The 69,131-nt window shown below is 32.0% G+C and overlaps 2 protein-coding genes across 10 annotated transcripts; both read left to right on the top strand.

Annotated features, from left to right (window-relative positions):
- Positions 1-10,729: 10,729 nt before the first annotated feature.
- On the top strand, positions 10,730-11,116 carry LOC139491579 (keratin-associated protein 4-1-like). The gene has a single exon (XM_071279372.1). It carries the CDS (start codon positions 10,730-10,732, stop codon positions 11,114-11,116), a length of 387 nt encoding a protein of 128 aa, XP_071135473.1.
- A 5,387-nt stretch (positions 11,117-16,503) lies between these two features.
- Positions 16,504-63,405, top strand: LOC139495520 (regulator of G-protein signaling 17-like). 9 transcript variants are annotated; one of them, XM_071283780.1, is made up of 7 exons: positions 16,504-16,881; positions 37,971-38,070; positions 43,733-43,914; positions 55,598-55,672; positions 57,002-57,063; positions 60,244-60,410; positions 61,458-63,405. In XM_071283780.1, the coding sequence occupies exons 2-7, from the start codon at positions 37,975-37,977 to the stop codon at positions 61,632-61,634; spliced, it is 759 nt and encodes a 252-aa protein (XP_071139881.1). In that variant the 5' UTR covers positions 16,504-16,881; positions 37,971-37,974; the 3' UTR covers positions 61,635-63,405. The 9 variants fall into 9 exon arrangements, with proteins under 9 accessions (XP_071139881.1, XP_071139903.1, XP_071139892.1 ...); XM_071283802.1 differs by having other exon boundaries at positions 16,593-16,881; positions 43,733-43,890; XM_071283791.1 differs by having other exon boundaries at positions 16,611-16,881; positions 57,002-57,057.
- The last annotated feature ends 5,726 nt before the right edge of the window (positions 63,406-69,131 follow it).

The raw sequence follows: 69,131 nt of genomic DNA, 5'->3' as shown, positions 1-69,131 counted from the left end.
TTTCTAGAAAACCGCTTAATGGATTGAAACCAAACATGGTATGAATGTTTCTTTTGATGTGCTGACCAAATGTTGTTACTTTGTAGCTGATTTTTCATCAAAGATGACTGCCAGCAGGGGATGTAAGTTTAACATAGAACTCTATTTGAAATGCATACAAATGTTTTCTTCTAGGGAAAAAGAGTAGACTAGTCCGACAGATCTATCTTTCTGTATGATTAGGCTACTTTGAAATGAGGGTAGTATACCTAACATATTAATGACTTCACGGTTTAGCTAGCAAGCAAGCTAACCAACCTACACACTTAATGCAATCGGCTGTAATAGGCTAGATGCATGTCAAACAATTTAGAACTTAACTTGATGAAATCAATAATTAAACACTTCTACAGATCAAGGATGAATTTGCATCTGAGATGACAACTGAAATTTACAATACAGTGATTCAGAACTGACGTTATATATAAAATACATTTTCAAATTTTCCTCTTGCAAAATGACTGGATGAATATGGCTTTTCTGTTAAGATGCCTTTTGGTCATATAGCTCCTACGTCTACAAAAATCCATAGCTTTCAAATATTAAGATGATCATGTACTTGGAATAAATGGTTCCACATTTTCTGCTCCATAGCTGTCAACTGAGAAATAAACCTAACAACAAAGGAGATGATTTCAGCTTTCGAGTTGTGAACCATTTTCTTTGTAGCAAGATTCCAATAGCTCATTCATATGGAGTATATTATACTAGCGGGGAAAAAGGGTACCAATTGCTAGAATATCTATAGTTGATACGATATCACAGAGCTGGCGTTTCCAATCATGATAGTGGGTTGTTTATTACAAGTAAGCTCGTTCCTTTTTTGTGAAGTTATCCTCTTAAAAGTTTTATGTTAACGAAACGTCGCACGATACTGGTGTCACCTAACGTTACACACTCAAAGACGTAAGACAAAATAAAAACGTTGGAATACATGTTGTTCAGATGACTTAGTCTTTTTACAATTAATTACATAAAGGATTGATTTTTCCCTAAGAATGACTAATTTTTTTCTTAGATAAAAGATGTTTAGCTTTAGTTTAATTAACAAATTAAAAATAAAAAAAGTAACTTGAAGTGAAGCCATTTAAAAATTATATACACTAAAGTCATAAAGGCAATCGATGTTTTTTTTATGGATACACTATGCACTGCAAATGCATTCATTTTTGCACTTCAGAATGGCAAGGTGAAAGGAGTAGTCTACGGCATATCTAGCATGGCAGTTCTGCACAAATATATGCAAAGGAATTAGCGGGAACAATTATTATAGCTGTTTTTCCATTAATTTGTATTTTAGCGGATCCGACTATTATAGTCCGGAAAACACTTCAGTTCCGCGAGGAAATCTCTCTCCCCACCACTTCTTTATGAATCGAAAGAGCTTCAACATACAACATTAATTTTAAAGTCTTCTTATTAAGCAACTAAATAAAATAGCCGTATTCCAAATCGTCTGTGAAACCCGCAATCATGACAGTTAGACGGAACGTTAGAAGCATATTTTATTAAATAACGTCAAAATCGTATGTGGGGACATTGTATCGGACATTTTAGTTTTATCTGATATCTCGTATATTAGACATAATTTATGGAAATTTAATATCAAAATAGAGATAAATGTTTGTACTTTTATCCATGATAATGATTTTTATGTAGCGAATGGCACTGTATTAAATAAACATCATGCAAGAACAGAAAACGTAACCCTACGTTTAATTTGGTTTGAAGGGGACAAAATGTCGGACATTGCTAATCAACTCGAATAAAAAGAATCTGTTTGTAAAATTCCTGATTATTGCATGAGGCGAAAGTGTGATCTTTGTACAAAATACTAGTATAAGAATTATTTACTTTCGACATGGGGATTGCTCTGGACTTCCCTTTTTTTGGGACAATTTAAAAAAAATTACGGCAACCTTTCGCGCATGGGACACTTAATTTGTATCATCTTGATCGCTTTTTTTCATATTTCCGTCTTTTCGAGAGAGAAAAATCGACATTAAGTCATCGCCTACTTATAAATTGCTTGTTCTAGACAAACTTTTATATCGTTTGGTAAAAATATTTATATGATTTTTACGGTATTCAGAATTTCACAAAACTAAAAGTGTAACGCGGGACAAGGAAATCATATTGCAAACTAAAGGTTTTATTGAGTTTTAATGAATGAAAATGGCCTGTTACATATACAAAATTGCAATAATCTGAAAGAAGAGTTTAAAAGCTTGAAAATGATATACACCACTTTATATAATATAATTTTTATGTTTAAGAATTAACAAGCTGAATGTGTCATGCCCTTGATTTCACCAAAGTAACACCAGTAGCGTGCGACGTTTCATATATCATTTGGTTGACCGTAACGTTGGAATATTTGTCATAAATTTCTACAACTATGTTCTTATAAATAATTATTTTTTTATGTTGCATTAACAGCCTGCGTTGCAACTGAAATTTTGTTTTACCTTTTAAAATTTGAAAGATTTGAAATTTTTTACTTTATAATTCATAAATTATTTAAAAATAAAAATTAATTTTTAAACAGAATTTTTTTAAAATTTTTAGTGCTTCATATATATGTTTTGGTATTTTGCAAGATACATGTATTATCTATTTGCTAAGAGTTAATTTTTGGTGCTGCTTCTTATTATTTATTGCATGCTGCATGCTTTGTTTTATTTGTTATTGCATATGTTTTTTTATATTCGGTGAAAAGCTCATTAGAGCTTATGTTTGTATTGTTTGTCAATATGCCGAATCCAAATAAAGTTTTACTTACTTACTTACTTAATAATTTTCGTATTTTTGTTGTTGAATAAACTTAATTTTTGTATTGTCTTTTCCTGAGGTAGAAAAGCCTTAGTTTTTCAAAAATTCCAAGTTTTGTTAACAGTTAATTTATAATTATGAATATAATTTTATCAATGATAACTCAAGCCAACACAGAAGTGCTGACTACACTTATTCGTCCCACGGTCACAGCATGTCTTAAAAAAGACCGCCAGACGTCAGAGCAATCACGGACTGAACTAACACCTGCCTCATTGATTACTATACTCATACAGATTTACGTATTTACTCAAATAAATTATTACTTTTAACAGTTTGATAATAACATTCTATTTATAATGCAATTTCTTCCTCTTATACCCGATACGGTGATTTTTTTCTGACAATATATGGTACATTCGATGCAATATTAAAGTGAAATTAGACATTTCAAGTAGTTTAGTATGACGTCCATTAGAGCTTTCTTACAAATAGACGAAAGGTACGAACGAACGTAACAATAACAGTTAAAAGAGTATTTGTTTTATCCAGTAAAACAGCATTCTTTTCTAAATCAAATTTATTTAAAAAAATAATAATATCGAAAATAGTACACGATTTTAATATAATCATACAGAGAAAGATAGTGTCAAATACACTTACGTCCGATACGTTACTTACGTAAACCACGAGTACACACATTTCCGCGGGAGTTTTTTTAAGCACGAGTTTAACGATTAACATTTCAATGACATTATTGGAGTACGTTAGTCTAAATTTAACGACAAGATTCACATTTATTTTTATTTGTTACAGTACACTTTCAGCAAATTGTTAAAATGGAATATCGAGATTAGCTAAAAATGATGCTACAATGTTTTTAAAATATAATGTTGAATAAATCTAGAAAAAAAGACTTTGTATATAAAGAAAATAAATCTACAATTGTGCACCATATAAATTGTGGATGTTTGGAAGATAGACGCGAAATTGTCACTTATCGTCCAGTGGCTAATATTTCATGAATGTTCAGGACTATAGGCAAAACGCAGTTATACGCTAAAATAACCGTTCCATTGCTCCGGTGTATCATATATACACATGTAGGATAGGGGGCAATGAATATTACCAGGGGGAGAGGCGATGATTCAAAAGTTATGAAACGAGCAGCAGCATATGGTAGAGTATGAAGATCGTCTTTTTTTTATTTCATTTTCATTTTATTATTTTGAGCGTTGCAAATTTTGAATCAAGGAAGTATTTGTGTTTCTGTTAGGGAAGAAGACAATGTATTTGCTTAGACATTTTCTTAGGTTAAACAGTGCAACATTGTAATATTGAAGAGTGGGGGAGGGGCCGGTTTTTAGTCGTTTAGGGGCATATTTTTCGTCTGACTACAGTATATTTAGAATATTTTGTAGTGTTATCTCCTCCGACATGGTGGTATAAATAATCATTCTAACCTATCGTACGTCTCGAAATCCTAAATATATCTCAAGAAAAATCCAATTTAATAAGTGTCGTTGCATGCACGATAATTGTCCGAAGTTCCACGACTATTATTTAAATATGTCAAAATAAAGGATCCCTAAAACGAGTCTTACGTATGATTCGTCAAGCATACGGTTTGTAAGAAAGCTCTATTATCACTGAACTAGTATACATAATTGTTTAGGGGCAGCTGAAGGAATCCTCCGGGTGCTGGAGTTTCTCGCTGTATTGAAGACCCATTGGTGGCCTTCGGCTGTTGTCTGCTAAGTGGTCGGGTTGTTGTCTCTTTGACACATTCCCCATATCCATTTTCAATTTTATTGAATGTACTCGGCAATAAGCTTAAACGTATGCGTAAGTTATATCCAGATATTTTTAGACATTAGTATATTTTCTGAAATCTAATAAAGATTTAGTTAAATTATTTCATGCAATAAGTGAACTCTGGATTTCTGTTTTATCTTCCAAATACGTGTACATGTACATTCGGTGAATATTATATCTGTCAAATATTAGGTAATTAGTCCATTGTTACACTGATCTGCAAAATCAACCCTAGACAAAACCAAATATGTGTTCTTTAAATCACTTGACAAACTTATAAATAAATAATAATGTTAGAAAATACAGGCTGTCTGGAAGATACCTAAATTTAATTTACTTAACAGTTTATTTGTTTTAATTGATATATTTAGTTGGAACCAGGGATTCTAGCAGGAGTACGCTTACTTGCTATGCTTTTTATATTTACTTATAAAATATGATGTTTTTCAATGCAATTTTTTTCTTTAAGATATGTACAATTTTTCTTGTCCATTAAATTTTACAATTTTGGTCTGAATGTGTCATATTAAGTTCTTAGAGATTTCTTGCGTAGTGTTTTTCGGTGGTTTCTAAAACCGAAAGTAAAACTATTTCTACGTTGAATAGTAGTTCAGTTTGCACTTTTATATACATCCGTTTACTCAATTCTTCCCATACGTCAAATATTTTCGGGCGTCAAGTCTAGAATATGTGTTCTTTGGTTTCATTGAGTCCATACAGAAATTACATTTATAGCTTTCTACATTATAACTTAATTTTGTAGACATTCATTTGTCCGTAATATCCTGTGAGTGATCTTTTATTGGTGCAACTTTGAAGCTTTAGTTATGTAAGTAAGTAATTATTTGTTATAGTGACATGTGTATCACAACATACATTTATACAATTATATACATAGCAATTTGATATTTACACCCGGCCCATTGGACCTATATGTCACTTTAGCAATATTATATCATATCCCAAAACGTAAAAGTTTACAAAATAAAAATACAGAATTAGACGTAAAGTTTTGTTTCTTCTATATATGAAAGCTGAATTTACAAATTTTGCAGTTTGAATTTGATAGTATTTCAATAAATGAATAAGTTTTACGCAATTGTCACTAAAATTGTCTAATGCGGCAACCTTTGTCTAAGTTTGTCATAGCATGGACAGTTTAACATAAAATGTGTTTCATCTTCGACCTCTTGCTTTTCACACAGTATACATATTCGGTCTGGTAGCGCTTCGTTACGGACCCTTCCAGTCTCAATGCGTATATGAAGAATCCCACATCTTAATTGGGAAAGAGCCAATCGTTCTTGTCTAGACAGATTTGATGTGATATACTGCTCTAGTTCGTAATTTTCTTTGAAGGTCACAAATGTTCGTAGTTTCGGTGATAAAGCAGATTTGTATTTCCATTCACTTTCAGTATTAACATAAAAGTTTTTCTTTAGCTTCTTGCATGTCCACTGTTTGTTTTGTTTCATAGAGGTTACTTAAACCATGGAAGTATTTTATTGACGCTTAAACCAAGTTTATTAAAGATGTCCATAACTTGTGTGCACCATAATCCATTATTCTTATACTGAGCTATACATTTGAGCACTAGGTACAGATGTGGAAATAAAGTTTGCAATATCCTAAGATTCAGCAAGTGTTATTTTCTAAAAAAAAATCTTATATATGATAGGGTGGAAAAGTATTTTTCTTCAAATCAAGCTAACAAAAAACGTCGTTTTAATCATAAAACCAACAAAGTAATAAAACATAGGGATACCTGCCTTTGATTGTCTTAATTAAATCCTTTGATACTCTAATTATCAAGTTACCCTCAGGCCAATGGGCAGCAGTCCCTTTGCGCCAATTGCTGTTTTTCAGGGGTATCATTTGCGCCAAATTTTGTTTTCAAAATGTATCAATTGTGCCAATATTCGAAACTCATTTGCGCCAATTTACCTGAACACATATCTATCATAAATAATAATGATTGATATATATTTATTCTTATTTTTGGCTTAAAAAGTATCATATGTTCGGAGATATGTCACCATGAAGATGAGCATCTGGAGAGAAATGACTTTAAATGCACTAGACAGTCAATATACAGAGAGAGAATAAAACTTATTGCTTTGCTGAATATTTGATAAATATATATAAAGATAATGGAGAAGAAAATAGAAGCTTTTGCTGCTTATGTTTTAGCCACATATTTTGATGACACAGTGCTTTGTTCCCACCATGCGTATGGGCTCTATTATTATAAGAATTATTATGAACTGTTTTATGCATTTCAACCTTCAATGTTTGTGCTTTTGGACAATAAAGTGAAGTTACAAGCTACTACATACATTAAATTGGGAAGTACCCATGCGGCAGCAGTACGAAGAATATATTTTTCAGAAAAGGAAACATTTGCAGTGTAAACTGCCTGTTCCAAGTCCGAATAAAGGAGTAGGGAAGTAATTTTTCTTCTAATTGGCGCAATCGTATGTTTCGTTTTTGGCGCAAATGATACCATGAAATTTTAAAACATGTGGCGCAAACGTAGCATTGAAGAAAAAAAGTTGTGGCGCAATACGACGCATTTTTGGCGCAAACGGATCTCTCCCGGCCAATGTAATTATGACATGTGTATATTTAAAGGAGTGTAGCGACAACGTGTCACCCTATTCAGTGCTTGATATTCAATTTATAGTAAAGATAACATTAAAACAAGAAATGGTTAATACAAAAATTATATATATAATTTATAACAAAAATTTATGATAAGTTCTTTGATAGTAGTTGAAAGCACTGAAAGATTAGACGTGGAACACTTACAAGAGGTCGAGATGAAACAAAAACAAATGTGTTTGTCTTATCCATGTTAGTTTTAATCCTTTTATATTTTACTTTAAGTCCACCTAGAGATGGTTGAGTCAATATGTGCTCCAGAGATGGTCGAGTTAACATGCACCTCAGAGATGGTTGAGTCAACATATGCTTCAGAGATGGCTTACCACATGTGTTTCTGTGATGACCTACTTAAACCGGGGGGTTCTAAGAAGAAGGCTTACGTCAACATGTGCTTCATAAATGATTTACGGCAACATGTGCCTCAGAGATGGTTGAGTCAACACGTGTTCCAGAGATGGTTGAGTCAACATGTGCCTCAGAGATGGTTGAGTCAACATGTGCCTCAGAGATGGTTGAGTAAACATGTGCCTCAAAGATGGTCGAGTCAACATGAGCTCCAGAGATGGTTGAGTCAACATGTGCTCCAGAGATGGTTGAGTCAACATGTGCTCCAGAGATGGTTGAGTAAATATATGCTTCAGAAATGACTAACGTCAACATGTGCTTCAGAAATGGTTGAGTTAACATGTGCTCCAGAGATGGTTGAGTAAATATATGCTTCAGAAATGACTAACGTCAACATGTGCTCCAGACATGGTTGAGTCAACATGTGCTCCAGAGATGTTTGAGTTAACATGCGCTCCAGAGATGGTTGAGTCAACATGTGCTCCAGAGATGGTTGAGTCAACATGTGCTCAAGAAATGATTGAGTCAACATGTTCTTCAGAGATGGTTGAGTCAACATGTGCGTCAGAGATGGTTGAGTCAACATGTGCCTCAGAGATGGTTGGGTCAACATGTGCCTCAGAGATGGTTGAGTCAACATGTGCTCCAGAGATGGTCGAGTAAACATGTACCTCAGAGATGGTTGAATCAACATGTGCTCAAGAGATGGTTGAGTCAACATGTGCTTCAGAGATGGCTTACCACATGTGTTTCTGTGATGACCTACTTAAACGTGTGCTTCTAAGAAGATGGCTTACGTCAACATGTGCTTCATAAATAATTTACGGCAACATGTGCCTCAGAGATGGTTGAGTCAACACGTGTTCCAGAGATGGTTGAGTCAACATGTGCCTCAGAGATGGTTGAGTCAACATGTGCCTCAGAGATGGTTGAGTCAACATGTGCCTCAGAGATGGTCGAGTCAACATGTGCTCCAGAGATGGTTAAGTCAACATGTGCTCAAGAGATGGTTGAGTCAACATGTGCTCCAGAGATGGTTGAGTCAACATGTGCTCCAGAGATGGTTGAGTCAATATGTGCTTCAGAAATGACTTACGTCAACATGTGCTTTAGAAATGGTTGAGTCAACATGTGCTCCAGAGATGGTTGAGTTAACATGTGCTCCAGAGATGGTTGAGTCAATATGTGCTTCTGAAATGATTTACGTCAACATGTGCTTTAGAAATGGTTAAGTCAAGATGTGCACCAGACATGGTTGAGTCAACATGTGCCCCAGAGATGTTTCAGTTAACATGCGCTCCAGAGATGGTTGAGTCAACATGTGCTCCAGAGATGGTTGAGTCAACATGTGCTCAAGAGATGATTGAGTCAACATGTCCTTCAGAGATGGTTGAGTCAACATGTGCTTCAGAGATGGTTGAGTCAATATGTGCTTCAGAAATGACTTACGTCAACATGTGCTTTAGAAATGGTTGAGTCAACATGTGCTCCAGAGATGGTTGAATCAACATGTGCTCAAGAGTTGGTTGAGTCAACATGTGCTTCAGAGATGGTTGAGTCAACTCGTGCTTCAGAAATGGTTGAGTCAACATGTGCTTCAGAGATGGTTGAGTCAACCTGTGCTTCAGAGATGGTTGAGTCAACATGTGCTTCAAAGATGGTCGAGTCAACATGTGCTCCAGATATGGTTGAGTCAACATTTGCTCCAGAGATGGTTGAGTCAACTTGTGCTCCAGAGATGGTTGAGTCAACATGTGCTTCAGAAATGGTTGAGTCAACATGTGCTTCAGAGATGGTTGAGTCAAACCGTGCTTCAGAAATGGTTGAGTCAACATGTGCTTCAGAGATGGTTGAGTCAACATGTGCTCAAGAGATGATTGAGTCAACATGTTCTTCAGAGATGTTTGAGTCAACATGTGCCTCAGAAATGGTTGAGTCAACATGTGCCTTAGAGATGGTTGAGACAACATGTGCTCCAGAGATGGTCGAGTAAACATGTACCTCAGAGATAGTTGAGTCAACATGTGCTCAGGAAATAATTGAGTCAACATGTTCTTCAGAGATGGCTTACCACATGTGTTTCTGTGATGACCTACTTAAAACGTGTGCTTCTAAGAAGATGGCTTACGTCAACATGTGCTTCATAAATGATTTACGGCAATAAGTGCCTCAGAGATGGTTGAGTCAACACGTGTTCCAGAGATGGTTGAGTCAACATGTGCCTCAGAGATGGTTGAGTCAACATGTGCCTCAGAGATGGTCGAGTCAACATGTGCTCCAGAGATGGTTGAGTCAATATGTGCTTCAGAAATGACTAACGTCAACATGTTCTTTAGAAATGGTTAAGTCAAGATGTGCAGCAGACATGGTTGAGTCAACATGTGCCCCAGAGATGTTTGAGTTAACATGCGCTCCAGAGATGGTTGAGTCAACCCGTGCTTCAAAAATGGTTGAGTCAACATGTGCTTCAGAGATGGTTGAGTCAACCTGTGCTTCAGAGATGGTTGAGTCAACATGTGCTTCAAAGATGGTCGAGTCAACATGTGCTCCAGATATGGTTGTGTCAATATGTGCTCCAGAAATGGTTGAATCAACATGTGCTCAAGAGTTGGTTGAGTCAACATGTGCTTCAGAGATGGCTTACCACATGTGTTTCTCTGATGACCTACTAAAAAACGTGTGCTTCTAAGAAGATGGCTTACGTCAACATGTGCTTCATAAATGATTTACGGCAACATGTGCCTCAGAAATGGTTGAGTCAACATGTGCTCCGGAGATGGTTGAGTCAACATGTGCTCAAGAGATGGTAGAGTCATTATGTGCTTCAGAAATAACCTACGTCAACATGTGATGGTTGAGTCAACATGTGCTTCAGAGATGGTCGAGTTAACATGTGCTTCAGAGATGGTCGAGTCAACTTGTGCTTCAGAGATGGTTGAGTCAACATGTGCTCCAGAGATAATTGAGTCAACATGTGTCTCAGTAATGATTGAGTTAACATATGCTTCAGAGATGGTCGAGTAATCATGTGCTCCAGAGATGGTTGAGTCAACATGTGCTTCAGAAATGACCTACGTCAACATGTGCTTCAGAAATGGTTGAGTCAACATGTGGTCTAGAGATGTTTGATTCAACATGTGCTCCAGAGATTATTGAGTCAACATGTGCTTCAGAGATGGTTATGTCAACCTGTGCTTCAGAAATGGTTGAGTCAACATGTGCTTCACAGATAATTGAGTCAACCTGTGCTTCAGAGATGGTTGAGTCAACATGTGTTCCAGAGATGGTTGAGTCAACATGTGCCTCAGAGATGGTCGAGTCAACATGTGCTCCAGAGATAATTGAGTCAACATGTGCTCCAGAGATGGTTGAGTTAACATGTGCTCCAGAGATGGTTGAGTCAACATGTGCTCCAGAGATTATTGAGTCAACATGTGCTCCAAAGATGGTTGAGCGAACATGTGCTTCAGAGATGGTTTAGTCAACATCTACTTCAGAGATGGTTGAGTCAACATGTGCTACAGAGATGGTTAAGTCAACATGTGCCACAGAGATGATTGAGTCAACATGTGCTTCAGAGATGGTTGAGACAACAAGTGCTTCAGAGATGGTTGAGACAACAAGTGCTTCAGAGATGGTTGAGTCAACATGTGCCCCAGAGATGGTTGAGTCAACATGTGCTTCAGAGATGGTTGAGTCAACATGTGCTTCAGAGATGGTTGAGTCAACATGTTCCTCAGAGATGGTTGAGTCAACATGTGCCCCAGAGATGGCTTACGTCAACATGTGCTCCAGAGATAGCTAACGTCAACATGTGTTTCAGAGATGGTTTAGTCAACATGTGCTTCAGAGGTGGTTGAGTCAACATGTGCTTCAGAGAAAGTTTTTTAATGATCATGTTAATCCCCATGCTTGAATAACAGTTATACATTCAAGAAAAAAACTATATATATAATTGTCTGCAACCCGTGGTAACAAAATAATTAACATAATTTTCTATAAAGAATTACTCATTTGCTAAGGCTATCATTAAATGCAAAAAAAAATAAAGCTTTGTCTAAATACTATTTGAGAGACTCCTTCCTTCTACGCTTCTTCCATGATAAACGAACTCCTGGTTATAGTGCCCTGATAGATAGGATGAATATCGGTTGACTGTTAGCCATGCATTCTGATGTTTATAACAGATAACTGTTAGCCATGCATTCTGATGTTTATAACAGTTAACTGTTAGCCATACATTCTGATGTTTGTAACAGTTAATTGTTAGCCATGCATTCTGATGTTTATAACAGTTAACTGTTAGCCATACATTCTGATGTTTATAACAGTTAACTGTTAGCCATGTAGTCTGATGTTTATAACAGTTGACTATTAGCAATGCAGTCTGATGTTTTTAACATTTAACTGTTAGCCATGCATTCTAAGGTAAATTCGGTTAACTGCTAGTCATGCATTCTGAAATAATATCGGTAAACTGTTAGCCATGCATTCTGAGAAAATCTAGGTTACCTGTTAGACATGCATTCTGAGGTTAATATCATTAAACTGCAAACCATGCATTCTAAGGTTATTATTGGCTAAATGCTAACCATGCATTATGAGATAAATATCGGTTCACTGTTAGATATTTAATTTGAGATACATATCGATTAACTGTTATTCATGCATTCTAAGATAAATATCGGTTAACTGTTAGCATGCATTAAGACGTAAATATTGGTTAACTGTTAGCCATGCATTCTGAAGTTGATGTTGTTTAACTGTTCAACATGCATTTTGAGGTTGATATCGGATGACTGTTAGACATGCATACTGGGGTTGGTATTGGTTCCCTGTCAACAATGCATTCTGATGTTAATTTATTGTTAACCATGCAATATGATGGTAATATATGGTAACTGTTAGCTATACAATATGAGGTTATAATAATATCGGTTTACTGTTAGTCATTCATTCTCAGATTTATATCGTTTTACTTTTAGCCATGAATTCTGATGCTAATGTCGATTAATTGTTGGTCATGCATTCTGAGATTGACAATGATTAACTTTTAGCCATGAATTCTGATGTACATATCGGTTAACTGTAAACTGATATCGGTTTACTGTTAGCCATGCGTCCTGATCTCAATCTGTTATCTGTTAACCATGCATTCTGATGTTAATATCGGTTGATTGTTAGCCATGCATTCCGAGTTTAATATCAGTCATCTGTTTTCCATGCATTTTATGGTAACTATAAGTTAACTGCTAACCATGCATTTCAAGATAAATAGCGGTTAACTGTTAGACATGCATTCTGAGATTAAATATCAGGATACTGTTGGCCATGCATTTTGAAGTAAATATCAGTTGACTGTTATCCATGCATTTTGGATTGGTTTCGGTCAACTGTAAGACGGGCATTTTGAGTTTGATATCAGTTTATTGTTAGCCATGCATTCTGATGCTAATATCATTTAACTGTAAGCTATGCAATCTGAGGTCAATATCTGTGTACTGTTTGCCATGTATTCTGAGGTTTATATCTGTTAACTGTTAGCCATGCATTCTGATGTTCATGTCGATTAACTGTAAACTATGCACTGTAGAATTGATGTTAGTTAACTGTTAGCCATGCAATCTGAGGTATATATCGGTTTATTGTTAGCCATTAGTTCTATGGTTGATATTGGTCAACTGTAAGCCTTGCATTTCGGTATTTATATCGGTTAACTGTTATAGCCATGCATTCTGCGGTTAATATCGGTTAACTGTTATAGCCATGCATTCTGCGGTTAATATCGGTTTACTGTTAGTCATGCACTCTGAAGGTAATGTCAGTTACCTCTTAACAATGCACTCTGAAAGTGATATTAGTAAACTGTTAGCCATGCTTTCTGATGTGTATATACCGGATAACTGTTAGCTATTATTTCTGAGGTTGATATTGGTTTACTGTTAGTCATGCAATCCGAGGTTGATATCGGTTAACTGTAAGCCATGCCATCTGAGGTAAATACCGGTTTGATGTAAGCCATCATTCTGAGTTTAATATCGATCAACTGTTAGCCATGCTTCCTGAAGCGACTATCGATTAGCTGTTACCTATACATTAACAGATTAATATTAGTTAACTGTTAGCAATGCATTATGAGGTAAATATCGGTTGACTGTTATCCATGCATTCTGAGATTGATACAAATGTACCTGTTTAATGTTAGACATGCATTCTGAGGTTGGTTTCTGTCAACTGTTAGATGGTCATTCTGAGGTTGATTTCGGTTCACTTTAGAAATGCATTTTGAGGTTGGTATCGGTCAACTGTTAGACTGTCATTCTAAGGTTGATATCAGTTTACTGCAATCTGAGGTCAATATCTGTGTACTGTTTGCCATGTATTCTGAGATTTATATCAGTTAACTGTAAGCCATGCATTTTGATTTTCATGTCGGTCAACTATTAATTGTACACTTTGAAATTGATATTGGTTAACTGTTAGTCATGTATTCTGAGGTTGATATCGGTCAACTGTAAGCCATGCATTCCGACGTTTATATCGGTTAACTGTTAAGTATGCATTCTGAGGTAAATACCGGTTAACTGTTAGCCATGCATTCTAAGTTAACATCGGTAAACTGTATACCATACTTTCTTAGGTTAATATTGGTTAACTATAAACCATGCATTCTCAGTTCAATATAAACTTTAGTCCTGCATTCTGAGATTAATCTAAGTTTACCGTTAGCCATGCTTCCTGAGGCTGATATTAATAAGATGTTAGCCATGCATTCTGAGATTGTTATCGGATACCTGTTAGCCATGCTTTCTGAGGTTAAATTCGGTTGACTGTTAGACATGCATTCTGAGGTTAATATCGGTTAACTGAAAGGAAAAATCTGAATTATTTCAACAGAAGCGATTAAAATAGCTGTTTGAGGAACGCATAATTATTTAAATACATTTTTATCAATGAAAATGAGCACCTATTTAAATAAAAAAATTGTTCCTTAATATTTTGTTTTTGAAAAAGTGCATTTTCAGTGACTCTTTCTAGAAATTGTTATCTTTCTCAGCTTAATGATACTTTAAAGGTATATATCACCGCTATACCTGAGAATAATTTATGATTCAAAATCATACACACTACTGTACCAATCTTTGCATTCGGGATTACGGGCAAGTTGATTGTCAGATGTACACCTTTACTACCAGGATTTGAGCTGAATTGGGTGAGTTAGAATAAGAAGTATATGTTGGGCCAAAATAACTTTTTCCGATGTATATTGATGACTGTCTTGATTTGTTTTTTTTTTCAATTTTTGTCAGTGTTGCGATATCTTGAATATGTGCCAAACAAGTTGTGATGAATTGGAAATAACTAGTGAAATGATCTTAAAATACGATCCTTTTGAATAACATTTTTGGTTGTGGGAGGCGATACTAGATTTGCGTTAAATGATAGTACAATGCATATTTATGATACATTTTTATAACATTTCCGGTAAAATTACATTTATAGTAATATGTGTTATTTTCGGCAATATTTAAATGATTTTTTAGAAGAAAATTAGTGTAGATAAGTACTACATGTTTTTTTAGGACATATAATTTTACGACTTTTCATATAAAACGCCCCTTTTGAAACACTGAGATTAGATGTGAGAGACTTCAAAAACTTCATGAAAGCTGTGGCTTTAAAAACTTTGTTCTACGAAGCCAGACATATCAATTTTAATTCATTTGACTTCTGTTCCCGCCAAAACTTTTTTTAGCCTAAAACAGTCATATTAACTTATTCACTATATGTGTTTGTTTTTGCTACTAACTTATACCGGGGTTGTATTAACACGGGCAACACGACAGGTGCCAAATGTGAAGCAGGACCTGCTTAGCCTCTCGGAGCACATGAAATCACCCCCAGTGTTTTTGTGGGGTTCGTGTTGCTTAGTCTTAAGTTTTCTATGTTGTATCTTTTGTACTAGTATTTGTCTGTTTGTCTTTTTCTTTGATAGCCATAGCGTTGTCAGTTTATTTTCGATCTATGAGTTTGACTCTCCCTCTCTGGTATCTTTCGTCCCTCTTCTATAACATAAATATATACAATATATATGCTTAAATATATGATAAATGAATAAATCAAATCAAATACGAATGAACAACGTATTGAGTCCAGTTATTTTATATTGCTTTTCCTTCAGTTTGGGAATATTTGCCGGTTATTTTATACCTCGATGTTAAAGTTGTCACTCATATTGGATGTAAAATTGTTACTGTCTATTTATGCTGCGGGACTCCGAGCACAGCTTAAATTAGTACTCCATCTAGATATTTTTCATGGATCCATAAGTTAAGAAAAGTTTATGTTAACAATGTAATGATCCTTTTTAATTAAATATGAGTCGATATTATAGATTAACAATAAGGATATGACAATGCATACATTTTAGTAACATTTCCGGTAAAATTATATTTATGGTAAAAAGTGTTATTTTCGACAAGATCTTAATTTTGAAGTGATCTCATTAAAAATACGCATATAATAAAGAAATTAATATATTATATTCACTACATTATTTATATCATTTAAATAATATAATAATATAATGAATTAACTGGCAGGTGTTGCTCTTTTTACTGGATTGTTAATGTATGATCATCATTGATTATCATTTCACATAGAAATCATTTGACTTCCAATTGGTATTATCATGATTAATTTTCTCCATCAATTGTTATATGGTATGTTCCACATTATCATCATCTATCGATCAGCATCCTCTGCACATGTCTGGAACATATCTTGAATAAATAATTCATTTCTTTAGAAAGTATCCATAAATTTTGAGATTTTTATATGTGTGTTACAGGTCTCGAGCAACATGTTAATTATTAATTAGACATGAATTGTCAAATGCTGTGAAATTTCTTCTTGGATAAATCGATTATCTGCTGCACGCGCCTGGATAGAGATTCGGGCAGACGACAAGCCTCGCTTTGACTGTGAGGGTGATTTATGCATACATGTAATATTAAGGCGATGAAATATAAAGAATCAATGGTGAATTAGTTTGTTTTTTTAATTGCCGTGATTTTAACGACAAAATGTGTACCATTCATTTTTATTATTGGGGAATTCCATCTATATGAAATGTGGTTATAGGACTTAGGATTATATCTAGATTCTAACATGAACCGTTCAGACAATCGGGTGCTTTTCTGATGTTTATTAAGAAGAGAGTGATTTTTCCAGCTGGCTCCATCGGTAAGTCAATGTAAATTTTTAATATTGATGTTTTGCATAATAAAAATATTTCTCGGTAACATCGTCCATATTTAATGACCCGGCGCTATGTATGAATGCTCCATATCGACATTTATTATTGACATCAGTTACAGCGGAAACCATCCTGTTTATGAATGATAACGTACAAACCAGCTGATTGAGCATGTTGAGTATGTGCAAGATTGAAATGGCTATATAATTCCCGGGAGAGAACTGTCCTTAACCGACCCTGTATTTAATAATGCATACTTTGCAGTGTTATATTTTCAATTATAGATTTATTTGTTCTGTGAACATTGAAGAATATTTCCTTCATGCTGCGCGCAAACTGTTAATGTAGTAGTGTTTACACATTTAATGTATATCTTACTTTCAATACATTCATTTGATGTATGCGTATTGATTTTGTATAAATAATACGAGAATAAACAGAGTGAAGTGTAAATAGCTAAGTTCTATAATGATGGATCTGGGATCTAATCAGTTTTTACTGACGAACATCACATTATTTTTATTGAAGAAAAATGGTGGACACACGTAAATGTGCATCCAAGGGTACTTAATTCGCACCAAATTAATGGATATTGTGATAATTAACATTATTACATACACTCGCATAATATCATATAGATAAATAGCGCAGCTGTCGTACAGAAAGACAATTATTTTATCTGAAACTGATTGATATATATGTTTTGTCATCCATGAGATTCTTGTGTAATAAACTATTGTTATGTATTGTACTGTTACGTCATGAAATCAAACTCCCCCGCAGTTCTATAATCGTGCAATCGATTAACAAAATGTACATCAAATTCTTAGTATCGTACACAACTATTATCTGCAGGGGTGGTGTTCTCGAAAGTATTCTAAGATTCGTCCTAAGTCATAGATAAGACCAATTTTAGGATGGTATTAGGATCGACTTAGGACACTCTTAAGTTGTGTCTCGAAGCTATCTCAGACACATCTTATGTTAAGACGTCATAAACATATCCTGTGCGAAATTCTAAATAGTTAAAGTAATTGGCCATCGGGGTGATTTTACACTGACACACCGCGTCCTTTTACTAATACAATAGTTCTTTAAACAGTTCTTAGTTGTTTTTAATTCACATTTTATAAAGCGCACTGAACATTATGAGTGTCTACGAGGCTACGATATATTTGGATAAACAGCAACATCCATAAATATGTACATCTCTGCATGAATCTGGTTTAAATAGCGAAAACGGCACGTCATATTACAATGTGAAATAAATAATACCATCAAGCTGAAAGTCTTAAAAAATATATATCTCGAAATACAAATGAAATAGCAATAACCATTTCGATTTGACATAAGACGACCCATAGAAGGTTTCTGGCCACGGAAAATTAAGCACATGATCAGTGGCGGGTTTAAATCATTTGTTTTGAAAATCTCAACCTCAGACACATGTCTCTGAAAAGTAATACTTATATACTTGAACATAACATTATGTGAAAGTATATACGTAAAACATTTTCAGAGTCATGTGTCTGTGATCTCAATACTATCCTTTAGTCTCGATCATTTGGATAGGACATACAAGAACGTGAAATATAAATAAGTTTAGAATAACACTATTTACTATATGAAATGACAGTACTCTAAGCTGTGTCATTGAAGATTGTCTGCATTTCTGTTCGAGAAGGCTTCCTTTGGTGGGCGGTATAAACATGTTTTATCGTAATACATAATTATTAACTTTGTTGAAATGTATACGAGTAAATGATATAAAAAAGGCGATGTGGTATTATTTATAATGTACTGTCAACTCTTCCCAAGAAACCAAATGATACAGAAATTAATAACTATAGGTCACAGTACGGCCTTCAACAATAAAAGGTCCGAAATGACAGATGTAAATCAATTAAACGAGAAAACTAACGGCCTAATAATAAATGTACAAAAATGAACGAAAAACAAATATGTAACACAGCAACAAACGACAACATGCACCGAATTACAGGACCCTGACTGGACAGGCACATACATACAGATTGTGGCGAGTTAAACATGAGTGTTAGCGGGGTCCCAACTCCCCTTTACCTGTACCTGTACCTAACATACATGTATCTCGTCCTCCTATTACAATGTAAGTTATTTTCTCGCGAAGTGAGCGGTTGGAGCTTACTGTTGAGGCCTATATCAAGCCACTTCGAAATTTATTTAATTAAATTAGATTTCACATTTGGAATCTTATTAGTTTTTGTAAAGTTAAGAAATCCACGGATGTACTTCTATTCCAACAACACATGTCGTTTTCATGAATGTCAAAAACATTTGAATAACCTGTTACTGATTGAAACCTTTTCAGCTATGCAATTAACATAAGATATAGCCTTTTAATAAAGTGTAAGAAACTACAGATATGAATATATATTATGGACCTGTATTGATTTCAAATCATTCATTAATTTTTTTCTTGCAGACTACATTTTTTTTGTATACTACAGCTTGAAGTCGGAATATTCTTATGCATCTGTCTCCTGACAGAATGATTACATATTAAAAAAAAATACATTTCATCATATTTATAAATGTGATATAGATAAACAGGCAATTTGATGTATACGTAAAAAGGAAACAAAAGATATAACAAAAAAACCCAAATCGGGTGATAATAGTGTATTTTGGGCGGAAAGACAAGTGGTACCAAATTTGGTATGCAACTCCTACAGTTTTCAACCCAGATCCCTGGATCCTCACAGGAATATTGCACATATGTTGAAGTTATGTACCTATTATTACGGAACTGTTTGATATTTTTTTTCTCGTTTTGGTCCAGATTTGGTAGCTTAGTTTTTTCAGCGAAATTTATGAAAGTTGGTACAAGTTTTCTGTAATCAACTTCTCCAACAGTTTTTATCACACATCCATGAAACTTAAGGGAATAATTTGAAATAGATTATTTTGATAAAAAATTAAAGTGTGGAAAATGTTCTACAGAACAAGAAAACTTTAATGAAATTAAAAAGTAATTCCGAGTGGTGACCCCTAACCAACCACAACTGGATGTTGAGAAAAAAATAAAATCACAAAAATACTGAACTGTGAGGAAAAATCAAAACGGAAAGTCTATCTAATCAAATGGCAAAATCAAAAGCTCTAACACATCAAACGAATGGATAATAACTGTCATATTCTAATAATAATGAGGTCAGCATCCTTTATTTTATTAAACTGGGGCCGGTTTCACGAAGCTATCCTAAGACATGTCATAAGACATATCTTAGGACATGTCTTATGATCCTCTTATGACTATCCTAGAACATATCTCAGACCTCGTCTCGAAGCTGTCTTAGGATGATCTTAGCTAAGACATCCTAAACCTGTCGCAAGTTCCTTAAATTTTCAAATATAAATATGATCTACGGAAAAAAATCATGTAAATGTAGTATAATATGTCTTACCATAAATTATTCTAAACGTATTGATTAATATAATGAAATAATTTGCAAAATAAATATAAAAAAATAAAAGTAATTTATATATAAATTATCTTTAAACAATACATCAATATAAATATGAAATTTTCAATGCAAAATTAAGAAAAAAGAATATAAAATTATGACATTGTTTTGGTACAAGTGAGTTGAATTCAATTTCGACTTTATTGGTTATAAAAGGTTAAGAGATAAAATCGTGCAATTTTTAAATCAATACATCGAATTTTCATTGTTGACAAATCCTGATAATCCATCAATGTATATATGTTTTAAGCAGAAACAGGAGAATACATAATTAGATAATAATAAGATATTTTTTTTCAAAATTAATATAAAAAATGAGTGTAATTTATATAAGTAAACGTATAACTATCCTAAGACCATCATCAGACACCTCTCGCGTTGTCCTAACTTTATGACCAACTTTAAGAGATGTCCTAATTTATGACCGCTTAGTGAAACCCACTTAGGACTAAGATATGTCGTAAGACCATCCTAAGACATGTCTTAGTCCTAAGACAGCTTCGTGAAACTGGGCCCTGTTATCGTTCCATATAAAAAAGAGAAACATGACGATACAAATGAGTGGGTTATATCCCTTTCTATTTAAGAATGTTTAAATTATGAATTAGTAGAAATTCCCTTGCGTAATGTATCATTGTATAGCAATGCAAAGTTTAAGAGAAGAATACGCTGTTCCATTATATGCCTTTGAGCCGACCAGACAAGACTGCTTAAACAGGGGAAGAGCAGAAATTTGTTGATTTGACTTTTAGACTAGCACAATACAATAAATCGCTGTATTTGTCCGATAATAAATAGTATCCGTTATATATCTTATTTTGTAAACAGGAAATTTCATAATCCATTTATAAAATTGTTACTGTCAATAACATTGGATAGCACAAGACTTTAAATTTGTGAAAAATAAGTAAAAGTGATGAATCACATTTACCATTAAAAATAACGACCGAAATAAATAGAAAAAGGAAAAGGTGGTCCGTGTCCTAAGCGCCATTTTATATAAATTTGCAGATGTTTTGGCGAATTGTAAGATCAGAAGTGTCCATTATTCAGCTATATCAATTACTGGTTTGGTACATTAATGTACTTGTAAGGTTGTTAACCTAATATATAATTATTGTTCCCTAGGACCTTTTAGTACAACTAGCGTGTTGTCTCAAATTACAACTGGCCTAATTCCCAATAATACGAATAATTAATATTCCCTCTGTTACATAGGCACGTTATCAAGGTAACAGAAAATAATAACGTTATTATATTTCAATCGATTATTGAATCACCAGTGATAATTATGGTTATAGATACGTGTAGAAAGCTGGCCTGTTGATCATCACAGATCACCTAAAACAAAATGATAATGGTATCGATCAGAGACACATATATATAGATAGATGTGTCTTTGTATTGACCAAGTATTTCAATTATTAAATATTTTTACATGTTAACAATTTTACTGTACACCATTTACACCTGATTCATATTTCGACAAATTTATATTTAATAGTAAATTATTAAAAAAAAAAAAAGAAAAAAAAAAGACGAAATATGATGTCTCTTTAGTTTAAACATATATATTTATAATGGATCGTGAAACAAGTTTTTATACGACCGCAAAAATTGAAATTTTTTTGGTCGTATATTGGTATCACGTTGGCGTCGTCGTCGTTATCCGAAGACTTTTGGTTTTCGCACTCTAACTTTAGTAAAGGTAAATAGAAAATGAAATTTAAACACAAGGTTTTTGACCATGAAAGGAAAGTTGGGTTTGATTTTGGGTGTGTTGGTCCCAACAGTTTAGGAATTAGAGACCAAAAAGGGCCCAAATAAGCTTTTTTCTTGGTTTTTGCACAAACTCTAGTAATGTAAGAAATCTATGAAATTTTAACATAAGGTTATGACCACAAAAGGAAGGTTGGGATTGATTTTGGGAGTTTAAGTCCCAACAGTTAGGAATTAGGGCCAAAAAAGTTGTTGCTGTCCCTGAATTGGTAATTTTAAGGAAATTTTGCAGTTTTTTGGTTATTATCTTGTATTATTATAAACAGATTTAAACTGTAAACAGCAATAATGCTCAGCAAAGTAAGATCTACAAATAAGTCAACTTGATCAAAATTGTCAGTTGACCCCTTTAGGAATTATTGCCCTTTATAGTCAATTTTTAACCATTTTTCTAAAATTTATGTATTCTTTTAAAAAATCTTCTCCTCTGAAACTACCAGGCCAAATTTAACCAAACTTAGCCACAATCATTAATTGGGTACCTCGTTTAAAAAATGTGTGGCGTGACCTTGCCAACCAAACAAGATGGCCACCACGGCTAAAAATAGAACATAGGGGTAAAATGTAGATTTTGGCTTATAGCTCTGAAACCAAAGCATTAAGAGCAAATCTGACAAGGGCTAAATTGTTTATCAGGTCAAGATCTATCTTCTCTGAAATTTTAAGAGAAACAGACAAACCTTTGTTGGGTTGCTGCCCCAGAATTAATAGTTTTAAGGAAATTTTTCAGTTTTTTGGTTTTATCTTGAATATTTTTATAGATAGAGATAATTTATAAACAGCAATAATGTTCAGCAAAGTAAGATCTTCAAATAAGTCAACATGACCAAAATTTTCAGTTGACCCCCTTAGGAGTTATTGCATTTATAGTCAATTTTTAACCATTTTTCTAAAATTTATGTATTCTTTTAAAAAATCTTCTCTGAAACTACCTGGCCAAATTTAACAAAACTTAGTCACAATCATTAATGGGGTATCTAGTTTTAAAATGTGCGGCGTGACCTTGCCAACCAACCAAGATGGCCGCCATGGCCAAAAATAGAACATAGGGATAAAATGTAAATTTTGGCTTATAGCTCTGAAAACAAAGCATTAAGAGCAAATCTGACAAGGGCTAAATTGTTTATCAGGTCAAGATCTATCTTCTCTGAAATTTTAAGAGAAACAGACAAACCTTTGTTGGGTTGCTGCCCCAGAATTGGTAATTTTAAGGAAATTTTGCAGTTTTTGGTTATTATCTTGAATATTATTATAGATAGAGATAAACTGTAAACAGCAATAATGTTCAACAAAATAAGATCTACAAATAAATCAAACATGACCAAAATTGTCAATTGACCCCTTTAGGAGTTATTGCCGAGTATATTCATTTTCTATCAAATTTTATAAATTTTTGTAAAATATTTTCCACTGTGATTACTGGGCCAAGTTCATTATAGATAGATATAATTGTAGCAACAAGAATGTTCAGTAAAGTTAGATCTACAAACACATCACCATCATCAAAACACAATTTTGTCATGAATTTATCTGTCTCTATTGTTTAATATGCACATAGAACAAGGTGAGCGACACAGGCTCTTGAGAGCCTCTAGTTTTACATTTTAATATTTTATGATGTATTTAAATGAGTAGTTATTGTTGCAAACTCCATTAGGAATTTGAATTGGGATCAGTTTTGGAATAAGGGAAAGGGGGATGTGAGAAAAAAAAATTGGAAAAGGGGAGGGGTCAATTTTTCTCATTTCAGATTTCATAAATAAAAAGAAAATTTCTTCAAACATTTTTTAAGAGGATTAATATTCAACAGCATAGTGAATTGCTCAAAGACAATTTTTTTTAAGTTCATTAGACCACATTCATTCTGTGTCAGAAACCTATGCTGTGTCAGCTATTTAATCACAATCCAAATTTAGAGCTGAAACCAGCTTGAATGTTGTGTCCATACTTGCCCCAACTGTTCAGGGTTCAACCTCTGCGGTCGTATAAATCTGTGTCATGTAGAGCATCTGGTTACAACTTACATTAATCACCTTCAACTTTGCGGGTGGGAGTGCTGCCTTGTAGCGGCATTAGCCTGCTCTTTTCTGCAAGGGTGTCTTTTACGTGCAAGAAATATTGCTCTCTCTTAACACGGCTCGGCCATTTATCGTTCTCGTCCGAGGGATATTTTCTCGAGACCATACAGATCATTCACGCAAACGGTGTCATGCGAGAGCCGAAAAATAAGTCCCTGCAATTTTCTCTCCGGTACCGGGATCGAACCAGGAACCTTGTGTTTGTAGTCCTATGAGTCCACATTAGAAAAAGTACCAAGAGTATTTATAAAATCGGTCTTAACTTTCAATTTGAAACACCAGATTTCTTTTCCATATAATTTTTAATCAACATATTTTCTTTATTGATCACCCTCTTTCGTCAGTTTGCTTAGTCTATGATGTCATCTTTGAAACCATTTATAGATCTATTTACATTTTACAATTAGTTTTATATATTAATCGTTTGGTTTTATTGTTATAATTACTGAATGATGTCAGGCCAAGTTAATAGGTCACGATAACTATTCTGGTCACAACTGTTTCCACTTTTAACTTGGTTATTACAGATCGAACAGCAATCTACCCGTTACTATTTTATCTACCTTTGTAATACAAAACGATTTCGTTCGATCTGTACATCGTTAGAAGGCCTTCAGATGCGAGAGCTCCCATTATGTTGATAGGAAATTAATTATAAAGATCAATATAACAGACTTCTATTTTTAACTTATCAATACTTGTCCGTTTATAAGATGGAAATCTGGCTTGTTGCTGGTGAAATTCAATGTATAATACAAGAATCGAATGTATATATAATGGATATTTAAATGTGATTTGAGAACGATGCGTGGATGACATGTATACTTATTATTTAGGACATTAGATTTTAACGAGTATATATTTGGACAAAACTGCAAATTCAGCAACGGTTCTGCTTCGGAATCGAAAATGTCTTAGTAATCAGGTTGGTACATTATGTTCAAGTGCATACACATGTCTTTTCTTTTTTTCTCCTCTTGGTTAGAACATATTGATACGAATGGCTTCATGCAAAATGTGACAGTCAGATGCATTGATTCGTATCAATTCCAAAAAATCTCTGCATTCAATGCTATGTAAATTTAGAAAAACAAACTCCTGTTCACTAGCTGGTTTTATTCCCTTAAGCTGGGATCTTGTCTTCATATCTACACACTTACTACGCCTATTACAAGTGAGGATACTGATGTTCAGTCGTCTATTACAAGTCAGGATCGGCTGTCATTGCCAGTTTCTTTGTATTTATTGACTTGATTAAGCAGATACTTATCTATATTCTTAATTTTAACTTTTTTTTCGGTTCTACCACTTGCGGTCAACCGTCATACGGTGGCAAGACGATAAATAAAATCATTCTCTCTATTTTGTTTTTTTTTAGTATTAACAAGTTTCTTGATTTTATATGAATATTCAGTTTAAAATCGATACGTGTAAATATAACCTACTATTATCGACATATTTTTTAACAGTTTTTACAGGACAAATAGGACTAAATCCGATTAATTTTCCAACCTAATTTGTATGGTAAATGTGAAAGAAAAAATAAAACAAAAAATCAATTACAACTCTCAGTTATTGGAGGATTTTTTTTTCGGTCGAAACAAAAAGAATTATTTAATATTTATATAAATAGCTGACATATAAATCATAAGAAATATTTATTTTTTGTTTTACAATACTTTATAATACATTGCATATGATACTGATGTACTAATATTCATTTCGGTGCATTTACTTACTGTGCGGTTTGGGCTCATTGTTGAAGTTAGAACGGTGACCTATATAGTTGTTTACTTAAACATATTATGGTGTGTGTGAGAGTTGTCTCATTTTGCAATCATTCCACATCTTTTAATTTTATAGTGTACATTTAGGCCTCTCTATACTATAGCTGTCACTCCTGCTTCATATATATGTATAGAGTTTTGGAAGGTTAATTACCCTCTATTATACTTTTAAATTGTCTCTTGTGATTAAGGTTTTTAATGCTACTAAAAAAAGGGTGTGTGTGTTTAACGACTTTGACTACACATAAGGGTCTCTCGCGGTCGGGCAAAAGTGTTTAATGTATTCCATGAGACCAGAATAACAGAATATACATAGTATTTTGAATTATTTAGTATTGCTTATTATTCCTCGCAAAAAATTTTTCAACCACACTTTAATTTTATGCAAACTGGCTTGCTTTGTAGGCTATTGCGATCCTATGTTTAGTTAGGCCCTCGTTGTTAAGATGCGTTTGAAATAACTCCTTTCTTTAAGCTAGCTCTATTTTTGTCATCCAATTAGCGTCCTCTTTTTATGGGGTGGTATGAAAGCCTGGGTATAATTTGTCACGTTCGTCAATTCCATTAGGAGTTTGCCAGCGGTATCTTCTATATTACGTGCTCGGCCATTCTGATGGATCGAATAATATAATATAAATAACTTTGTCAGTTATTTAACTAATTTGCTTAACCAACGTTTTTGCTTTTTCTAACATTTTCTCTGTCTTCCCTCAGGAATGCCATTTACACGTTTAAGGTCCAAAGGGCCGTCTTCAGACCCGTGGAGGCCCATGTGTATACATGTACCTTTTGATTTTCTTTGAGAGCCTGTCAATTTTACTGTTTGAATCTTTTATTTTAAAATTCATTTAGGGATATTACTTCTTCCGTTGTAAGTCTATCTGGACTTAAAATACACGTGAAAGATATTTTAAGGCCTCAATCCTTGATTTTGTGTTAAATATAGACTTGGTCCAGCCATTCTGCTTGTTGTGACCGAGTCAGATCGGATTCTTCTTTGTATGATTATAATGAAAATTGTTGCCGACCATAAGATTGTGTACCATAAATAAGTTTGTGATGAATGATATAGAAAAGTTAAGTTTCTGTAGTTCAACCCATACCAATTAATGCAATAATAAGCAGACCCATGTGTTAATCAGAATTTCTTACTAGTCAGTAAGTTCATAGAAATAATAATTCAACAGTCAGCCATTCATTGACAATTATATTAAATTGAATATCAAACGCTGTGCTATTTACATGCAATCATTCTGAAGATAGAAATTCTTTTTTTTCCTGTTTTATTTCTTATAAATATGAAGATTTATAAAACGAAACTGTTTTTAACAACCTTTTTTCTTATATAAAATGCTGCATTTTTTAAAAGACGTGCATGTTCTTCAGAAATGTCAACTTAAAAACGCATGTTCAACATTGATAGTATTTAATTTCCTGTTTATTATATTTAACCATTTCCAGTATTTTTAAAAGTTCATAGAAAAAAGTTCAAAATGTGTCTATATATGGCTATTAAAGAACAAATCATAAACCTATTCTAAAAGTTAATTTAACAGACTATATTTTGTCTTGCTTTTAGTTAGGAAGTATTATTCCTTTAACCATCCATTATTATACAAAAAACATGTTTTGTTTGAGGAAGAAAGGTAAGAGAAGATGTTTTGATATATAGGTATAGAATAAAATTTATTTTACCACAAAACAAGACTATATAATAACTGTAACTAGAGGCTCTAAAGTCCTGTGTCGCTCACCTTGGTCTAAGCGCATATCATAAACGAAGGACACAGATGGATTCAAGACAAAGTTGTGTTTTGGTGATGTTGATGTGTTTGTAGATCTTACCTTACTGAACATTCTTGCTGCTTACAATTATCTCTATCTAATGAACCTATGAATCTATCCCAGTAGTTAAAATCTTTTGTAAAAATTTACAAAATTTATGAAAATTGTTAAAAATTTACTATAAAGGGCAATTACATCCTTATGAGGTCAATTGACCATTTCGATTATGTAGACTTATTTGTAGGTTTTACTTTGCTTTACAGTATTGCTGTTTACAGTTTATCTCTATCTATAATAATATTCAAGATAATAACCAAGAACGGCAAAATTTCATTAAAATACCAATTCAGGGGTAGTAACCCAACAACGGGATGTCTGATTCATCTGAAAATTTCAGGGCAGATAGATCGTGACCTGATTAACAATTTTACCTCAGATCAGATTTGCTCAAATGCTTTGGTTTCAAAGTTATAAGCCAAAATCTACATTTTACCCCTGTGTTCTTTTTTTAGCCATGTCGGTCATCTTATTTGGTTGGCCGGACCGATTGTCAAACTATTTACTCCAATGATGATTATTGCCAAGTATGGTTACATTTGACCCAGTAGTTTCAGAGGAGAAGATTTTTGTAAAAGATTACGAAAAATTTACAAAAATTGACTAGAATGGGCAATAACTCGTTAAGGGGTCAACTGACCATTTTGATCATGTTAACTACTTTTTATGTCTTACTTTGCTGTGTTGACATGAATATCAATAATGTGGTCATTTTTTTTTTTTATAATTTCCAGTTTACAAAACTTTGAATTTTTCGAAAAAAAACTAAGGATTTTCTTATCCCAGGCACAGATCACCTTAGCCGTATTTGGCACAACTTTTTGGAATTTTGGATCTTCAGTACTCTTCAACTATGTACTTGTTTGGCTTTATAAATATTTTGATATGAGCGTCACTGATTATTAGTCTTACGTAGACGAAACGCGCGTCTGTCGTACTTAATTATAATCCTGGTACCTTTGATAACTATTTGCTGAACATTATTGCTGTTTACAGTTTATCTCTTTCTAAATAGTATTCAAGATAATAACCAAAAACAGCAAAAATTTCCTTAAAATTACCAATTCAGGGACAGCAACACAACAACGGGTGGTCCGATTCATCTGAAAATTTCAGGGCTGATTGATCTTGACCTGATAAACAATTACCCAATGTCAGATTTGCTCTAAATGCTTTGGTTTCAGAGATATAAGCCAAAATCTACATTTTACCCCAATGTTCTATTTTTAGCCATGGCGGCCATCTTGGTTGGTTGGCCGGGTCACCGGACACATTTTTTTTTAAATTAGATACCCCAATGATGATTGTGGCCAAGTATGGTTAAATTTGGCCCAATAGTTTCAGAGAAGATTTTTGTAAAAGTTAACGACGACGGACGACGACAGACGCCGGACGCCAAGTGATGAGAAAAGCTCACTTGGCCCTTTGGGCCAGGTGAGCTAAAAAAGTACTTCATATCATGATCAGCTTATTCGTACACCTTTTTTACCACACGTTATTTACAGAGAGATTCACATAGATAGCTCTTTTTTTTCTGGAAACTTTGGTGAACCAGAGACAAAACCAGAGACATATGACGTAAATTATCCAATCACAGTGCAGTTTTTTCTTTCACCAATGAAAAACTTTGATAGTGACACAAGATAAGTTGGACACAGTTTATCTGGTAAAATACAACTTTGACCAAGTTGACTATGCTAGTGACAACAGGCTTTTTAAAACAATTAATAGAAAAAAAAAACTTTTGAAGAAAAGGCATGTACAGATCTACTTAGAATCTATAATCACTGAGCTCAAAAAAGCCCATCTTGATTTTTTTAACTTCAAAGTGCCAGTAAATCTTTTTGTTTACATTTTCCAGTCAAATCTGACTCTTTAAAGATTTCTTTCTGTCATTCAATGGGTTTTATAGAACAAAAATAATTAAGCCATTTTAAATTTTTACCTTTACAGTTTTGCTGTCAGTCAAGATATTGAGATATATATTTCTTTTAAATATATTTTTTCTTGAATTCTTATTAAGTAAATCAGTATGACAAACATCATCCCTCGAAAGTAAAACTTGTTTTAAAAAATTTGTAAATGCAGGAATACAGTTTGTCACATCTTAAGGTGTTTTCCCTTTGCAAAAAAATCTTAGGATTTGAAACAATTAAAAGTTGGTTATTTCGAAAATGGGCTACAATGTTTTTTTCTCGTTCATTCATTAATAGTTTTACAGCGTATACATTTAAAGTGCATCGGTGACTGTTTTGCAAAGCTTATAAGTTAGAAAACGGATACTTTTTTTATGTGAAATATTTTTTTAGCAGATATGTTGAACAAACATATTTAAATGATACTGTAGCAGTACTGACCATATATGTCATGCGTTTCCTGACTTTTAAATTCTAGCAAACAATCTCCCGCTAGGACTGTGTCCTTAAACTTATTATCACTGTGCCATTTTTTTTTTTAATTTTTGATTGTATTGACGAGAAAGTATAAATTCAAATGTTTGAATAAAAATGCATTGGTAGGGCGCTTTTTTCATATTTGGATTAAGAGAAGAAAAAAAACATGATCATTTTAGTTTTTACAATTTTTATCAAAAAGACTATGTTTTGAACTGAGAAATAGCGATATTTGAGTATACACCAAGATAGCACATCGGTATAACAAGAGGCACTACAAATACTTGACTTAAATATGATTTATAATAACGAACGAGTTATACACAATATGTAAATAAAATAATAAGTTACTGTAAAATATCAATACATGTACATATATGTACTACAATAAATGAATAAACAGATATGAAATACATAAAGAACGATGTAAGAAATAATTGGTATCAAACATGCATGGCAATGAATCGCGGAGTGGTCGCTGACAAAAGTGGAAATCTTAAAAAATGAAAATAACAATTATTCACAACAATAATGTATTCTAAACATCTCTATAAAATCGGAATTTTATTTCTAATAGTTTTATTACTCATTTATAGCATACCTTACAGTATTTAAATCATAGGATAAATACAGTAATATGATGGGACATATTTCTTTCAAGTGCCTTCCTGTGTCTGTTTTGACGTATGTATAAATTGTGAGACTCATCTTCAAGTGACCTGTCGTTATACGCACATAATTACGTCGATTGAGGGTCATTAGCCAACTGATTAATGTAAATTGGAATTTTATATATTATAGAACAAGAACGAAATATAAAGATCATTACTCTGTGATTGTTTATAAGTAAAATCAGTTATTTTTTAACCGTTTTCAATTGAAAAAGATCTCCAGTTCTGATGGATTTTCATTCATTGTATCAATAAACTCCTCATACATATTAAAGTTTTGTACGTCAGACACACGCTCGAATAAAACAAAAGTTTGATAGGCAAAATAAAGTTCGAAGATGCAAAGCATTGTGGAATCTAAATCAGGTTCAAGGTCATGTCATCACATAGAACTGACTAGTAATTTTGAATAAACTGATCTTTCGGAAGATTCTTTTAATATACTTGTTTATATGATAAATGTAACACATTTCCAATGGTCCAATTAAAAAAGAATATGACATGATGTTGACTCAGACAAAAATAGATTGTATACCGTCATTTCTTGTCTACAGCCTTACATTTGTATTATTATATAAACACCAGTAAAATACAATGACTTGTGAAGCAAATAGGTGTGTTTCAATATGAACTTTTACCCTTTTGAAATTATTTCTGTATATAAATTGTGAATTACATAAATTGTGGTTAACAGCATAGAAAAAACTTTAAAAAAAAACTCGTCAGGCCAGTCCTTCATACTGGTAAAACCGGTCACTTCTTGTTTTGCATTTTGAATTTCATATAGAAACATGTATTGTCACTAAATCTGGATTTATACCGCCAAGCCTTGCTTGGTAAACTTTAGGATAAAGGAAAGTAGTGACGTATGCAATGATTGCTAACAAGCAATCATGATTTTCTTGGAAAGCTTTGATATTGCAGTAAGTAAAAATTATTGATATTTTATCCCTAGCTATATCACAACGCATTACCGGTTATCATTTAGGTAGAAGCAGAAGGATCTAGGTTAGCGATGTGAATTCAAAACTATTGTTTGGCTATCTTGTACAGTAGATTTTTGTTTGTTGTTTTGATTGCGTTTAAAACAATTGTGTTTGCTAGACTGTACATCAGATTTGATTTTGTCGTTCCGATTGCCGTTACATATTCAATAGGTTTTTTTCATGTTCATGCAGATTTTTCGCGTGTTTTCATCTGCTGTATCGAAAGCTGTCAAAAGTATATGTATCATTTGAGAAACATTTCTTGAACCCTCTTGTCCTTCATTTTGTGATACAGTGACTTTGTTAATAGTTTAAGGATAAATATTACCTCACCTGTAAACACTGAAACCTTGATCTTTTCAATTTTTTTGTCCTGTTTTAGCAAGGACGCTATTAATTATAAATTCACAACAAAACGTAACAATGAAAATGAATTGAAATAAAAACAAAATTTCCCTATGATATAATCCTTTTCCTCCTAAAATAGCAAGTGACGAGTATAGTATCCTATAAGAGCACCTTTATAAAATTGGTTTTAAATGGTGAAAGGTAACAACATCCTAAAAAGTCAACTTCCCTTTTTTTCTAGCTATATATCTCTCTTTTCCAATTTTCCGTGTATGTATGCAGCTAGATCACAGAATTTTAGAAAAAAAGCAACAGCACAAATTGATTATCAGCAAAGATTAGCACTTTGAAATTAAGTTACTAAGCAAATACAAACGACTCTTATCCCGATGTAAACATTGAATGCGAATACATGTTCCTGACTCCAGACGACTCATTCCTTATTTTTTTATCAGCACGTACATAACTTTTTAAAAGCGTTCTATTCACGAAAGACTATCTATATTTATACTGAAAAATGGTTTGTGTGCATGGGAAAATGTAATAAGACGAGTACTGTATACGGGGAACAAATAAGTGACTTGGAAGAGCTTTATATTTCATATGCGCACGATTTGTTCGTTTAAAAAAAAATCAATAAGCAGCTTTTAAATTTCAGTTTCACAAGTTACTAATGCAATTACGATAAATAAAACATTTGTTCATGGGTGTATTCATTCTATTAATCTTTAAGATAAAGAATAACAGCCAAACAATTATCTGATATACCAGTATACTTGCCAAGTAGGGTGTAACTGTTTTTTTTTGTACCATCTTTAACCATGAGATCCCATTTTAGGCATTTTAGACCATATTCCTATTGTTCAAAATCTTCAAATTTATGAAAGGATCTATATATATTGGTATAAACAGACAGGTGTTTCAATTTTGACAGCGTCTTTTCAGTGAAACATTGAGGGGTCCTTCTACAAAACTAAAAGGTCCTTCCGGCCTGCATAGGAACAGCACCACACATTTTATATTTTCTCTTCACATTTTTATGGGCTTATAATATTATTGATCAAAGAAACACACCATCATATGGTAAATTACGGGAATTAGCAAACAGACTATTTGCCGTTTGACTTTATTGACTCGTAAGATTGGTTCGAATCACACCTAATACTAATACTAAAGACACATAGAACTGATTAAAAGTGCTCGTATTAACTAAGCCCAACTTGAAGCTCAAAGCCAAACCCAACTGACGAATTAGACTTGTTTGCTCAAAAATAAATTTAAATAAAACATTTCGGAGTAAGATTTTCTTTTACAGCAGAAATAAACAGTATAGAGGTTTTAAAATTCTTTACTTTCCCAACCACAGAGATCTGCAATTCTATTTGTCTTTGTATAGTTGCACGGAAATACCTAAGTTTTATATGCAATTCAGGTATCAGGGCCTTAAATGCCGACCGGCATGAAGAGGATAGGTGAGGTGAGGTGATATGCAATTCAGAAAGCAACCATTTTATTGTCCTAAGAGAAGGAATTCAGGAATTTGGGGTACAGAATGTGATAAAAAAATTTGTGATATATATAGACAAATTAACAGAAAAATGTTCAACGTTTTATTGATTTTATCACAAGCATTATAATTAATAGTAAATTTCAGGACACGCACACGCCAGAGAGAAAAGGGTATATTTAAAAAAAATCATTAAAATGAAAAAAATATTAGAATTTATTTGTTTTGGACCAATTAATTTTATTTATAAAATGGAGACGCGGAAATATTACCAGGTCTCCACATTAAGTAAAGTTACTTCCGTGTCACCTCTTCTAAAAATAGAAATAACTAAAACTAACCGCCCCATAACAAATAAAATGAAATATTTGTAAATATATTGATATGTTGGTTTTGCATAAGAAACTTTGCACAGGTACACCATATAGCATTGGAAATTGAAGGTAAGAGGAAACAAAATAGAGCAAAGAAGGAGAAATGTTGCCTCTTTTTGCCCTGGGTATGCCTTACCTAAACAATATTCGTAATTCTAAAAAATATTACAACTTAATCATGATTATAATAGTATACCCTTGGAATAAACCACAGAAGATCGATTAATATTGTACCTTTTGAAGACGACACTAAATGATAACTAGATATATATGCACTTCTCAATGTTCCCATGAGGCAAAACTGTTGTATATATAGATAACAGTTGCCTCAAAAGTAGATGGTTGACTCAAGACTAGCGTCAATTTTTTACACAACTAGCGCCATTAATCCGCAAAACTATCGCTTATAATCCACAAATACGTTGTAAAATTATTATAAACCTATATAGAGAGGAACTTAAGAATTTAGCAAAATGTTAATAAAGTTAAAAAAGCAAGCACTTAAAAAAACCTGAATCAACCATCCCCATAGGAAATTTTACAACACCTGTATCATGTCAGTGAGTTAATTTTATATCAGAGGTTAATTTGACTTATAACAAATTACTTATTATTACCAGTGCATATGCCCTTCATTGCATTTATAAATAGAATTAAGCATCAGTTAGATGTAACTCGGAACCTACTTGCTTTCAAGCCTATTTCAGTGCGGTTTATTCAAACCAAAATTGAATTGAAAAAATATGATTTAGCTAATAATAATAATATACAAAAAAATGTTCCATTATGACCACGCGTACTTTGTTTAAGGTATTCCACAATATCTTGATATAGAAGCATTTTTATCCATCAAACTTTCGAACTTGCAGAGTACAGACTTGTCGTAATTTACCTATAATTGGCAATACAGCACAGTTTGAGGGGTCGGAGTATAGGATCGTCACTGAAAGACAATATTTATACCTGATCCGAAAAAACTCCTTTTTCATTGTTCTCGTATAAATTTCGCTTGACATATTTGCTACTGCACGTTAAGCATAAACCAACCATCCAATCATTGTTTTGTTCCGTGTTTTTTCTTTCATACTAAAATTGATCTATACCTTTGTCCACACGATACAACAGAATAATTTTCTTCAAATCAAATAAAGGTTCTCAAATTAATTTATTTGTAAAAAAATTCAAATATTTGACTACTCATTTCCTTATAAGGAGTCATGGTGATTCGGAAAACAAAAGATATCAATCCGCTTTAAATAGAGGGATACGTAGAACAAAAATAGACCGATGAAATAAATCATAGTCACAGTAGGTCATTAAGATCTTATATGTAAAGCTGTGACGTAGGAGGTGTAGGAAGACCTGACGTTTGAGCATATGTCTATAAAAGGAAATACTGTACAAAGTGTTATACATGTAATACTTTTTCACATCGTAACTGATAGTTTTTTTTATGAACTAGAATTAAGTATACTTGTATCATAACTTTTCATTGTAAGATGACACTGACAAATTGCATTTAAAAAAAATATGTAACTAGCATAAAATTTAAAACATTTTTCGCTCTCCTTTGAATAGGTTTTATTCAATCATAATGTGTATAGCTCTTTTAAAGTTAAAAAAAATATATTTTCAAAGTTAAAATTAGGTACGTACGTGAAGCCTATTTCTATTATATTACAAAATGCCTGCATGCTTACAGTTAAGAGATGCACGTATCTGAATTGTACTTTACTCATATTATGATCATATATGCGAACTATTGCTGGCAGTAAAAAGACGTTATTATTAAGAAAGGGCCTCGTAGGGAGCATTCTTTTGAAATTGCGATTGTTGAATGCATTTAATTCAGTTGCAAAACGAGCATTTTTTTTTGCCATTTGGTTAGGTAATGAATTGATTAGAGTATAATTATTACTCGTTGTAGTTGTTATAAAATTTCTAAAATATTTGGTTCACTAAAAAAATAAATGTATTCCCATATTTGCTAAGTTCTCTAAGTGGTCAAGTAACATTTAAAGCATGATGCATTGAACTTTAAAACTAAAGAAACATATTTGACTATAAATGAAAATAAAATTTAACTAAAGTTAGTTAGTACTGTGTCATATAAACATTATCATACTAGTTGTTTGTGACAAAGATTTCATTGACCTATAATGGTTTACTTTTATAAATTGTTATTTGGATGGAGAGTTTCTCATTGGCACTCATACCACATCTTCTTATATCTGTAGATTGCATTTGCAAAAGAAGTTGAAGATAACGTTTTTGGATTAAAATAATGAGTAATTGTTGCCTGATTAGAATGTTGCATTTTTAAAACAATTAATTGCGACCTTCAAATCGAGAATGTTCATTTCTGAATTCACCTTTTGAAAATAAATATATGATTTGTATAACAGTAATTGTTGGATTTCAAAGTTTCATGAGATTGAGAAGATGTAGTGCAGAACAACGATTTGTTTTCACCGTCGCAAAAACGTCTCGTCTTATTCGGAAAATGTAAAACGTTTCAGAAAGAAAATGAACACAGACACTATTTCTATGGTGCCGCTTCATTAGCATTTTATCATAAAATAAATTGATATATGACAATATCATTTATCAACACAATCTATTATTCCAACTGAAAATTAATACGATATATATTTTAGTTGGAAGCCAGATTGACAACCATTGATTCTTAAGGAACTCTAGTACGATCAATTTATACAAGACGTATCTTGCATTGATTCAGAATTTTCCTTAAAAGCGCTGATTTCATTGAATTTCATTTATATTGACGTTAACTGTTTATATCTGTTTGTTAGCAGTTACATTGATTATTATTTTCTGTGTACTCTGTGAAATGTTCATCCAATTATTTTATATGACCCACATATAGGAAATCGATAGACTCAGCAACAAGAAAACGCGGTCAATCGCTCTCTAGACGAGGCAAACAGGTCTCGGTAGTTGTGGTTTGTTTGACGATAAGAAAGGTTCCCGTCAAGGGTAATTGGTATCGATCAGGGCATGCGCATTTATTTTGTATTGATGCCCCCATCGATCATAAAAACGTGATGCATTTATCGATTGGGTAAAAAGTGAAAAAGTACATTGATTACCTTAATGATAAATATTCAGGATTTCATCCAACAACACGTTGAGAAGATGTCAATTAACTTGGATAATTCAAAAAAGATTTTTTGAAATGACAAGAGCTTCTGATATCAGAGAAAAGAGGATATAAATAGCAGATGTAAAATGACATAGTTTAGTTTAATGTATTTTCAATTAATGTGTTATATTCATTAACACTTACATGACTTAGTCGGTTCGTATTGTTCAATCTTTACTTTCTGTTGTGTAACGTGTTATGGACGGCTGTCTTTACGACTCCTTAACGCAATGGTATATGTTCATTATTTCTGAATTGACACCGCCATCTGTTATCTTTTATGATCTTTTTTTTTCAAGTGAGAAATCGAATTTAAATGATTATTTGAAAATTTTAAACGTCCAGTGGGAAACATTTCACGATAATTTAGGACTAGAACAAAGATTGTGCAAGGTTGTTCTACCGGATAAAGTGTTCAAAATTTAAACTCCATTAGTCAATGACATGAATGAAGACGTGTTGAATGCCTTATATAATGTAAAATATTTTGATCTATGCATTCAGTCAACTGTCCACGACTATCCGCCAGAGGCCACTTTTGGATAGCATATAATAAATAGGGAAAGAAAGCATTCACAGTAATTTTTAGCTAATGTTATTTTTTAATTAACAAAGTAAAGAATTTCCCTTGTTTGCTTTCAGTCAAATGTCTGAGTATCCGCCAAATGCCAGTTTTCATCGGATCTGTTTAACCGGCGTGATAAGCTGCGGGGACAGAATCACATCTAGAATCAAGCAAGGAGTAAGTACAATAAGTGCAATTATTACACAATAAGTATATTTCTCACACAATAAGTACAATTCTTACAGTTGTAATATTAGTACAATTAGTATACACAACTAGTACAATTCCTACACAATAAGTACAATTTTTACACAATAAGTACAATTCTTATACAATAAGGACAATTTTTACACAATAAGTACAATTCCTACACAATAAGTACAAATTTTACACAATAAGTACAATTCCTACACAATAAGTACAATTTTTACACAATAAGTACAATTCTTATACAATAAGGACAATTTTTACACAATAAGTACAATTCCTACACAATAAGTACAAATTTTACACATTACACAATAAGTACAATTCCTACACAATAAGTACAAATTTTACACAATAAGTACAATTCCTACACAAAATAAGTACACATTTTACACAATAAGTACAATTTCTACACAATAAGTTAATGAAGAAGTACAATTATTATACAATAAATACAATTCTTATGCATGTAAAAGTACAAATTATTCTGATTCACAGGATTACAGGTTATATTCCTCAAATTGTATGATAAATCCAATTTGAAATAGTAATACACATTTTTGGCCAAGTACTAAGAGTAAACATTTTTTATTCTATAGAGTCAACACACATTGATGAATGGTTAGTACTGATAAAAAAAGTCTCTGTTTTTTTATATTTGTAAATTTAAGCTTTCAAGTTCGAACAAAAAAAGAAAAAGTGAAAGGTGTTTTGATACGTCCATTATTAGTTTCACCTTTGAATTTCGAAAATTAAAAAGATTATCAGTGAAATAACACCCTTCCGATGTTCACAGTACATCTGCTCGTTCGATATCAATAATATTTAGATTGTTTCTTAAATTTACCTTGCCTGTTTGCCAGAACATTCAAACAAAAAGAGTACAAATGTAAACTACCAAAATTACTAATTATGATTCTTAATTCTCTTTATTTATATTTAGCCATGTGCATTAAATTTACACCAAAAAAGCATATTGCAGCATAATGTCTAATGTCTGAAACAAATTTAATGTTTTAATTAACCAATACACATATTGAATTAAGAAAGCACATTTTTCAATACACTTGATTATATATAATTATTCCTATAGATGTACGAAGAACATGTTTCTATTTCTACATATTTATTATATCATATTAACAACATAATTCAGATATCTGCACAAGTGACGTTGGAATTTTGTCCTGTTATAAAGAACAGTATGAAGGTTTGATGATAATTCATCGAGCAATACCTTCCCGATCATCTTTAATATTTAAAAAAAACTACATGTATGTTATAGAAATACGGTAGTTCCTTGATATCTTCAGTTAAGCTGTAAATCCTATTCTAAAGAGAGACTTCGTTTTTCTGAGGGATGTATGAATACGCTGTCATGCCCGGTCGGATGTGGATGTTATATCCGATGCATCGTTTAGGATACCATGCTCTCTACACGTTAGTGCACCCTTGCTCTTCTTGGGGGTCAATAAATGACATGTTGCAAAGCAAAATTTCTAGGCCACCCATGCAACACACGTTTTTCAGTATTGGTCTTAATTTCCCGTTACTTTAATTCATCCCGTTCGGCCTTTTTTTTTTTTTTTTTACAGTTTCAACCTACTGGAATTTTTGTCAATTTGTGCATGTCCTTACTATACCTAAACTGATTGCTCCTGGGCTTTAATTACGTTACAATAAAAAAATATCCTCCTTAATAAAGAGATGAAAATGGACATTTTGTAAAGAAAATTATCTGACAACTCAATTGAAATTAATTTTCTGATATACTACACCCAGTTTATCTCCGCTACAACTGATGTATGGTTTGTCCGTCTCAGCATTCGTCCATTTGTACCTCATTTCTGGTATTTTTCTCAGCAGCTGAAAACTATTATTTTGAGGCTAATGGCAAGAAACGTCTTCCTTCCTCGTGACATGCACCCACACTTTAAATTTCTTATGAAGATCCTTTTTGCATAGGAAAACAAAATTAAAATTGTGTACATCTAAAGGCGTTTCATGAATAAAAGAAACATATTATGTGACCAAGCTTAGCTTACACCTTGTAAGAAGAGCATGGACATTTCTCGTTGTAGTACTCAGATTGTTCCACGAGGGCACCTAATGCCTCGTATCTACCGGATTGTTAGCTGAGTTGGTCTGTGTTATCGTTCATAGAGTTACATAATTGCACACCGTTTTACATGGGTTGTTCTCTCTTTTCAATACATTTGACATACCATAGAAGTATTATATTGACTATTCCATGGACATGCTAACGAATATTGAGGTATTGACATGCCAGTTGTATAATCCGTTGTCATCCACTGGCAAATATTGAACTTTAATTGGTGAATGATCAGTAATAGTCCGAGATTACTCTGACGTTCAACGGCTGTTTTGCCAGACAAGCTGGGGCCGTGGGACGTCAGAGCTCGTCCCATGTCAAAAAGTGGATATGTGCCCACCCAAAATAGATGCGCTGATTCGTCGCTTCTGATGCCGACTGACGGCCTTGGAATTATATAAATCGGGCATCAATCTGTTCATTGTTCATTTATCTCTTCATTTATGTAAGTTTCGCCTACCTGCCAACCTTTATTTTTCGATATTTTAACAGTTTTCACAGTGACCCATCGATTTCGGCATTTTGACTTTCACTTTCAAATGGACGTCAAGTTACGAGAGAGTTTGTGGTCTCGAGACTCAAAATATGCAAATATTTATATTTTTTCACCTCCTTTATAGGAGATCGATGTTTAACGTTTAGTAGCCAACCACGATTTTTCACCTCCTTTACAGGAGATCGGTATGAAGCATTAAGTTCCGACCACGTTACAATCGGAAGCTCTCGGACATTTAGATAACTTGCATCGTAAATGAACGAGGTGTTACATTATGGTCATTTGCATAAATCATCACTGTTTTCTCGTGGTCACGTGATTATCTTTGAAAATGAAAGGCAAAATGCCGAAATCGATGGGTCACTGTGAAAACTATTGAAATATGGAAAAATAAAGGTTGGCAGGTAGGTGAAACTTACATAAATGAAGAGATAAATGTAAAATGAACAGATTGATGCCCGATTTATATAATTCCAAGGCCGTCAGTCGGCATCAGAAGCGACGAAGCAGCGCATCTATTTTGGGTGGGCAAATATTCACTTTTTGATATGGGACGAGCTCTGACGTCCCACGGCCCAGCTTGTCTGGCAAAACAGCCGTTGGACGTCAGGGTAATCTCGGACTAGATCAGTAACTGTTGCACTTTTGAGCTTTTATATTACAAGTGGTTGGTCAATTTTTAAACTGTGTTGACTGAAGGTTCCCAAAGTTTTCGAAAGTGAATAATTACCAATATAATGTATTCAGACTCCAACAACTTGATATAATTAGTAGTATACATTATATCCGAAAGTGTTTTTAGTATTATTTACATGTATTTGTAACTACTTTGTTATATTATATATCAGTAGTTATATTTATAGATTAATTCATAACGTTACACTACATTGATAAAAAAATAATTGATAGTTTAACAATTTTAAACTTTAATTTATTGTCGTAAGATATGATAAAGTTGGTATGTTCTTAATCCTAAACTGACTTTTTAGAATATTTTGATTTACATTAAATAAATCTTGATGGTTAACGAATTGTATTGTGATTTTATGGATATGTCTCCTAGCTGTTATTCACGACGTATACAACAACAACAAATCGTGTAGGTTTCAACAATATATTACTGAAAGTAATAGTGATACAGCATTATTCATTTTATACTTTGGATAAAATGCCCTACTCTTTCTTTTTTCCACAGCGAGTAAATATTTTACAGATGAATGCATGCAACAAAAGAATCCAACGAAAAGCGTCAGACATTATTTTCAAAGATGTTTTTATCGACAAAAAAGTACTATACATGTTCAGAGTTGCTAAAGTGAAAGTTTGTATAAAACAACACTATTTTTAAAATTCGCAAGTGTTACAAGTACATGTATAAAGGGAAACTTTACATAAACAAATAACTTTAAATTAGAATAGGATTTCGATGTGTCAATTCATTGAATTGAATGTAGCTCAACGGCGAAACAGGAAATATCGGGGTGATGTTGTTTAATAATTTATTACTTATACAAGGAAGCTAAAAACACGTAAAGATTAAAGTTTGGATTGTTAACTTGGATAGACAAATATGTCGATAATATTGTTTAGAAACAAGGAAATTTTACAAAGTTAGACGGAAAAATTTAGTCTCCTTTTTTGAAAAATGGACGAAACGTCGTTAAGAAATATCATTTCTGATCATAATATTGTGGTAAGCTTTGGTATTATTTTTAAGGAGTTTAGTTACAGAACCATATTTAATCTCTGATCGATAGTTGTCTCATTGGCAATCATACCTCATCTTCTTATTTTTTTAATAACATGTATAACAGACTTCATGTAATTTAAAGTGTACGTGTATGAAGTAAAATAAAATAAAACTTACTAAAATGAAACAAAGAAGATGATACTTTATTTAAGAGAACGACATAAAATATAAGTGGACGAAAAACGTACGAAAAAGTGACGAAAAAAATACCGCTAACAGTTCATCTTGAAATCTTTATACAGATACTAGTAGTACAACATTATTTAAGAAAAATCTAGGTGCTCCGGAAAGGTCTGCAGTTCTTGTTGAATTACGGACATCTGCCGGGTTGCTTTTGTTAGCATGTATAGACGAGTCATGTCCTATGATTATAAACAGGCGTTACACAATGGCGATTAGTAACGTCTCTTATATATAATACTAAACTATGACTTATATCATAAACAATCGGTCACGTAAATTATAAAAACCGTAACTTCAACAAACATTTGTTTGAAATGAAAGTTTTTAGAACAACGGATATATAGACTTACCTACAGAAACAGCGAAGACATAACAAAAATGATAACACAAAACTCTGAAAGAATAGAGGACATAAATATGTTGTTGTAGAATTATTCTTAGTCTTCTCTGGCGAAAGAAGAGATGACCTCGACTTGAACATTTAAACATTCTTGGTTAAATAATTTCTTTGTAAACATCTATCGTCTATCAAGGAAAGGATAATTTTAAATACAAGCTCTGTTTTATTTTAAAACTATAGGATAAATAAACACGAATGCTGATTTGATCAGTAAGGTTTCAGGTAGGGATAATGCTGCTGCGCAATGCTAGACGGTTTTGCCACATAGGAAAAATTATAGGTCCCATTCCCGGATGTTGAGGAAGGAAAGGAAGATATTTACTGTAGCATTGTTTGGAATTTTCCATGCTAATATATAAACCCACATCATAATCAGGTCCTGTCAGGCTATTGTTGTACATGGAAGAAAAGTTCACAATGGAAAATCAAATTGATTTATTTTTGCTTTTGTGTTCAGTTTAAGTTCTCACACAACCTCATTGCCTATTTCTAGATATAAATAGAGTAGGAAACAGAAATAATCGTGACTGTGATATATATCCTTGTTTAGTTACGTTTAGTATGAAGGTACTGTAATACCTAATTACAACATTTGTAACGTTCTGTCATTAATCATTGCTCGACGAGGGTAAATATTAAAAAAATAAAATAAAATTAATAATTCAATATATTTAATAATTTTATTTTCAGATGACTTCGGTGTTACGAAGACAATCATCGACGTCAAATGAAAACGATGTAAGAATGCGAAATAACCGGAGTAGTGGCCATGGTGCAGTCAACGATTCACCTCCATCTTCCCCAGCACAGCCCGGTGACCGTGGGACCAGAGCTTGCTGCTTTTGTTGGTGCTGTTGTTGTACTTGTTCATGGTGAATGCATGTCTCTTCTTAGTCACCATTTGTTTAATTCACGTTGTTAGGACCATCGGTTTTTATTTTTTGATTTTCTTCAACAGACGGGTATCTTTTCCTGTATATAAAGTTTTTCCCACTTTTTAGAACACATCTGGCATGACATGCACATTTTGTTTGTTACAGCCTTTTGATAAAATTAAGGACTGCTAAATTACACATTTTTTTTCTTTTCTTTTTTTAAAGTAAAATCAAATTGATGGTCCTAACTCGTGTTCCATTGTTTTAACGATTTTTCCTTTTGGTGGCTCGATGTTGTAATTTGTTTAAATTATCATCTCGTCCAGTTTAAATCAAATATCTGACAACACAAATTTAATTTTGAAATGCATTTTTGGAATTTGCACATGGTGACTATCTTTTTCTTGAGCAAAACAAACCATATAAGTAATTAGTAAGCTGTATATAACAATCCTATGAAAGTTATAAAGTTTTGAAGTACTTGAATCATATTTTAAATTCAACAATGGAAATTTTGATATCAGGTTATGGACATTTTACACAACTTTATGATAAATATTGAAGAAAAGAGATGGAAGTATGGACATGGGATATGTAATATTTTCAAAAAGGCTATGATTCCTCGTCTATCTTTTAAGTCGTCCATATCATTGATCAGTTTCAACCAAACAACTAAAAATGTTGATATTCCAAATGCTGCTAGTGTACGTGTTTATCTAAGATATTTGCCACTAATCTTTATTGTACGATTGCTTTTATATTAAGCCAATTCAAGATAAAAATACTAAAACGAGGCGATGAGGATGAAAAAAAATATATAAAAAGGGTTTAAGAAGGGTGAGGTATGGGACGAAAAATAAAAGAATTTCAATAGCTTACAGAATTCAGTAGAAACAAAACGTTTAGACTTTTGTAGCAGCCATATTTGTCTTGTATATTTTCCCCTTTTCGAAATTTACAAGAGGAATCTTCACCTTACACTACCAAAAACTCGTTTCAGATTATGTTCCATGGTCATGCTTTCAGAAATAAATCTTGCATCACTTTAGGGGTTGTTCATTGGGTATAGCTTCTGCTCGCTGTCAAATCTAACAAGCAATTAACAGATACGTTACATTGACATGCTTGACCAGATATGGTCTATTCAAGTTTCTATCAACTGTATAATATGCCGAGACAGGAAATAAGAATATGAAAAGTTAAGAATAAAGCGAAGCTGACAGCACTGAAGAAATTCATGACTACTGACAGACATAAAGTAGTTGTAGGGTTGATGACTTCTAATTAATTTTTATACATGTAGGCCGCTCAGATTATTGAAACGCACTATTGTTTCAAATAAAATACCGCTATAAAGAAAATATGATTGCAATGTTATTACAATGAACAGGAAAATGAAGTATCAAAGTTCTCTACTCGGTGTACATTGGATTTTCACACTTCCATCCTTTATTTCACATCAGTTTTCCTATCATATCAAGTCACCTTTGAACCCTTTTTGTTAAGGGGTTCACCACAAAGGCCAGGTCGATATTTGTTATTGGGCAGCTCACATATTGCAAAATTTGTTATGGGGTATACCACATAGTCTTCATCGATATATGTTATGGGATACACTGCAGAGGCCTTATTTATATTTGTCAAGAGATACACCACATTACCTTATTGATATTTGTTAAGGGTACGCCACAATGGCCTTATTGATATTTGTTATGGGGTATGCCGCCCAGATGGGCCTTTTTTTCAATATTTGTTATGTGATACACTGTATAGGCTTTATTGATATTTGTTAAAAGGTTGGGTTGTAAAAAAAATTCTTTATGACGTAAAATTTTTCGAAAAGAGTTGAGATGCCTTGTTAAAAAATTTAAAGCCTGACAAATGACGTTACGATATAATTATATATATATTGGGGTGGAAATGATTGAACACACGAATTCTGTAAAGAGATTCAAAATTAGGGGAATGTTTGTTGCTGTGGGACTTATGACCCCTTTTTGTGATATTGACCTAGAAAGGAATAGAAGTAAGTTGTATATATGATATAAAGTAGTTTGTAGGGGGAATAACTCTCTTACTTTTCATGATTGAAACATAGAGTCTATTTATTTAAGATATTGTGACACTGATAGTGGGGTTTCGTTACCTTTTTTTATTTTTTCAAATTTTTGTTGGTTTAACCAAATACAAAACCCAGTAAATCAGCGGTTGTTGTTGGTCATATTTCTTTTTCATAAATCAGGATTTGTTTTTCTCGTTTTAATTGGTTCAAATTTAGTATGTCGAGGCCTTTCATAGTTGAAAATACGGTATGGGTTTTGTTCATTTTTGAAGACCATACTGTGACCTAGTATAGTTGCTTAAATACGCTTCATATAGACATTCAGTTATAGTTTTAATTCTCGTAGATTTGTTTAATAATTGAGTTCGTTAACGTTTAAAATCCTCTGAGGTAAACTAACATGTGTATCAAAAATAGATACTGAAAACGCGTCACAACTGTCAATAAATATGTCCATATATAGAATAATGCTTAGACATCTTAATTATAGGATTTCTTATTTCTGTGATTATAGTTGTAGAATATGCTTACAAAATAAGATAATAGGGCCATGCTCTTGTTTACAGAAAAACACAAATATTTCATTGTAAGCATAGTAATCGGAAAGAAAGGATAAATACAAATCACAGAAAATAATTGTCATATACGGTCAGTTGCACTCCTCAATAACATTGGAATATTCCATGTCATAGGTGCAGCAATGTAAACAGAAATCACACGTGGGTACACTATAAAGCTTTGAAGCAAAACTTTTGAAATATGAAATAAAACAAATATTTTTTTTTAATAAATTCAACTCTACTTACCAAATAGAACAAGCGAAAATATGTCTTATCAATTATTGTAAGTAAGTCTTCTTTCTTTGCTTATCTATATTAATTTGTTTTGTTATACTAGAAATTGTACTTTATTAGCCGAGGTTAGAAGTTTGCAGCTACATAATTAGCTTAATATGGAATGGAATATTAAGTCGTATTTTGCATTCACGCCGGCGTCATCATTTCAGTTTTTGAACATGATATTTTGAATCATTTATATAACAAACGTATGGAACAGGAAGGGAATATTTTTTTTAGATTTGTATTGTTTATCAATCAAATTCAAATACTTTGGAGAAATTTTTAAAGCCATACCATCTAGGTTTAGACTAACATTTGGAAATATCTTTTTGTTCAGAATGACAGCATTTGAATGATACTTATAATGGTTAAAACCATTATTCAAGATACAATGTACCAATGAGGAAGATTACCCACATGTCTTTTAGTTAACATTGTTGAAAAAGTTATAGGTTTACAGTTATTATAGATATACTGAAAGACCTCTTACTATATATATTTTCCATCGAGCAATTCAAAATGTGCCATTTCGTTGCCTTACCCTTATGCCCAATGGGAACTTATTAGCTATTGAGTTCACAGAAGGCAGAACTTTTAATGATAACAACTTTCACCAGTAAAAGTCCTACTAAAACATCAATCTAACTGAAAGCCCTAATTAAATCCATATATGAGTTTCTCACTTACTTAAATGTACTTTACTCGTTACTGGAGTTTTTTTTCTTCTTAAAAATACCATTTTCACTAATTTGGCGTTTTATGCCTGTTATTTTGTATCTTATAGAATGAAATGTAAACTGCAAAACCGATCACCAATACAAGATATAAAAATTTTGAATATGTCTGAATCGAGCACATGACTTTCGCGGAGTTCTCGCTCTTGAAAGATAATTAGCGTCCTATTTAATAGTTAAGTCTTTCATTTTAAAAATTAGAAAGGAGATGTGAAAAGAAAAACGAATATCCGTTATTCAGGTAGACCTGAAGTTTTTGAATTGTTTTTGAATTAGCTGTGAAAAATACTTTTTTTGGTTAACTATTGTAATTTAATATATTACAAACATAAAATATCTTGACATTGCAATTAATTAATTCACACTTACATCCTAGTGTGTGGGGGATAATTAATTAATTTACACTTGCATTCTTGAAGGTGTGGAATATTAATCTGTTCCATTTTAAATTTTAAAATGCAGAATTATTCATTGTATAAAGCTGTTTCACGGTATGTTTTAATATTAACATGTTTTTTTAGAAAAAAAATGGTCAGTTTGAAAGTATTATTTAAAGTAATTTTAAATAAGCATGATTTATAAAGTCCTCATAACATTTGCGCGAAATTTATCTATAGAAAAGTATTAAAGTTCTAACCGAGACGAGGACAAAATTTGGTCATCATTCAATTGCACATTTTGTAAATTTCAAACATGAAAAATTTCACCCTAACGTTATATTATTATCATACATTGCTTGGTTACTTATATAGATAAGTACTACAATATAGATTGTTCCTCTCGAGACCAAACATAATGTTTTCTACCATACACACAGTATTTTATTCAAGACTTAACTTTTACATACATGTAGAGTGCTATTTAATACTTGAATAAAAGACAAAATGATATTGATATATTTACCAATATAATTAAGTTTTAACAAAATTTCCGTGAAGTTCGTGTTTTTGTAGGATATGGTTAATTCGCGCGAACTTTATACCAATCTGTTCGTGCAAATGTTATATCTGTAAAAATTCAAAATTGCGCTAATTTAGGACGCCCATTTGAACACATCTGAGATTTTCCACTTTCAATCAGACAACAACTTAAAAATGGCGTAATTTCTTTCATAGACCTAAAAAAATATATAAATGGGGAACCAATTGAAAGATGTTGTTTTTGATGATGATTTTATAATGATGAGTGTCTGCTTAATGTCCATTGGTAAATCTCCAACCTTAATTTAGAAAGAACCTTGATTGGGTATGAACTATGTCCTACTGTGTCATAGTTAATTAAGACACGATTGTAAATATAGATGGTCAGTGAACAACATAGTAAAAATCAAACTTCTAGGGGCACCTTTCTAGAAGCTAATTTAATTTGAAACTGCATTTTGATGTCAAGAATGTTTGTGACATATACATTAAATCGGATGTGTTTACCATCATTTTTGCGGCCCTTTATAGCTTGCTGCATGTTCGGTGTAAGTTAAGGTGTCGAAGACCGTACTTTGACCTATGATGATTTACTTTTACAAGTTGTGACTTAGATGAAGAGTTGTCTCATTGGAACATATACCACATCTTTTTATATCTAGATACTACAGTATTGGTTTTGTAACTTTATAAATCATTATATTTTGTCCAGTAAAAACAATCTATCGCAGCAGTTCTAAATATATTTTACCACTGTGTGCATTAACAATCATATGAGATTGGTAATAATAAGATTGGAAATGTTACATCACATTTGACCTTGCCTCTGAAATGGCCAAACTCTGCTCACCTGGATAAAAATCAATTATTATTGATCTCAAAAAAATTTACAATAAAATGATTATTTGTTATTTTTCAGATTAGCTTCTTATACTTCAGTACATTAAAAACATTTGCCAAGGTATTGGTGTTGATGTGGTATGAGTGCCAATGAGACAATTCTCTATTCAAGTCACTAAACAAAGATAGTTAACAAATATAGATCAAAGTACGGCCTTCAAGTATAAATATCGACATGAATATGTCATAGATTTTCTGTTAAGCCAAAAAAGGTTATATGACACGTTTGTTTGTATGTGATGAAGTAAGAATAACATCAATGGACTTCGTTGTTTAACTGATAAGGTGTTAATAGATAGGACTGTCCTTTAAAAATAGAAAGTCTAATAGTTATTTAAAATGAAAGAAATTGTCACTTTCATTCATATCATGATGTTTAAACTTATCAATCAAAGCTATTTTGTTCAGAATGGACATATGGTTTTCTTCTAAGCGGTAAGTTCATCTTTTTCTTTTGTTTTCTTCTAAGCGGTAAGTTCATCTTTTTCTTTTGTTTATTTATATTTTCCCTTACTTATCAACTGTTTAGGGATTCACAATGCAAACATCAGTTTCTTTCTATTAGATAGAGGTGGTTTTTATTAGGTAGACGAAAATAGATTCACGTAAGTTAACAATTGTATTTTATTTCCGAAAAAAAAGAGAAGTTAGTATATATAAGAAGATGTTTATGAGTGAAAAGTAGACAACTCTCCATCAAATCACAATTTATAAACCATTATAGGTCAATGTAAGGCCTTCAACGAGGAGCCTTGGCTCACACTGAACAGCAAGCTTTAAGGGGCCCCAACACAAAATACAAGTGTAAAACTATTCAAACGGGAAAACCAACGGTCTAATTTATATAAAATGCAAAAAACGAGAAACGCTTATGAACCACATCAACGAACGACAACTACTGAACATCAGATTCCTGACTAAGGACAGGTGCAAACAATAACAGGAATGAATTAACATATCCGTTAAGCCAGCATTTGTACAGATATCAATGAAATTTAAATTTTTTTTATGGAATATTAGTTATTTTTGTTCATAGTGTCAAATACATTTGTGGACTGTTCTTCGTCTCATTCACAATATTTTATTGGAGTTTCCTTGCTGTTAGAAGTTTTGCCACCTGCATAACTGTCAATCCAATATGATTTTGCTTTGCTAGAGCCAAAATCTAATTGATATTTAAATGAGAGGGTATGGTAGAGTGGGGGGGGGGGGGGGGGGGGGTGCTAGCAATAGATCACGTAAGAAAAGTCGCTGCAGAGTTTTTAAAGGTGAAGGTTATACTCTCCAGACTCGAAGTGCAGGATTTAAAATCCTATTTTGACCGCATGTGGTTTTGTATAGGTGCATTCGACACAGCCGATCGGACGTCCGATAAGCATATCTCTAACTGTCATATGCGAGTCCGCTTGACTGTTTCTATAGCTAGGTCAACCCGGGAGATCTTCCGAAGACCATCACAAGCCAATAATATATTTATAGGTAGTGGATGGATATACTTCCAGTTTATCCCGAAGCTTATATGAAAAAAATATCGCTGAAGAGCACACCTAGTTAGTACTTAAAAAAATACTATTATTTAACAGTATCCTCGAAAATTAAGATCACTGTCACATTTACGTACGTTGAACATAATGTGTTAATGAAACGCAGAGAAATGACAGTTTCACAGTTTGCCAATAGTATATTTTGGTTATCTCAACATCATATAAGGTATTGTTTGAAACCACAAAGTGTCTGTCACGTCATGTGTCCACGATAAAAATAAATCACAATGAACTAAAGATAACCACGGAATTGACGTGTAGAAACTTCTATCACAAGATCGAAAAGTGCTGAATATGAACAATCATATACTATTTTTTTAAATTGTAATTTATTTAATTTTTTTTTTCAAATGTAAATTTTGATTATTGATAGAAGTATGATATACAAAAACATGTATAACATAATTTTCTTAAATTCCTAATTTTATAAAGAAATGTTTCAACTCCAATAGTCAAAGTTAACATAACTTATATTTTGCTATTGTTATAAATGGTTTTTTGGTAATGTAGCTCATAATGTTTATACGTATTTTAAATTCACCATTTGTTTCAAATTTCAAGGTTTGATCGTTTCTGATAAAGGTGAATCAAAAGGACACACACTTATAAATTGTTATTTTTAATTTATCTGATGGTCCCTTATCTTTTTCTATAAACACTGTGTTGAGATATAAGTTGAACTGTTGTGTGTTATTTTTGAGGCTATAAAGGTCTAATCTGGTATTGTCTGAACCCTGCGAAATAGATGAAGCATTTTGTTAGTCCAACTTAGGTTTATTATAACCGGGAAACTCACTGTTATATAGGTTAGAAGATGTTCACAAGCCTTCAGAAATAGAAGACATGATACCCGCCTTTAGAAATTACCACACTTCCTGTAATACAACCAATAACAACCTTAGCCTTGTTTAGAATTTACACAAATTAAGACACTCTTTATTGCGTAAGAAATCAGTGTATAAGAATCATGAAGGTGAACATGCTGATTATTGATTTATCTTTTGTTTTGAAATTACCACAAAGAACTAACATCTTGTAGGAGTTCAATTGCGTCTACTTTGAAAATATTTATTTGTTATTCTCACGCCTTGTATTGGTCAAGGCTATAATCAAACGAAGCATGGTAATCATGCTTATACAAAATTTTACTATTATCGAGAATGGACGTAAAAGATTCGAGGTTAGTTTAATTATTTTATTTATTAATGGTTAATGAAAAGAGACATTGGCAACATAATTGGAAGAATTAATTGCACCAATTCATGTAAACATTGGAATACTGTCATAGATAACAATACAATTTATCGAACTTGCTGCATTTGGAGGGATATCTGTAGGCGACAATACACAAACGATGCAAACAATAGGTCACATGACACGTGTACATACGGACAAAAAGGGAAATATCATTATAAACACACAATTCTAAACCTTCGTCATCGATAACTGTATATTAAAGATGGAGGTGATAATAGATGGGTGCTCCAGAAGGGAGAATGATGATAATAATAAACTTAGTACTAATTAATTAAAGCCGATAATTGGTCAACTTGTTTAGTTTTAGAATAAGTTACTTGTAAATATAGGTTGATAGATGAGGATTTCGATTTGAAAAGTGCTTCATAGTAAAGTATTCATTAGAATTATTGTTCGATGTTCACTTTTTGTTGCATTTTCAAGTCTTTTTTGTGTAAGTTATAACTGATGACGTTGTACGACAGCAAAGAATCAAACTTTTTATTTGTAAACTATATGTTTGATAAAACTAGCTACAGCACTTTAATTTGGAATACTTATACATGTTTGACAATTGATATTTTGGAACATGATGTAAAAAATGAAAAAGTTGTTCTGTTAAAATTTCTATAGTGACTGTCTGTGTCCTTTGCGGTTGTATTGTGCTGAATGATCAGTACGAATACTCGTTTACGTGCCTAGACATAATAAAAACATGTTGTCAAATGTGTGCCTTAATGTAGGAGGAGTAATTTCTTAGTGATTGACTGTTATAGATCACCGTCATTGAGTATTTTATTATATTTCTGAACTAATGTCATTAACAGTGGGATTGAAAACGAGCTGTTCTATTCCTCCTGCTTCCGACAGAAACTATATGGATCAGCATAAATAATCTGTTACGTGTCTAGAGATTGCAAAATATATGTGTAGTTCGTGGAATAAACATTGTATAGTTTGAAGAATTTGTAGAATTTCCAAATTCTAGCATATTCTTACTTCTCAACAAAAACTTCTGTTGTCCAATGCTTTTATCACTTAAAGTTTAAGCAATTTCTACTGTTAAGTTAAGTTATATAATATAGATGATATCTGGAATGTTAGAATATCATGGATATACTAGTCAAATGCCTAAATAGATGCGTAAACGTATACTGTTGTGTACCAATAACTGTTTCCGAAGTTTTGACATTTACCAAAGTCCTGCTGTAAATGTGTGTTTATAAAATTAAAGGTCATTCATGGTATGGATCACATTAGTTTAACGGGGGAATTGTTTATGCATATTCCACAGAAGGTTCAACTTAAGACTTGCATGTATGATCACAATGTGTGGATTTATAGCATGGTTTGAAGCTGATCCAATATATCATTGTTATTGATATATAGGACATGTTGATGAAAACAGTCGATATATTCATAGGTGTACATTATTCTTTGCTTTAGTTTTCACTGTTGGTTTTTAATTTCTATGTAATGATATCTTGAATAGTGTTGTGGAATGAAACCGTAAAACCTATTCTAATTTTTTTTGCCACAAAACAATTTTGTTAAAGTGGATTTGATTAAGATAAACTCAATGTTTTACAGTGGTCAACACGAATTGATTGATCTTTACGATGCTTGTTGTTTCGCCTTTACAACATTTCCAGTGAATTGGTTGCAAGCAGTTCATCATTGTCTAGCTGGGTTTAAGTAATGGTTTGATTTTGTCGAGGGTTTGCATTCAATACTAGACAGTTTGCATAGCTGATGTCTACTATGCCAACAACTCTGATTTTCTCTCATTTGTAATGATTTTGACTCGCTTATTTCCCCCTTAATATACTAGTATATGTCCCTTAATATATTTTACTATGCGATTTAGAATAACTCTGCTATACTACCTTCGCATGATACTTAATACCAAAGTATTTATCATTGATTTAGAAAAAATATTGTTAAAATCTGGCTCCCACTCCAAAACATATGTTAAGAGTCTTTAGCAAGGATTGTTTGCACAATAAAATATTATTTCTTTCAATTGGTTATATGAACCTTATCCATTCTGGCGTAATTGATCACCAACATATATTACCAGTTAGAAATTCAACATTATAGTGAGGCGATCGATTCCGCCATTCATTCTCTAAACACTTCCGGTAAATTAATCAATACTTCGTGATTAGGTTAGACAAAACTCTCTTCTGAGGTTTCGATTTTTTTCACAAATTGATGACAAGATATATGTTTTATGCTTACATAATAGGGCTGTGTTAGGGAAAATTAGTTGTTGGTTAGAAATTTATGATTGCTGTCAATCTGACGTCATTCCTTGTAAAATCCAGTCCGTAGAAACTCAAACAATGGAAATTATTAGTTTAAATTAGTTTATCATGTGGTTAAAAGAAATTGAACCGTGTATTTAAGTGCTGAACGATTTGTGTGTATTTTACTAAAAGGATAAGTCTTGCATTGATTGAGGCTGATAAAGCTCACTTAATTCAAAACGGTTACAGATAATCGGTATCATTATATCATGGTATGAAAAAATGGCGACGACCAAAAATGAAATACTACGAAAAACAAATTTATACAGAGAAAGTGAGAGAAAACATTCAGTACTTAAGCCACCTCAATATAGTTATATTATTTTAAGGTGTAATACCACCATTGATTTTCCCCTATTAGTCTTTGTTAGATTTGCACTTTTCGAGAAAAAAATGTGCAGAAATTATCTTTGATTTAATCAACTGAAGAAATACTTGGAATGAGTTAAGATTTATCTTGTCCAGTAATTTAGATTTTTTTTTTACATAACATTTAATTGCATATACGAAAATAACCATCACTGGAAGTTAACTTATCAAGTTTTCACCTCCTTTTTTTTTTAACTGTGTACAAGCTTTAGTAACCATGTAATCTCTATAAAATGGTGCTTTGAAACACCCAAGATATTTGTTTATGACCCAGAAATGTTTTACTGCAATGAAGTGTAGGATTAATTACCTACAACTGTGAAATTCAAGGGAATATTTTTTCTACATATATTCGTATGCAACCGAATGTGACGTACTATGATTTGGTGGTATTACACCTTATAAGAATTAGTAAAACAGATTAGAATGTTAGATACATTTATATATCTGAAAAATATTATTCGTTGGGGCTTGACTTATACTGATATAATTCTACAGTATAAGTTGTCCCAACTCTCGAATGTATTGCTTTATGGGTATTTCTATTTATCTATATATTCCTCATTTTGAAAGCAGTAGTTTAGCTCGTTGTTTTCTTATGTTAGTTTTATTTAAACATAGTAATATAAACTCTACAGCTTATATGTTAGAAAAGTACAGAGACATGCATTTACCTTTTTTATTTTTTGTTAATATAATAATAAATTGTATTTGCTTAATATGCTAGTCAAATGATTGGTACTATACCGCTGTTTTTATTTTTACAGTTTGGCAGTGAAGTCTGGTAATGGTACACAAGGTGGACCAAACAGTAGAATTCCTTTACCAGAGAGAGATGACCCGTGAGTAACTCATAATTTTTCGGTATTGATGATGAATTTGGTTCTTGGATGTCATAACTTGAATGAAATATCGCTGTGGTGTACATACTCTTTGTCTACAAACACTGACTTGGTAAAGGCTTTTAATATGATGAGAATGAGATCAGTTTCGCGTACTTACATGTCTTTTTTTTTTAAAGGTGTACCATTTGAGCAAATATGATACTTAAAAAGTTATATTATGTGTATCATGGATATCTGTTATTCTTTTAGAACACTCTTAGTTATATTGGTCCCTCTTTTTGTTCTTCGCATGTTGCTTAGATTACACGCGAAGGTTAACAATGGGAATCGCTTCCCATACAGTAAAAATGTAACTTGGCTATACTGACTTGTTCAATATAATGATTTTTAGGAAGCATATCAACAGACACAATTATATATGCTTCTGATTTCCATACATCGCAAAATGCCTTCTTCGGATATTTAGGAAAATGCAATCGACAGTCTACACACTTAACATCAACTTGCAGTAAGGAAAAGGGTGTTTCAAATGATGACTTAAGCTCTTTGAAATGTCAATATGTTTATCTCTGTGTTCGTTTTATGTAACAGAACTGTTTAGAAATAGCAGTATTTGACAACCCTGTTGGTAAACGAAAAGGGAACAATTAACAGTCATCGTTACGTGTATTCTTCTAATCTACTTTTATGTAGTGTTTTCTGAACATCGACTGATGATTCTCTTTTTACACCATTCCCTATTTTGTCAACCACAATTTACGAACTACACCGTTCACAATTTACCAGTATATTATACACAAAGAGCATGCCCCTTTCCCATTTTAAGTTCTACGCACAATCATATATTGCATTAATACGTGCAATCATACATTTTTGAAGGTTATGAAAATGAATAAATTACAAAGATGTAAACCCTTTAATAGATATTTTACAACCACACGAGACACCATTTCCCAATCGCTTGAAACATATACCCCAATCGCACGATACACTGTTCTCCATTAGACTCCATTTTCTATTGTATAATTTATGTTTCATCGGAAGGTTACACCATAAAAGTACTTTAACAAAAATGGTTTCTTCAAGATACAATAAAGTGAATTAAAAAAAAAAAAAAGTACAGAAACGGTTTGTTGAAGGTAACATTTAACCTGCAAACAGTTAACAATATTTTACACTAGGGTTAGTCTTGAGAGATATTCAAAAATCTTCTCTCTCGCTCTTATCTTTTTGCTTTTAAATTTTAACATGCTTTTATTGTCAATCAGTTATAAAAACAACGCTATATTACGTTTTGATTATATTAATGACTACTTTATATTTCAGGCCTACACACGAAGAAATAGAAAGTTGGGGAGAATCTTTCGATAAATTAATGCAAAGTAAAGGTATTTTCAAATATCTGCACCTAGGATCTCACATTTTGTAGTTACTAAATGATTTCATTCAAGATGTTTAGTTTTGAAAATGGTTATTGTTTTATGTTACAAACTCGTTATACTTTGGTTTGCATTCTTATATTATGTATCTAGAAGAAAAAAATGCAATTAACATGCTTTAAAAACAAATGATAAGCAACCAAAGCGATTTTTCTGTATTTATATACATAAAAAAACATAAATGTTAAGTATTTGAAAAACAAGGATGTACAAGAACCGAAACATTCAAAGAGCTAATTGACCAAAAAGAATGCAGCCTAATTCATCTTAGGTCAAATTTGCCTGAGGTGCGAAACAATTTAATGTTTTTTTTTAGAGTAAATCATGCTCATATTTCTAGAGAAAGTACAAAAATAGGTTGAATAGAGTGAATACAAACATTGAAAATAAATCGATAGTCAATACAGACATTGAAAATAAGTCGATAGTCAATACAGACATTGAAAATAAGTCGATAGTCAATATAGACATTGACAATAAGTCGATAATCAATACAGACATTGAAAATAAGTCGATAGTCAATACAGACATTGAAAATAAGTCGAGTCAATACAGACATTGAAAATAAGTCGAAAGTCAATACAGACATTAAAAATAAGTCGATAGTCAATACAGACATTGAAAATAAGTCGATAGTCAATACAGACATTGAAAATAAGTCGAGTCAATACAGACATTAAAAATAAGTCGATAGTCAATACAGACATTGAAAATAAGTACAACCTTTGAAAATAAGTCGATAATCAATACAACCTTTGAAAATAAGTCGATAATCAATATAGACATTGAAAATAAGTCGATAATCAATACAGATATTGAAAATAAGTCGAAAGTCAATACAGACATTGAAAATAAGTCGATAGTCAATACAGACATTGAAAATAAGTACAACCTTTGAAAATAAGTCGATAATCAATACAACCTTTGAAAATAAGTCGATAATCAATACAACCAATAAAAATAAGTCGATAGCCATAACAACATTTCAAAAATAAGTCGATAGTCAATACAAACAAAGCAAGAGTAACATACAATAAATATCCTTCCCCTAATTAGACTGTATGTTGTTTAACCGTAGAATATTATAATTTAATTTGCACTTTGCACATTGACACTTAGAATAAATAGTGTAACTATAGATATCAATGTTTGAATACTTTAAATTTCTTATTTTATTATGTTTGATTTAATATATGAACAATATTTGGTTACCAAGGGAAAAAAATAATAGATTTGTGTACATGAAGGAAACATTTTAAACATGAATCCAGCTTTTTTAGAGATATTCCTTCGGTATAGATATGAAATGTCTATGTAGCTTACCTGTCTTTAAAGTTATTGCTAAATAATGCCATCACTTAGCGTCTATGGCGGTTCAATGGTTGAATAAATTTCGCGTATCAAACTCTAAGCAAACTTTGCAGGATGGATGTTAGAAGCGTCTTTTTAGATATTTTTTTTACTGCTACAGGAAAGAATTGTTCTCTAATTTGCTAAATAAGATAAAATCTTTTACACTATTAAATGAACTGATTTGATTCGGTATGGTGATGATTTGAACAAAGCCGCCACATCTTATTTATGATTAAGCAAATTAGAAAATATGTTTTTACGTCTTATGTGGCACAAAGTTGAAATTATATACAATGGGTAATGGCTTTTTCATCTTATTTTTGCGACAAGATGCACAATTTTAATCATGTCCTTGAAGCCTATAGTTAACAGCATAAATTCACCTTGATTTTTGTAACACGTTATTGCGCTATAATAAAAAGTAAAATCACAAAAGTACTGAACTCCGAGGAAAATTAAAAACGGAAAGTTTTTAATAAAATGGCAAAATCAAATGATAAATCACATCAAACGAATGGATAACAACTGTCATATTTTCAATTCACTTTCATCTGCCAATCACCATTTTACAGTTCTAACTTCTAACAGGGATAAATTTCGATATAATGTATTTATACTCGATGTTGAAGACTCTAGTTTATGAAATAATATTATCCTTAAAATTACGGGGTCGTGATATTTATCTAAATATATGATTAAATGAAATTTCTATAAAGAAAAATCACAGAAATGCTAACCTTCGAGAAAAATCCAAGAAGGAAAGTCCCTATTCAAATGGTAAAATCAAAACCTCAAACACATTAAACGAATGGATAACAACTGTCATATTCCTAAGTTGGTACAGGCATTTTCAATGACAACTAAAATTGACACCTAGTTGTTGAAAATAATCTTCAACGATTATGAATCTCAAAATATCGCTAAGTTAGGTTGTAATTTATTTTTAAAATTTGAATAGACGCCACAGTGATTCTGATAGACTTTATTGACGTGGCCAGAATTACGCAGAAAAAAGTAGAATTGCTATTGCATAGGGCATATGTTTTTCTTTATCTTTCTGTGTTTTGTGATACACACACAAAATTACAGTGAAGTGAATAGTCTTGATATGATCTCATCCATATGATCCATTTGCTTCAAATTAGTTGTTTGCCAAAGGGAAGTAATTCAAATTCAATTTCAAAAACTGCCATACTATTTTTTCTCGACTCGATAGGAGGCTTATAAAAATAAGAAGATGTGGTATGATTGCAGTATAATCAGCTATAAATAACCCGAAACTGACGAATTTATAACAATTCAAACAAGAAAACCAATGGCCCCAGTTGGGAATAAAATAATGAACGAAAAACAAATATAATATACACCAACATCGACATCCACTGAATTACAGGCTCCTGATTAGGAACAGGTACATTCAGAATGTGTCTGGCTTTAACCAGTTTAAAGGCGTCAACAATCATGGTAGGGTATTTATTCATCACCACACACAAAAAAAGACCCAGATCTAAGAGTACTTGCAGTAAATGACAGCTTATTCAGAGCCAATAACAACTAATAAAAAATCATGCCTCTAAGACTAAAATATCAATCAGTACACATCAAACATCCGATGGATTTAGTGTAAAGACGCCATTAACAGTCGGAGAAACCCATGACCGTGATTTGCTGAACTTAAATTATAAATACACTTTGAGCACACTCAATTATACATCAGTGCTCAAGAGCATTTTGATTGAATTTTGTTTTTAGTATGAAATAAATTTTCTAATGCAGGTGGACGAAGGACATTTAGAGAATTTTTAAAATCAGAATATAGTGAAGAAAATATATTATTCTGGTTAGCGTGTGAGGATCTAAAAAAAGAAGAAAACCCAGAGATTGTAGAAGAAAAGGCTAGATTAATATATGAAGATTATATATCTATACTTTCACCTAAAGAGGTAACAAACAACATCATTTTCAATTTAACGGTCTCATTGGTTAACTTTTTTTAAAATTCTATCAAACTATTGGCCTATTGTGCATCTGGGTATATATTGTTTTATTGTGTATAGACATGAGTTGTCGTTGCGAGGTCAAATTTGAAAACTATAGAAAACACATCACCAATGATTCATTATCCATCGTTAAATATAGTATCATTCAATGGCGAGCATGAAAAAGGAATTATCATTCGACTGAAAGAACTGTACAAAAACTCATTATAATTACCAGGTTTACAAGTATGTACGCTAGACCCGCGGTTCTTATACAAAACATTTAGCAGTGACGCTCTTTTTTGGTAAAAAAGGTAATACGGCCAAATGAAATACGAAATTCAACCGAAACGTTTTTTTAATTTTTTTTAAATATAGCTAAAAGGTTAAATCCCTAAATTACTGAACTCCGAGGAAAAGGCAATCGTAAAGTCCATAATCGCATGGAAAAATCAAATGACAAAACACATCAAACGAATGGACAACAACTGTCATATTCCTGACTTGGTACCGGTATTTTCCATTTAGAAAATGGTGGGTTTAATCTGGTTTTATAGCGCTAAACCACTGACTTGTACCACAGTCTCATCAAATTCCGTTATATTTACAACGATGCGTGAACAAAACAGACATAATAAATAAAATAGTCAAAATATATAATAAGATATTGTTCCACACTAAGGGTAGACAATCACTAGTTTTTCGAAATTATCAAAGTTTTGTAAACAGTATAAAAGTAAAATATTACTAACTTGGAACAGGCATTTCCTTATGAGGAAAATGGTGGATTTAACCTGGTTTTATAGCTATTTAAACCTCTCACTTGCATGGTAGTTGCAAACCATTCTTTAATATAGCAAACAATGTGTGAATTAACTATTTTATAATATCGGTTCTATCAATAATATTTAAGTCAAACGTGGAAATGTTGACTACATTTTGTGTGACCATATATGTTTGATTTGCATTGTTTTTAACTTTAATTTAATTTCTTTAATTCATTTGTTGCAGGTTAGCTTAGATTCCCGAGTACGAGAAGTTATAAATAGGAATATGGTTGACCCAACACCGCATACATTCGATGAAGCACAGCTACAAATATATACACTAATGCATCGAGATTCTTATCCACGATTTCTTAATTCTCAAATGTATAAAAAACTACTAGAAGAGTCACAATTATCTTGAACCTTAGAAAATTTAATAAATTTTAAATTCACTACAGGTCAAATCAAAGTTGTATCACATGATAAATTAGTGCTGTGTTGTAGGATATCTAATGAAAGATGTGAATTATTGGAATGGTGCCATCTAGATTGATGAATCCTTTGCTCATCTAATCAAAGTGCGGAATGATTTTGTTGATTTAAAAAATATATTCCGTCATCGAACAACTTGGATTGCCAACAAAGATTTTTACAAAATAATTTTGTTGGAAATTTTGTGATATGTTCGTTGTGACTGAGCCATGTGTGCGACGTTTAGTTTATATGTGTCTGAAAAGCCGTCTTAAGTACCACGAACTTGGCTTTAATAATACTCATATGACCCACAACTTTCGATTTCAATCTCTGTACAAAATACTTGTTATGTTTATAGTCTCAACCAATTAATGATAAATGTTCAATTGTTGTGCAATGTGTTTTCTTTCTCCGGATTTGTGCAATATTTTTATTTTACTGTATACCTTTTTTTAAGATAAGATTGTAGTTATCCTAAAACAGTTACACAATTTATAAAAAAAATATGTTTTATTCAATGTTTTAGCATAACTTGTCCAGAAAACATAGTCTTTCATAATTGATTTCTTTTTATGGTGCTTTTCTGACCTATTGGTATGTACACTATCCATATCACATTTATTGTCATCACGGGAAATCATAATCAAAGTAAAAATAAAATATTTATTAACTGATTTTTATCAATTGACTTTGATCTAAAGAAAACAAGAAATTATTGTTAAACATTATAATTTACAAATATTTAAAAGAGCTGTTAAATTTAAAGATTCATGTATTAGCTTAGAGTGAAATCAGGAAAGGTGAAAATGTGAGATAAAAATGTTTATCCTGTATAAATCATTTCAGCACCTCAAGATTTATAATGTTTTACATATGATTAATTAATGTTATATTCTGTTATTTAGGTAAAATTGCAGCATTATATTAAGTAAAATCTGGTTTTGTTTTCCAGTGCATATTTCTTTATTGTATGCAATAATAATAGTGTTTGCTGTAGGTCACTTAATATGTTACAGTTGCAAAGACAAAAATGATAATATTTCAAGTGAGGTATAACTGTATTATTTTTGAAATTTTTCAACAATACAGTATTCAAATGTAATATATATGTATACACAATCCACTTATTTCCTTTTCCACTCTTTATAATACACTCCCTCCCTTTTGGTTTCGTGAATAGATAATGTTTATATTTTATTTATTGACATTTTAAGTAAAACATGTAGTTCGAAGCAAAACCTGGGAATGTTTTAGTCCCAGGCAAAACTTAATGAATAAAAATATTAGTCATTTGCATTTTCAAATTGATATTTTTTTTGATTTCAATCATCTTCGAAAGTTCTCAATTATTCTGAAATATTTTTAGAAATGCATAGGTAAAACTATCATACAGATCTTATACAGTAATTGAATTTTCACATTCCAATAGGATAGATATAGCTCTATAACCACTATTTGAGGTTTACTATTTATGTATATGTATGTTACTGTACTTTCAAAAATACATCAAATGGACATTGCTTAAAAGTTATTTTCTTGTATGTTGATGTATTATTTTTATTTGTTTGAATTTGTGAATGTTTGATTTTGTTAGGATGAGTAATATTCGAATCTTAAGATGATTTTGAACTATTTTTGTAGGATACATTACCTTGGTAGCCAGTGTTGTATGTGCAAGTGATAGAACGATTTAATTACCATTAAACCTACCAAATAGTTGTCTTTGTGTGAGGTCTTTAAAAAACATTTGATATGACGCAAAGCATTCTGATATACTAGTACCAGTGTTCTTTAAATATACTTGTAGTGATTGTGAATAGATAACAAAAAAAACCTATAACGTTAAATTATATTATTTGAATTATTGGAGTTAACGAACAATGTTTACCCCACATCTCACTTTATTAATGTATAATTGTTTTTGTCTAATCTAACGTTTATAAACACAAATATCATAAACTTAGGCTAAATTTATCCCTTTATGTTACATATACACCCTAATTATGATATGTGGTGAAATAAAAAACCACTGAAGAGACAGCGATATGGCGATTTGACATTAAATAATGTTGTATAAGTATTGCCATAATCGTGTATACTAGAAATACTAATTAGGTAATATGGCATAATTTAGACTCGAGTGAAATATTGAAATTTTATTAAAATGGTGCATGCAGATGTAATATTTTAGCTCATTTTCCATACGATATTGATTCATACAAGGATGCAACAAAAATTGGTGTTTTAAACCTTATATTAATCAATATTTCTGGTATTCAACGTTACAAAAGCATTGTCTACTTAAGAAAATTTTTAAAGCACAGTTAATATCACATATTTTTATAATATATGTTTACTGAATTATACATTATTCATCTGACTTTCATTTATTTTTTACCAACAATTTATGTTTTATTTTGATACACATCAAGTATATAAGTCATATTTAAGATCAACTGTATACAGTCAATCTCAGAAAATATGAAAGAAAATATACCCTGTATTAATTCTCTGCTTTTGATATTAGCAAACAATTTGTGGATTTTCACCGAAAAGTGTCAGGTCAACAGATTTCAATAAAAGCAATAACTACGAAATTAGGCATACAGTATGTACTTATTAATGTGGTAAAGAAATATTACTTCGTTTAAATCTTATTGTTCGAAGGAAATTCGACAAATTACAATTCTTAAAAAAATGTAACTGACAAAAAATATTCATATCATTAAAAAAAAATATGTCATAAAATGTTTTACCATATCAGTAACGTTCTAGAACTTATTAAGTGAACTCTTCACTCATCTTAATGGCAATTTACCCTTTTTGTACATTATTTGTGTACATTGTTTGTGTAATGAATTGTTAGTTAAAGATTGAACGTATTGTCACTTTTTATCTTCACAAATATTAGTAATCTTTTATTTGTGGTTTATATAGATTTGAAAAATAGCATAATGATATTTTCTGTGAAAGAAGAAGCAACTTCAACTTATTGCGTGTAAGTCATGTTTGCAGATTTTAACATTAACATATTGCTAATGTTGGGTACAAAATAAACCTTCAAACTTATGTTGTTCCTGTCGGATACACACACACTAATTGAGGGTCGGAAATAGGGATCACATTGTCTTCCCTGACGACAGTTAATATAATAACTATTTAAATAGGGAAACGTCATAATGAATAAAATATCCCTAAAATATCATAGGTTCATTAATAAGAAAAACCATAATGTATCGTGTCATATTTAGCTGACGGTTTGTGTTTCCTTCAATCAACGCTATCTTACCAACAAACGGGTATTTCTATGTTTTGATAAGTCTCAGCGATATATTTATTAGTTCATGAACGTTTTTCATTTGAAAGATTTAGTGAAATAGACATAACTAGAAACTTATGTGAACTGTCCTCATTTCAGTAAGTTCAAGGTGGCTATTTATATACATTTATATCGATAAATTTAGTCTTTTCTATAAGTGTCACTTTGTCCGTGGGGACAACTTTTTTAAGTTATGTTGTTTAGATTTTATTCTATGTTATACCAAGACATTTTATATTTTATCTTTTTATCTGAAGTCTAGGTATGGAAAAGAATGAATATGTCTTGGCTCCATTTAATCACATTTAAAGGATAAAAGATAATTGCTGTTTAATAACAAACAGAAGAATATTAGCTACGTCTTTATGTTTTAATCTGTTTAAGATTTGATTGTACATTTTGGCCTTAACCTAAGCTTTGAAGATGCATAAAAGTATGTGTTGGATTATCTTGTGAAACAATTATCATGCATTTATACAATATGTGGAGTGGAGATATATTTATGTCCCATCCTTTGAAGTAATTGAGCAGGTGTGTGTATTCTGCAGCTACATTTTAACCTTGCTGTTTCATAAAATTTAGAAATAGTTTATAAATTGTCCTATTCGTTAATAGGTATACCAGATATGAGATGCAATTATGCTCCCATTCTAGAAATTTGATCGGTGTTGAATTCACCTTCTCCTTTCGTCCAAGAATTATTTCTCAGGTCTTATTGAACAGAATGACTAGTTTTGTTAGCAGCTTGACAGTGATAAGTTATGACTTTTGAGATATCAGTTATATACTTCCAATTTGCCAATACTTCTAATTGGAGGTTTACTTAGTACAACGCGAGAAACCATGTTGGTAAACACATTTTACAATTATTACATTTGCCAAGTGTCTAACCATTTAACATTCATTACTCTAACTGACAAGTGTCTGTTAGTATATAGAAAGGTATATACTATGAACATTAGAGCGAGGGGCTTGCCCCAAGCTCTTATTTTCATAGTATAAACCTTTCTATACACTATCCAATTAATCACATATTTACAACTTGAGTAATCCTGTAATTAGTCTATTGATTTGTTTTGGCTGACTAGGGTGTAGCGTATTTACGTAGTTTTGTAAATCTACTCACTATTATCATTGTAAGATATTGACTCCACAATGAAAGAATGGTAGTTGCTGGTGTAAGTATGTTTATTGATATAAAGCTGTGTTTTACTATACATGATAAATTTTAAAACATATAGATAGTTTGCAGTGGCAGATCCAAAAAGAGGGTGGTAAACGCTTTTATTTTGGGATGATCAATGCTTTGAACTAGAACATACAGTTGGACCCCTCCCCTTTTATTTTGGGTTGGAACCCCTTTTAAAAATGGATGGACCTGCCCATGGTATGTACCCATAGGAAGTCTAGTGGATAGTTTACATGCATGAAATATCTATCACTGGACATTAAGCAATCAATAATCAATTAATTCATGACGAAATAGATCAAATTGCTTTAATTTCCCTTCACAAGGTTTCATGGTTCACTTTTTTTTTTGGGTACAAAGTAATTACATGGAAGATAAATGATTTCAATTTTAGATGGCATTGTACTATAATCAAGTTATGAATAACTATATGTGTTACTTTTTATTTAACTGAAAGCAACTTTAATTGTCAAAATAATTTTAGATCCAAAGATTAAAAAGTGGGGTGTTTAAAATTTAATTTGAAAACTAATTACAAACTATTTAGTTTAATTTGGAACTCAACATTTGTTCAAAATAGCCAGTAGCAGTCTTTATTTCAATATCTTGATTACGATACAATGAAATCTTTCCCTTGTTGTCATTCATGCGTAGTTACTATGAAAGTTAGAAGGCAAATTCAAGCAATTTGATTGGACGAGAAGTTGTAAGTATGTGCTAAATGGATCTTCATTTTAATTGATTGTTTATTTTAAAACAACAATGCAAAAACTAAACACACATTCTCATGTACAATATTTATCAAGTATCATATATATACTTGTATAATTGTATTTTGTTCTGACCATTTATTCGCAAATTTGAATAAGCCAATCATTATTTGGCATTACTAGTGTGAAAGCAATAATATAAATATGTTTGTCTTCCAATGATCAATCATTATTGGAGCAATTACTACTTTAATTTCACTGGTTCTATTAGACATTTTTATCTGATCTAGCATAGGTACATATTAAGGTGCAATCCAATTCAATGTCTATTTAATTGTCCATCCTAAATTAATTAATCTTTAAACAATATAAGTCAACTCAATTGCACGGTGAAAGAAATATTACTACTGTATCATTTTACAAGTTGAAATATATTTTGGACAAACAGATAAATGTCTTTCCAATCATCTTTTGCAAAACATCTTTTTTGGTGGCAAATTGTAATTCCTTAAATGATTGAGGCAGAACTATTTCATGATGATTAGTTCTGCACAAAATTTATCTCAGTGTTCATTTATTTAACGTTAAGCATCATTGTTATATCATATCAAAACAATTACATAATCTGGACATAATTATTTTCAAAGTATATTTTTATGGAATATTCAGATTTGTCTCGACATCATTATAAATAAGTGTGTTGATCAAGTAGTCCTGTAACGTGTACCTATTACTTGTTATATAGAAAGTGTATCAACTTCATCAAAAGGTTCTTTTTAAATTTATTTAAATTTAAATCTCTTACCTATTCCCTTTAATATAAGTTCTATGTATCAATTAGTTGCAAAAGACTATGCACTGACATTAGTTTAATTATTTCATCTGTTGCATCCTGCCTAAAAACGGGCTTACAAAATGACGGTTTCAGTTGGATAATCATAAATACATCTTTACTTCTAACATTTTTGTCTCGGAATGTTTTTAAAAGTCAGATTTCGAAAGAAAATTTGCTTATATTAAATTTTAAAATTATCCTCAATAAGGAAAGATAAACAACAATGATATACTTCGTTCGAAGGGGAGTTGTAATGTGTAATGTTTTGATTGAAGTGGCATTTGTACTAAGTAAATGAAAGACCTTGAAGTTCTACGTTGTTGTCAGTCTAATGTTCGGCGTGTTTGTTTTCATTGTTCGGTTTGTAAAATTTCCAAACTCAATTGAGAATATCCGTTGGGATGGAAAATGCACATATCAATTATTCATAAGGCACAAAAGCTATCGATAGGCACACACTTGATATTGGATGATATATCTTGAATATTTTGAATGATTCATTCAGTCTTTTTCATACACATATTGTCAAGAAACTCCGGATGGCCAATTTCTATATACCTGAAGGTTATAAATCTAAAGGTGTATAAATATCATCAGGGACTAAAGATAGGTCGATTTGCTCATATAACATATTCCGCATTTAAGAAATTTGAAACAGACTAGTTTCCTCTTTGACCTTTGAAATTGTATACGTAAATGTTTTGATATATATAATATCTTCAGTCTTAATTCAACAATGAAACATATCTATTTTATATATAAACATAAATATTTCAAAAGTTTATTTGCAAGAGTATCATTTTACATATCTACCGTCCCATCAGAAACTAACTCATAAACGTTATAAATGAGAATCGTTTAAATTGGGCATCAGTGTAATTTGGTGACCAATTATATCACAAAAGTACTATTGCTTTTATCGCTCAAATATTTTTAAAAACTTGGCTCGAGTAATGAAGCTTTTAAACAAAAAATATATGTTGCTTATCTTATTCAGCCGTTGACGTTAGCTTTAATAAAATAAAGTTAATATTTTGAATAGAACCAAACATAAAAACGTATAAGATATGAAATCTCCGGAACAATAAATCATAGTTTAATTTTAAAAATCATACATTGAGAAACATAATAAATATTGGTCAGATTATTATTCCATTGGATATACTACTTTTGTTTAGATTATGTTTTTGAATGCATTAATGACAAGTATGTCAAATTGTGTCAAATTGTGGCTTTGAAATATTGTAGTTCTACATAACGGGTTCCAGAAAATGAATAACTGTAAAGGAAATTAATTATCTTGTAATTTGGTTTGGAACTAGACATGAATACATCGAATGCTGCATAACGTCAAGCCTAGTCTGTAGAATTGTTTTTAACAGACTCAGCAT

The sequence above is a fragment of the Mytilus edulis genome, chromosome 1 (assembly GCF_963676685.1).
Source record: "Mytilus edulis chromosome 1, xbMytEdul2.2, whole genome shotgun sequence".
Classification (NCBI taxonomy): Eukaryota; Metazoa; Mollusca; class Bivalvia; order Mytilida; family Mytilidae; genus Mytilus; species Mytilus edulis.
Note: the sequence above shows the minus strand (reverse complement) of the source record. Positions and strands in the feature narration are given on the sequence as shown.

Bases quoted from the DNA above. Each gene is read 5' to 3' on its own strand.
- LOC139491579 (XM_071279372.1), top strand. From the start codon at position 10,730: ATGGTTGAGTCAACATGTGGTCTAGAGATGTTTGATTCAACATGTGCT.
- LOC139495520 (XM_071283780.1), top strand. From the start codon at position 37,975: ATGTCTGAGTATCCGCCAAATGCCAGTTTTCATCGGATCTGTTTAACC. The intron at 43,915-55,597 runs GTGAATGCATGT...TTATTTTTACAG, and splicing joins TGTTGTTGTACTTGTTCATG to TTTGGCAGTGAAGTCTGGTA. The intron at 60,411-61,457 runs GTAACAAACAAC...CATTTGTTGCAG, and splicing joins CTATACTTTCACCTAAAGAG to GTTAGCTTAGATTCCCGAGT.